The sequence below is a fragment of the Rosa chinensis genome, chromosome 6, assembly GCF_002994745.2.
Source record: "Rosa chinensis cultivar Old Blush chromosome 6, RchiOBHm-V2, whole genome shotgun sequence".
In the NCBI taxonomy this organism is placed as follows: Eukaryota; Viridiplantae; Streptophyta; class Magnoliopsida; order Rosales; family Rosaceae; genus Rosa; species Rosa chinensis.
Genome location: NC_037093.1, coordinates 50,279,135 through 50,339,855, shown reverse-complemented (window position 1 = coordinate 50,339,855; position 60,721 = coordinate 50,279,135). Strand labels below are relative to the sequence as shown.

The 60,721-nt window shown below is 37.8% G+C and overlaps 7 protein-coding genes and 1 long non-coding RNA gene across 12 annotated transcripts; 2 read left to right on the top strand and 6 right to left on the bottom strand.

Annotated features, from left to right (window-relative positions):
* Nucleotides 1–2,063: 2,063 nt before the first annotated feature.
* Nucleotides 2,064–3,288, bottom strand: LOC112169867 (MDIS1-interacting receptor like kinase 2). The gene is made up of 2 exons (XM_040507873.1): nt 2,624–3,288; nt 2,064–2,454 (listed from the first exon to the last, which is right to left on the bottom strand). The coding sequence occupies exons 1-2, from the start codon at nt 2,712–2,714 to the stop codon at nt 2,240–2,242; spliced, it is 306 nt and encodes a 101-aa protein (XP_040363807.1). The 5' UTR covers nt 2,715–3,288; the 3' UTR covers nt 2,064–2,239.
* Nucleotides 3,289–9,685: 6,397 nt separating this feature from the next.
* On the bottom strand, nt 9,686–11,071 carry LOC112174586 (protein ALP1-like). The gene is made up of 2 exons (XM_024312386.2): nt 10,926–11,071; nt 9,686–10,820 (listed from the first exon to the last, which is right to left on the bottom strand). The coding sequence occupies exons 1-2, from the start codon at nt 11,069–11,071 to the stop codon at nt 9,830–9,832; spliced, it is 1,137 nt and encodes a 378-aa protein (XP_024168154.2). The 3' UTR covers nt 9,686–9,829.
* A 5,229-nt stretch (nt 11,072–16,300) lies between these two features.
* LOC112172040 (MDIS1-interacting receptor like kinase 2) lies at nt 16,301–20,451 on the top strand. The gene is made up of 2 exons (XM_024309201.2): nt 16,301–19,753; nt 19,845–20,451. Exons 1-2 carry the CDS (start codon nt 16,468–16,470, stop codon nt 20,216–20,218), a joined length of 3,660 nt encoding a protein of 1,219 aa, XP_024164969.1. The 5' UTR covers nt 16,301–16,467; the 3' UTR covers nt 20,219–20,451.
* Nucleotides 20,452–20,751: 300 nt separating this feature from the next.
* Nucleotides 20,752–25,373, bottom strand: LOC112172041 (cellulose synthase A catalytic subunit 4 [UDP-forming]). Its single transcript, XM_024309203.2, has 12 exons — nt 25,205–25,373; nt 24,926–25,124; nt 24,691–24,821; nt 24,520–24,586; nt 24,263–24,410; nt 23,537–24,149; nt 23,277–23,414; nt 22,978–23,103; nt 22,676–22,888; nt 22,047–22,568; nt 21,592–21,942; nt 20,752–21,496 (listed from the first exon to the last, which is right to left on the bottom strand). Exons 1-12 carry the CDS (start codon nt 25,289–25,291, stop codon nt 20,915–20,917), a joined length of 3,177 nt encoding a protein of 1,058 aa, XP_024164971.1. The 5' UTR covers nt 25,292–25,373; the 3' UTR covers nt 20,752–20,914.
* A 712-nt stretch (nt 25,374–26,085) lies between these two features.
* On the bottom strand, nt 26,086–30,605 carry LOC112172042 (protein PHOSPHATE STARVATION RESPONSE 1). Of its 4 annotated transcripts, none has more exons than XM_040508656.1 (9): nt 30,350–30,605; nt 29,500–29,575; nt 28,764–29,401; nt 28,384–28,651; nt 28,229–28,305; nt 28,083–28,122; nt 27,343–27,400; nt 26,839–26,908; nt 26,086–26,637 (listed from the first exon to the last, which is right to left on the bottom strand). In XM_040508656.1, the coding sequence occupies exons 3-9, from the start codon at nt 29,391–29,393 to the stop codon at nt 26,275–26,277; spliced, it is 1,506 nt and encodes a 501-aa protein (XP_040364590.1). In that variant the 5' UTR covers nt 29,394–29,401; nt 29,500–29,575; nt 30,350–30,605; the 3' UTR covers nt 26,086–26,274. The 4 variants fall into 4 exon arrangements, with proteins under 4 accessions (XP_040364590.1, XP_040364588.1, XP_024164972.1 ...); XM_040508654.1 differs by having other exon boundaries at nt 28,384–28,663; nt 29,515–29,575; nt 30,350–30,603; XM_024309204.2 differs by having other exon boundaries at nt 28,384–28,663; nt 29,500–29,577; nt 30,352–30,603.
* A 1,595-nt stretch (nt 30,606–32,200) lies between these two features.
* On the bottom strand, nt 32,201–34,016 carry LOC112174086 (acid phosphatase 1). The gene is made up of 3 exons (XM_024311789.2): nt 33,158–34,016; nt 32,638–32,847; nt 32,201–32,532 (listed from the first exon to the last, which is right to left on the bottom strand). The coding sequence occupies exons 1-3, from the start codon at nt 33,547–33,549 to the stop codon at nt 32,358–32,360; spliced, it is 777 nt and encodes a 258-aa protein (XP_024167557.1). The 5' UTR covers nt 33,550–34,016; the 3' UTR covers nt 32,201–32,357.
* A 685-nt stretch (nt 34,017–34,701) lies between these two features.
* On the bottom strand, nt 34,702–39,565 carry LOC112174084. Its single transcript, XM_024311786.2, has 10 exons — nt 39,283–39,565; nt 39,074–39,172; nt 38,537–38,964; nt 37,961–38,168; nt 37,432–37,599; nt 37,117–37,217; nt 36,687–36,755; nt 36,538–36,578; nt 36,312–36,415; nt 34,702–35,757 (listed from the first exon to the last, which is right to left on the bottom strand). Exons 1-9 carry the CDS (start codon nt 39,448–39,450, stop codon nt 36,342–36,344), a joined length of 1,356 nt encoding a protein of 451 aa, XP_024167554.1. The 5' UTR covers nt 39,451–39,565; the 3' UTR covers nt 34,702–35,757; nt 36,312–36,341.
* Nucleotides 39,566–49,118: 9,553 nt separating this feature from the next.
* On the top strand, nt 49,119–51,114 carry LOC112173856. Of its 2 annotated transcripts, XR_002925746.2 has the most exons (5): nt 49,119–49,316; nt 49,928–50,234; nt 50,373–50,409; nt 50,625–50,725; nt 50,822–51,114. It is a non-coding gene; the product is annotated as an uncharacterized LOC112173856 (long non-coding RNA). The 2 variants fall into 2 exon arrangements; XR_005802264.1 differs by having other exon boundaries at nt 49,928–50,409.
* The last annotated feature ends 9,607 nt before the right edge of the window (nt 51,115–60,721 follow it).

The following is a 60,721-nucleotide window of genomic DNA, read 5'->3' as shown; positions in this document are numbered from 1 at the left end:
ACTAATTTTTTGTTACATATTAACATCTACAGGTACCGTTCAGTTTTCATGTCTACATGAGTAGATTACTTATTCAAATTTCAGCTAAATTACATGAAGCGATTACAAACGATATTATATATAGCACGCAGAGTATGCAAAGAGGAAATATATGGCATGATAGTCTCAGTAGTAGTCTTCATATCCATAGGCCTAGTGGATTATTACCCGATTGCTCCTCAAGAACACCTTTCATGGTGTTGGTCAGCTTTACTGTTATATCTCTCAGGTGTGGTTACTTCTCTAAATAGTTCAGATGAGATTAGTAAAAATAGCATAGCATGCAGAATATGCAAAGAAGAAATATACTGCAGATGGTTAGTTGGTTAGAAAATTCAGGTCATTAATTATTGTAATTCGTATAGAATATAGAGTCAAGTTTTGTTCGCCAGTATAAATCAATTCCTTTTGGAAGATGACTTAAAGAGTCTTCGACATTGGATTTTTCCTCTGGACTCTTGGAAGATGACTTATGGTTGTTGTAAATTGTAATCAAGTTTTGTTTGTTTTCTTTAAACATTCTAGCTGAGTAGTCTTCCTATCATATGCTTAGTGGATTGTGTGGTTTCTTTGTGGTGGTTATTACCTGTTTGTTGCTTATGTATATTATAATAGTTTGTGTGTAAAGCTTGGTATTTATATTTTTCGTTTGATGAACTAATAGGCCTAGAGTTTCTACAAAGATTGAAGAATTCCACAGTTTCACTTATGGAAAAAGCTTAAGGGTACAGTATAAGGATTCTAATGCGTCTGCAATCTTAAACACAAACTGAATATGGAAATTAAGCCTGAGCTAGTCCTAACATCCCTTTTGACTTGATTATGTATTGATTGTATTCAATATAGTATTTCAACAAGACACTGGCATAGCTAGAGGGTAGCAATGATATAATCATAATGCGTGTGAACAAAATCACATAACTTGAAAAAGATCAAACCTTCTATGTTAGTTTCACAACAGATCGTTCCCCTCTCATGTCTCTAAAGTAAAGTTCTAGCTGGACTACTAATTTTCCAGTAAGACAACAAATTACCAATTTTACACATAAATGAAACATACAATCATCTGAATAAAAACATGCATATTGCATTCCCACTCCCCTTAATTCTCAATCAGTACATGAGAATGACTGAATGAATCTTAGAATAAATTCAAAAAAAAAAATCTCAATATAAGCTACAAATAATAGGGCATAATTTAATACATGAACAAATAAATAAACAAGAAAAGAACAGAACAGAAACATATTCCAACCAACCTGGTCTTGCATTTTGTACGAAATGGCATTGTGTTTGTCAAGTAAGATGTGCCCCTCCACGAACTGAAGCATCACTACTGGTTCCCTCAACTTTGAAAATCATCAACTCCTTTTGTTTAGGGACTCCAGTAAGGATGTTGAGCAGTACTACACCAGTACTCTCTCTAATCCCAGGCACCTTGAACACAACTTGATTTCTGCTAATAATTTATAAGCATACTCTTATTCTGGGAACTAATTCAAAACACATGTACTTCTCCACCACAGCATACTCTTGAATCACCCACATATCAAACTTTTCATAAGCACTTCTATATCTGATCTCTCCAAAAAGGCCAGGGATTCCTCATATTTTGAAATAAAGCAAATTAAATATCTCTCAAAACTTCAGATATCTTTATCTCTCCAAATATTATCAAATGAAATAGTCGACATGAGATTGAGACAAATGAAACACACCATTGACTAGAGCATGTGCATCATCGGTATAAATGTAAGTAATAGCACGAGCACTAAATGTAAGAAATTTAAAAATTCAAAAGGCATAATGAGCATCCAAACTAACTTATAGTCTATAGTGCATCAGTGCATCAGTGCAACTGTACACGTACCCTACATTTTTGATACCACAAGACATGATGAGCCTCCAAAGAAACTAATAATCTACACTGCAACTGCACAAAAGGTTTTAGTTCTATAGGCAGAAAAACTACCTTTTTTACTAGATCTCACATTGTTGAGTAATAATAATTGTTCATTGGAAACTAGAAAGCAGAAACTATAGGACATGCAAAACTCTTTCAAGTAGAATTAGGTTGTTAAACTTTAATTTCAGTCGCTTCTAGTTTCGAAAACTTAGCAAGTTGTTGATGGTTATCATGCCTAACGGCTCAGAGAGGCAAGTCTGCTGACAGTTCTTTTGCCATAAACTGCATAGTGGGTCATGAACCTGGATCAGTGCTCATGCATGCCAAGGCCACTGTTACGATGGAAACCACTCCCGCAGCTAACTGACTTGATGGAGACCGAAGTCGTTGGTCTAGCAAATCCTTCAAATACAATCCTCTGTTTTCTGATAGAGATTCCAATAGCTCCCCTGGATGCCTTCCCATCATGATCTCTAATGCCACCACCCCAAAGCTGTATACATCACACTCTTCATGCACATTACAATATAAAATCAACCAATATTCTTCCATCATATATATACATAGATAAAACAACAATGATAAATAAACCAAAGTTCTTTTTATCACTAATGTGTCAGTATATACGTTTGTATAATGGAAATACATAGCTTATAAGTTTACCAAATGACTGATTACCTGGAGCCCTGTAGCCATAAGACCCACTACAGCAGTCCAGTTTGAGAAATCCGAGCTCAATAGTCTTGCCGTTCCAAAGTCTGATAGCCATGGCACAAAATCCCGCTGTAGTAATATGTTGTTCAGCGTTATGTACAGGTGAACGATGAGCTTGAAGCAGTCATTGTGCAAGTGAAAGATTGCATGTGCTCCTCCTTGCATAATTTTCACCCTTGTGCAAGCACTTCTTGTGCAAAACATTGTTTCCCAAATCCAAGGTTGTAAGCTTGGTGAGGCTGCCAATGGCATATGGTATAGACCCTGTCAAATTGTTGCCATTCAGGTTAAAATGGGTGAGATCCAGAGACTTGTTGAAGTTGAACTGGGTTAGTGTTGCACTGATGCTCAAGTTTGAGAGGTGAATTTTGGAGACTGTTCTGCTGTTGTGGTTGCAGACAATGGCAGTCCAGTTGCAGAGGTTGTTTAGGTATGCGAAAGAGCATGAATTAAGAGAAGGTGATGAAGATGTAAAGCTGTGCTTCCAGTTCATGAGAGCTTCAGCCTGTATTCTTAGTGATGAGGTGGCCTTCAATGGAAGCAAAAAGAGCACGAAAATATGGAGGAGATCAAAACAGAGGAGGCTTCTGAAACCCATTCATGATGTTGTACTCAATCCAACTAAGCTATAGGAGATGGTCCGTTATGAAGTAAGAGGTAGGTTTTGTTACTTATCTGTAAAGTTTTGAAAGACTCTCACATAGCAGGCAGACTATGCAACAGGAAATGCCAGTTCTTTCTAAAATCTAACCTATAAGTAAAATGCTGAACAATAGTAATTCCACTTTTTTCTTTCTTTCTTTTCTACTATGAATGTTATAGTAATTCCACTTGAGTGTTTTTCCTTCCACGTTTTAAATGGTTAAGTGCCCAGGTACATACCCTGTTTTTTTATTTCTGGCCAGCTAGTGCACAAACTCCTAACCAACTAAAAGCAATATGAATTAACTGACTAATTTAGTCGAGAAAGTGGCCATAGTTCTTCTTTGCTAGTTAATAGGATTATAACGATTATGCATTAGCATTTATCTTATTTGAAAGAGCATGCATGCATTTGGTCACTTTTTTAAAGCCAAACATGTGAGGATTAAACAGATAATAGATTAAAACACCATGATTACTGATATACTATGATAACGACTAAGTTCCAACTAAGATTTGCAACTCATGCCTGTAAATATAAGCAGACATGCATGCATATATAACAGCAATTCCCAATTCTCAGTTACAAACTCATAATCAGATCAAATATAACAACTGCAACTCACAACCTGATTAATTAAGCATATTCATAGCTCTTGAGTAGTTGAGTTGTCTAGTGATAAGGCTTGCCTTCATTAACATACCTTGATTAATATTGATGCTGATGTTCTAACTTAGAATTCTTAGATTTCATATCCAAATGTTAAAGCTTGATGTTCCTCGACTTGTTCAGACTAGCAAATACCTGAATCTGGAAAGCTTGAATATCTCAGAATCTCTATGGAGATGAAGAATCTCCAGTGACAGATTAGTAGAAAAGTTTAATCAAATATGGAACGTAATAGGTCTAGAACCTTAAACACAAATTGAAGATGGATATTAAGTCAGAGCTAGTATTCATAATAGTCTTGCAACTAGAAACTGGTATAGCTAGAGGGTAGCATATGATATACTCTCATGATCTGTCAGAGCTAGTAGGTCAAGAATCTTAAACAGAAATTGAAGAAGGAAATTAAGTCATAGCTAGTATTCATAATAGTATTGCAACACAAAACTGGCAAAGCTACAGGCTAGCATATGATATATTCATGATCTGTAAACCAAACCATGTACCTTGAACAGTTATTAGCCTTCTATGTTACTAGCTGCGACATTTTGTCTCACAAAAATTACCATTTTATATAAATCAAGCTCAAAAATCTTTTAAACAAAAACATATTGCAGTCACAGTCCCCTTAATTTTGGAGTAAAACATGAGAATGATTGAATGACTTAGAATAATTAATCATTTATAAAAATATTCAGAATAAGCTGGAAATAATAGGCATAGTTTCCAAACAAAAATAATAATAATAAACACCACCAAACTGGTCTTGCTCGTAGTACGAAATAGCATTGGGTGATCAACTGAGACTAGTCCTCTACAACATTGTCTATGAAGTAGCACCACTCAGGGCACACGTACAAATTTGAAAATAATTAACTTGCTTGGTCTTAGGTCCAGCGATACTTGTACAGTTGTACTCCAGTAAGAAAACTGGGCACTACTTTACTCTTTCTAAACCTAAGCAGCATGAACACAGATTCATGCGGGCATATAGAAAATAGTTTGGTCCATGATCCGCCACAACATATTTTGTGCATTATCTACATGTCAAGTTCTTTATAAACACTTCCCCATAAGCGGATCTCTCAAAAAAAAGCAAGTGATTTCCCCATAAACATCTCATTTTCTCAAATTAAACTTCAGGTATCATTATTTCGTCAAACAGTTCAGTGGACATATAAAACGTCACAATGAAGTTGTTCTCTAACCTTTGAACCCAATGTAGAGCACCATTGACTAGAGCATGTGCACAATCAGTAAATGTACCACCAGGAAGAAAAATCCCAGGCCGAACGGGAAAACAGGAATAACAGCAACACTAAGACTCTTCCAGGAGCACATGGCTAAGTAACAAATCTCAACTTAACATGACCTTACTGATGATATAATCCCCAAAGACTTATAGTCATTGGTACTCGGAACATGGCTAAAGACATAACTTGCTCTACAACTTGTACCAAAAAGCTATCTTCTTTGATCGAAGGCAACACTAGGGCATACGAGCCATGTACATGTTCTGATCATATCTACGTGCTGAGATAGATCTATTTCTATTTTAGAGAATTCATTGTAAGATGTATGTGGGTTTATAACCCTGGTATACTCACCGAATGAAGGGCTGTTCCAGTGTCCCAACGCAACTGCTTTCATCGTCGTTTTGGCTGTTGGAGTGTTGAGGTGAGCGTGGATGAAGATAGAGCTAGTACTTCTAGATTAGAGAGCGACATTACTCTCTGCATTTGAGTAAAGATTTGACGGGCAACCTTGTGTATGATTTCTTCAGGAAAAGGAGGCGTCTGAGACTCTGAGATTGGTTGCATGGATCGATTTTCCGGTGACAGTTTGCCCTAATTTTTCAATGGAAGAGTTGGGATTTGCGTTGCTTCAGAATTTTGAATATAGTGATGATGGCCAAGGGGACCGGGTTTATGTCTACAGTGAGAATGTTTCGGTATTCTCATTTGAGAATACTCAAGAAATTTGGCCGCCTCAACCGATGGGGCGTCTGCACATATGTATGGAAGCGCCAAGCGTAGTGTTGTCCGCAATTATAGTACGAGGCACTAAAGTGACCTAGTGGTTCTTACCTAGTTAGGTGGGCTCCCCAACCTAGGTTCGAACCCCGAAGCTGTCAAAGTGGCTAGGCACTGTGTTGCAATGCACAGTTGGAGCATTTCACATGCACCGAAGGGGTTTATCTTGGGCCTAGGAAGCTTTTGGGTTTCCCTTGACAAAGTCAAAAGAAAAAAAAAATAGTACGAGGCACTATTAGTCCTAGAAAGCGAGAAGAACCATTCTCAAACAGGAAAAAAAGAACTTGAAGTTGCGGGGTCGGAAGTTAGACCTAGTTAGAAGCAAGTAAAACTAAGGGCTAGTTTGGGATTGCTGTGACTTTAAAAAAAAAAAAAACTACCGCTGCTGTGTTGTGAGAATAATCAGCTGTGAATTAAAACGATTTCGTGTTTGTTAAGTAATATTTTTAAAAGTGCTGTCAGTACATAAAACAACTTGAGAGCGTGTTTTGATCCATAGCAGCTTCTAAAAGCAACGTTTGGGCTGCTTCTAAAATCTGCTACCAGTGACCTATAATTTTCAATTAAAGCTACTTTTTATTTATTTACAAAACACAATAAAATCTAAAATTTTAAACAAAAACTGATTTTTTTTAAAGCGAAGCAATCCCAAACGAGTCCTAAACCTACTCAAGATGAGCCCACTTGTTCTACCAAAGTTGTTATAGTAGCAGAAATTCGGTGTTCAATTAATGGTGAAATTCGGTGTTCAATGGTGCTACTGCCTATATATTTCTGCAAGACTCAAGCACAATGGTAACTTTTGTTGATCATGAGTATAATAGGTAAGAAGATGAGTAGTGGCGTAGGCAGAAATTTCATATAGAAGAATCAAATTTATATTCATTTTCTTCAAAGTCATCAATGGGGAATAACCATTGTAATATTTTTTGTATTAATATGTAAATCAAGGGACCATAAAATCATGTTAAAGTGTTGGTGCGGAAAAATGATGTAGAAGATCTCCTCACCTATTTTGCTGATTGGAGTAAGAGTGAAGGCTTCTTAGTTTAGACTTTAGAGGTTGTTTCTATGCCCTCAGGATTTGAGTCGATATTGGTAAGTCTAATTGGAAGAGTGGTTACATGCAAAAGATTCTCTGATGCATATATAAATCAGTGGGTGTTTAAGTTGTAATAATTGGAGTAGGGATTGACTGTCTACCTCGATTATTCACCTCATCAAGTATTTATAGGTGAATTTGAGCGGATATCTTGGTTAGTACGTGTAGTGGTGTCCAAATTTCGCAAATCACGCGTTAGTGGATCCATAACACCACTTTTAAGATGACGTGGGGAAGTGCTTCCTACTTGCTACGAATTTAGTCGAGCTGACCGATTCCGCCTTACCCAAATTTACCTCAAGGGGATTTCACCTCAAATAAGTTGGGTCATCTCTCTCTTGGCCTGTTTTTTGACTAGCTCCTGATTTCACCTTACGCAGATCCACTTCGATGGGATTTCACCTTGAGTAATTTTTCAAATAGGTTGGCCAGCCTCTTTCTCAACCTGTTTACTGACTAGAACTTGATTTCACCTTACACAAATCCGCTCGACCTTGAATAATTTCCTAACTTGCTCCGCAATACCCAATAATACAAAATGTTGGAGTGGAAATATTCGTACTTTGCTTACTGCAATTTGAGAGTGAAGGCTTCTTGGTCAGGATGTTGTGCCTATGCCCTTGGGATTTTGGTCGGCGTCGTCAAGTCAAGTTAGAAGAGGGGATACTGGCAAAAGATTTTCTGATGCCTAAGGGCAACTCCAACCTTGGGACTAAAAATCAGAATTTGATCAAGTTTGAGACTTCTCATCTCCAACCTTGATTTTTAGGGGGTCTGGTCTCATAAAAATGAGACTTGGGGCCATTTGAAGTCTCAAAATTGAGACTTTTCCAGGACTGAGACCGATGAACAGTGGTCTGGGACCACAAGCCCGCTGACCCAGCCCAATAGAGAGAGAGACGCGCTGGAGATTGAAGAGGAGAAGGACGCGCGGAAAAAAGAAGGGGGGAGGAAGAGAACGCGCGCAGACGCGCTGGAGAGAGAAAAGTCAGATTTTATGCTTTCTGCTCCAGTGGGCCCGCCATGCTGGGCTGTCTGCTGCCTACCGTTGGGAGCTGCAACGGTCAAAACACGAACGGCTGAGATCGCTCCATTTTGAAAATGGACGGTCTGATGTGCCTTGAATTTTTTTTTTTTTATTCAAACGGATCTATTTTCAATCTGATGGCTCAGATTTGAGGGAAAAAAATTTATCAACGGCTCTTATTAAATGAAAAGTTATTGTGGCCTATTTGTTCCAAAAAAAATTAAAAAAATGACCAGAAAATTGTGGGAAAAAAATATATCCGTTGGAACAGTAAATTGTAGAAAATTCTATAAATACCAACCAATTCTTTTCTATTTCCTCACACCAAATATACTCCATCTCCTTTACAATTTTCCATTCATAAACACATCTTCTTGTTCTTAAATATATCTATATATTTTTTTTTGTCTTGTGAAAAATGGCTCCAAGAGGGGATTCATGGAGACACAATGAAGAAGTTATTCTTTGCCGAGCTTGGATCACCGTTGGGGTGATGGTGCTGTCGGAAAAGATCAAACGTCGGAGTTATTATGGAGTCGTGTTTCGGAGAAGTACAATGCTCACAAACCGGTAGGTTGCATGGAGAGAACAACTTCTAGTTGCCAAGCTCGTTGGAAGAAAATAAGTCCGGCATGTATGAAGTGGCGCCATGCTCTTAACAAGGTCGAACATTTTCAACGAAGAAGCAGCGAAAATATGGAGGACGAGGTAATTATATTGAAATATGTTCAATAATAATTATTTTTTATTTTTCATGTAGTTGTTAAAAGTAAAATGTTCTTATATAGTTTATTGATCGATTTATACTAAGCTAATTTTTTAATTAATATTTTATTTACTTAATATTATATGTAGCTCATGAATGTCAAATCAACGTACTACGACACAAATGGTTGTGATTTTTTGTTTGAGCATTGTTGGAGAGAGTTGAAAAATACGGAAAAGTTTGGGAAAATTCCATCAATGGAAAACACCCCCTTTAGTGTTCCTAATCATGTTGACTTGGATGACGATGGAACACCCAATACTGATGATGAGCCGACTCCATCAAGGAAGGCACGTCCTCAAGGACAGAAAGCTCAGAAGCTAGCTAAGAAAAAAGGCAATAAGCAGGATGCGGATGGCCTACGAGTTCAAATGCAGAAATGTTATGAACAAACAGAGCGCGAGTACCAACAAAGGCAAAGATAGTTTGAGGAAGGCCAACTAATTGAGCAACGCGCTGAGGATGCTCGCACGATGCAGGTGGATCCATCAATTTTCACCCCAAGAAAGAGGAGTTATTGGGAGAGGAAGCAACAACAAATAATTGATAAGGAGACAGAAACTTCAAGCATCCCGGAACAATCTCAAGATCCTACACCCTCTGGAGGAGACAACACAGGCTTGGCCACTTATGATTCACGTCAAGAGACATCTTGGATGTAATTCATATTATTAACTTGAATTGTTTGTGTTTTAATTTATGATAATAAAAATTATTCCACTTATCAGTAGATCATCTTCATAATAAAGCATTGAACTTTATTTTCATAATAAAGCACACCACACAAATTAAAAGCACACAATACAAAGTAAACGCATACCACACAATACATAGTAGGCCATGACCACTTATCATGACTACATGGCCACTTATTGAAAGCAAAAAAAAAAAAAAAACACCAAGGCATACTCCTCACTGGTGGTTCTGATCAGCTTATAGCTTCATGGTCCATAGATGATCGACTAGATCATCTTGGAGGTTTTTATTCATCATTGGACATCTAACCTCCCTATGACGACGCAAGAATTGATTTAGTTGATGCGGATTGCGATGAACATCGGTGGGAATTATTGGTCTGTCATATATCTCTGCTTTCTTGGGTCTAGTTGGGATATCATCCGGATCAAATGGCTCTGCTGCATCTTCATCATGCTCGTCTTCAACAATCATATTGTGCAAGATAATACATGTCATCATGATGTATTGAAGGTTCTCCTTACTCCACCCACGAGCTGGTCCTCTTATGATTGCCCAACGAGCTTGGAGAATACCAAATGCTCTCTCCACTTCTTTTCTGTATGCTTCCTGCATCCTTGTGAAGTGTTGTGTCTGCGGCGTCCTCGAGTTTCGGATTGCTTGTACAAATGACCCCCACTTAGGGTATATGCCATCAACTAGGTAATAACATTGACGATAATGCCTATTACATACCTGGTAGTTTACTTCAGCAGTTTCACCAAGGCATACGTCATTGAACAATGGTGAACATCCAAGAACGTTAATATCATTCAGGGAACCTGGAAGTCCGAAGAAGGCATGCCAAATCCAAGTATCGTAGGAGGCCACCGCCTCTAAGATGATTGTCGGTTTCCCTTTGTGGCCAGTATACTGCCCTGCCCATCCGGTGGGACAATTTTTCCACTGCCAGTGCATACAATCAAGGCTACCCACCATCCCCGGGAATCCCCGTTCTGCAGCTTTGTCCAGCAGCCGTCGCAAATCCGCTGGTGTTGGTTGGCGGAGGTAAGTCTCATGGTACACATTCCAGATTACTATTGTGAAGTGCTCCAAAATCTCAATGGCAGTGCTCTTCGCAATATCTAGGTAATCATCGCAGAAATCAGCTGTGATGCCATACGCGAGCATTCTCATGGCGCATGTCAGCTTTTGTTCAGTGGATAAGCTTAGTCTCCCACAAGCATCTCTTGTTTGAACAAAATATGGGTCGTAGTTAGCCACGTCGCGCATCATCCTGTCAAAGACCCAAGGTTGCATTCTATATCGCCTACGAAATATGTTTGGTTCATACCTGCACGGATCAGTGAAGTATTGAGCTTTGAGTCGAAGATCCATCAGCTCTCGATCCCTGGCCTTATAGGTACGACCTTCTGAAGAACCACCCCATTGTGAATCCTCATCTTCCAGAGTTTGGATTTGCAAGGCAGCGGCAGACATCATCAAGGCTCGTCGACGGCTTCTCGTGACGGCCTCTTCTTGATCTTTCTGCAACCATTTCGTCAAACGATTCATTGCATAAATGGTTTGACAAAATCAAAACGGAAAAGAAAGAAAGATTTGTGTGATTTGGATATGAGAAGTGTTTGTGAATTTGTGAGAGATGAGGATGACAATGACCCCATATTTATGGACGGTTTGAGTTCATATCATTAGATAAGATATGACACGTGGCGGACAAAGACTCAACCGTAATTTGGACAGCCAATTAGAAATTGACACGTGGCGCTGAAATCACATCGAAATTCGGCTATTTGGCATATATGCCGACACAAAACATCAAAATATCTTCTAAATAGTTAGATTCTTTGTCGTATATGCCGACACAAAAAAAAAAATTCAAAACTTTTTTTAAATTCATTAAATAATAAAAATAATTTTTAAATATTATGATAAAATGTTAAATTATTTTTTTTACCTTATTTAATTAAATTAACATATTTTTAATATAATATTCATCAAAATTATACTCATATTATATTTTAGTCAAGAACAGTAAAAATAGCACCCCCATATAGCACCTCATGGTTGGAGATGAGAATTGAGTCCTATATGAATAGTGCAACAAAGGGGTGCTAAAATGAGAATAGCACCCCCAAATGGTGCCCATGGTTGGAGTTGCCCTAAGTCAGTGAATGTTTAAGTTGTAATAATTGGAGTAGAGGTTGATTGTCTGCCTCAATTTTTCACTTTATCAAGTATTTATATGTGAGCTTGAGTGGATATCTAGGTTAGTGCTTGTAGTGGTGTACAACTTTTCGCAAGTCATGCATTAATGAATCCATTACATCACTTTTAAGACAACGTGGGGGAGTGTGTCCCACTTGCTACCAATTCAGTCGAGCTACTGATTTCATCTTGTTCAGTTCCACCTCGAGGGGATTTCAGTAATTTCCTTAATAGGTTAGGTTGCCTCTCTCTCAACCTATTTCTTGACTATAACCTAATTTCACCTTATCTAAATCCACCTCAATGAGATTTCACCTCATGAAAATTTTCAAATATGTTGGGCAGCATCTTTCTCAGCCCATTTATTGACTAGAACTTAATTTCATTTTATCTAAATCCGCCTTGAAGGGATTTCACTTTGAAGAATTTCCCAAATAATTCGGGCTGATTCTCCTCTAGCCTATTTCTTGATTTAGAACCCATTATTTCTCATTTCTTATTAAGATTTTGCACTCCCACGCAAAATTCCAAATTGATTGAAGTTCATGCATATTTATAGGTTGCATGCGCGCGCGATACCTAAACACACATACTACCAAATCTTAAAATTCCCATGAATCAATACAGATTTTGCTTGTTTTATAAAGCGCTGCATGCAATATCCATACCCAAATTCACTCTTGATCAAGGAAATGAAGCAATGAGGAAAAAAGAAGAACGATGAGGAAAGAAAAAGAGTGATGAGGATGTTGAGAGAGCGACAATGAAGAAATAGAAAGCAAGTGTAAGCTATAAATGTTAATAACTCAAGTTATTAACACCCACCCAAAGAGGCTGAAAAGGAAAGCATGTGGTATACCATTAATTTTTATATCCGTTGTTAGTTGGTTTTTTTTTTTATTGTTCAATCACACGGTGTCCTTAAAGACTTCCTAGGCCCAGAGACTAATCCGTGCTCGGGGGATCTTGTCAAAACGCTTCCTCCCCCCTGGTCACCAAGAATATATTGGGATTTAACTCCAATAAGCGTCGGCGGGATTCGAATCCGGGTATGGAGGTTCCCTACCTGGAGGCTCTTACCAACTCGACCACCTGTGGTGATTAATTACCAAACAAAACCCAAACAAGCTAGTTGGCTCTTATTTAATATAAGCTCACTTAATCCTGGCAAACAAGTATACCTCTATTACTTTTGTTCTAATATTCACTCTTTATGATTTGTATCTCTCGTTGTACTCTTCATTAACAATCGATAATATAAGCGTGAGGAATCATCCTCCTAGCTAGTACATTTAATCTCGTCGACTAAGTTTGTAGCCCACTTGCTAGTCGCCAATAATTATATAGGTCAATTCTATTGTTGTAACTTTCCTGAATAAGAAAATTGTTAACTTCTGGACGTTATAACCTTGGACAATGCGTGCATGTTTGTGACTAGGGTTAGATCTTAATAAAGCATATAGGAAAGAAAGACCAAGCCCTAGCTTTCACGGTTATACCTTCACCACAAAATGAACAGATAGGTCCGGCCGCCATGAACGACCTTAATCAAGCTTTATATGGTCAGGTCAAAGTTCAACCTTCGCCTTTTTTCATTGCAATTAGTTTAATTTGCGTTGTCCATGTAATTGCAATTATCCAAATGACTATAACCATGCATATTGTCATTATTGTTCGAGGAACATAAAAGAACAATTATTCTTAATTATTTGTCTTAACATATATATATATATATATATATATATATATATATATATATATATATATTGGCATTGTTTAATTTGTTGTACTCACTCAATTTTGTCCAAGTCTGGTCAACCTCTTCTTGCAGTAGCATCTTCAATTTTTGTTTTAATTGACAGACATTGATATTGGCGCCCTACAAATAGCTTAATGGTCGGGTACCCTACACCATTCGGAAATTACCCGGAAGTTCATTTGAGAAGATGCCGTTATTTCATCCACTTTATCCTTTTTCTTTCATACAATAATATTCACTTGATCAGAATTACTCGCTAAGAAGATCTTAGTAAATCATATTTAGATGTAAATTCAATGATAAAAATAATTATTTTAAATTGAATCGTTTTATTTTTTATCATCAGATAGATATACATCCAACGGTGATTGAACATAATTTTTATAATCAATTACTAAGTGTTCACCTGATATCTTGAACCTTGTTCATTTGGTTGTTAACTAATTTTTGTTATTTCTATAGTGGACGATACTCGTTCACGTTGTTATCATGGTAGCTAGGAGCCTAAGTAGTGCTTACATATGTACTTTTTTCTTTTTCTATCGAGGGAATGCATTAGTTCTTAATGAATATTTGCTTTTTCAAAAGGCCTGATAGAAAGAGTGAAATTAATCAGAGTGAATTAAAGGAGACTTTAATATCGAAGATAAATGAAGTAACCATAATTTGTCCGAACACATCATGACCTTTTTTTTTTTTGAAGGGAAAGACGACAAACTATATTAATTGAAACTGAGGAGTACATGGAGCGATGCAAACGCATCGAAAGAAAAATAATAAAACATGACAAGATGCACAATCGCATCTATAATGAAGAAAAAACAATAAAACATAACAATATGCACAAACGCACCTAGAGTAAAAGGTAACCAGGACGTGACTTGATACCAAAAGATTTGATATCGCTGCACTGCATATGTCACGAGAGCAGTGTAAATGTAGCATCATGACCTTGATCGACCCTTTTTCTTTGAAACTATATATTTCACCAAACTCGATATGGAAGTTGATATATGGATGCTACATTCACAGTGATCACATATATACTGTTAGAATGTCATGCATATAAAGTCAGGGAAAGTTTAGTGACATTGTATGTCGTACGTAAAATTGTATGTTTGTAAAAATGTACATCACATATGAGAACATTCTCAAATGAAGGTCTTTAATTAATTTAAGTTGGTCAAAATGTTAGATCAAATAATTTCACGTGCCTTTACCATTCATCATGGCACTAAATAACACCATTCTAAAGAGGGGGGAAAAAAAAGATCATGGCACTAAATAAACAAAATTTATCATCTCTCAAATCATCGATTAGGAGATCCCTAGCTAGATATGATCGAAGATGAATTAAGCCACTTTGCTTAAATCATAATTACAATTCAGACTCCCATTTTGTGATGGATCGATGTTACGAATAATATTAGCACTAAGCAAAATATTCAGTTATAATATTTCCACTGAAAAGGGTGCTCCTCTATTCACGCTCTAAAGTTGATAAGTGCTCAAATTTCTAACCTTAAATATGCATTAGAGTAACTCCAACAGTTTCCCTATATTTTGATTTTTCTCTATTTAAGAGAAAAATGAGTCTCTTTTGCTCAAATAGATTCCCTATAAGAACAACTCCAACAGTTTCTCTATAATTTTTGTATTATAAGGAAGTAAAAGTCAAATCTTTCCATAATTTTTCTTCTCCAACTCCAATATTTTACAGTAATATTTAAAATCTCCATAATTATTCCTTAAAATTTTAGAAATTACTGTAAATTTAGGAAATTTTGCTTTTTCTTTCCTCACTATCCCTCTAAAAAAAAACTATTGGTGTTGCTCTTAAGCTAAATTAATCATTTTTCAATTAAAATACTTAAGTGCCCCCAAATTTCTAAACCTTAAAATAATTTTCCATTTGACAAACTAATCATTTGAAGCTAGATTATTGTATATTCAATAATGAGTCCCGCAAACCTAGCCAGCTCCATCAATTTGATGATGATGGTGCTATATATATATATATATATATACATATATATTTATACTTGAAAACAAATATTTTAAAAATGTAATGAATAATGTTGACTAATTAATAAAGCTTTCGTTTCTTTAAACTTTGATAAATTGGAATCGAGATGTATATAGGCTTGTAGCCATGGTTCATACTGTACGTACATGTCAAAAACAAAAAAAACAATGCTTCCTATGTACACGTTCGGTAGTTCTTGAAATGACTCGTGTTTGACACGATACATAACGCGATTTCAATTCGATGAAGACAAGGTAAATTATGTTCAACTAGTTATAATATACATAAAATACAATTAAAAATATTTTAATAAGTTTCAGAGAAAGACTCTCAATTCTTAACTTTGATCTATTTTCAGAATTAGAGGTTGGTTGTTGTAGAGGGTTTTCCTTGTAATTTTTTTCACTTTGTCAACAAAAAAAAAAAAAAAACTTTCATCGATTTGAATTAAATTATGATTAGGAGTTAAAAAAAAAAACCAAAAACAAAATAAAACAAAACTGTGCATGTGACAAATAACACGTTACAGATAAAACCGTGTGAAAAGAGTATATATAATGCCCAGGTTATATAGGTTTGGGATGGTTGTTGGTTGTGGACATTCAACATTAACTCGCACATGAATCCACAGCATTAACACGTCGTTCTTAAGCGTTTCCTGAAAAGTCAATTCACCAAACCTCTTTTTAAAAACATTACCCAGTCCAAGTTGCAGTTAGCTAATCCATGAGACCATGATCAATCTCTTCCCCACACATGAAACCTAGGGCCCTTTAATTTAGTTGACAATAAATTAGAATTGAGCCAAAATGGACCCACTGGCCACTGCAGTCTCTATATAGATATGATCCAACATAACATCAACAGTCAACTTTGCAAGCAATGGGAAGTGTTCCAAGGCCTCATCCTCTGCTCCTTCTGCTTCACATTTTCTTGCTCTCTTGGCTTCCATTGAAGGCAACCTCATCACCCAGAACACAAGCAGAGGCTTTGGTTAGCTGGAAGGGCAGCTTTTTTTCTCCCCCACCTTCTCTCAGTTCATGGTCCCTCACAAACATCAACAGCCTCTGCAACTGGACCTCCATTGTCTGTGACCCCAAAACCAAAACAGTTTCCCAGATTGACCTCTCAAATTTCAACCTCACTGCAACTCTAACAGGACTGGACTTCACCCAGTTCCTGAATCTCACCCATTTCAACCTCAATGGCAACAATTTCACAGGGGCAATACCATCTGCCATTGGCAATCTCACCAAGCTCACAACTTTGGATTTGGGCAACAATCTTTTTGAACAGGAAGTTCCTGTGGAGATGGGGAAGCTAACCCAGGTTGAGTATTTTAGTCTCTACAGCAACAGTCTCACTGGTGCCATCCCGTATCAGCTGGACAATCTCAAAAAGGTACAATATTTGCTTCTTGGAAGTAACTACTTAGAGCCTGCTGATTGGTCTAAATTCTCAGGCTTTCCTGTTTTGACATACCTTGATCTTTGCCTCAACTATTTAGATTCAAAATTCCCAGAATTTATATCTGAATGTAGGAACTTGACATTCCTGGATTTGTCTCAAAATACTTTGACTGGCCAAATACCAGAAGTGGTATTTACCAATCTGGTCAAGCTTGAATATCTCAATCTCACCAATAACCAATTCCAAGGGCCAATGCCATATAACTTTCCCAACCTCAAACACCTTTATTTGGGATTGAACGACTTTAGTGGTCCAATTCCTGAAGACATAGGTCTGTTATCTGGTCTGGAAATTTTTGAAGTGCTTAACAATTCCCTTGAAGGGAAAATCCCATCCTCCATAGGCCAACTCAAGGAGCTTCAGCACCTTGATTTTTCATCAAATTCATTAAACTCTTCAATCCCTTCTGAGCTTGGTTCATGTACCAACCTCACTTTCTTGGCCTTGGCTGTGAACAAACTCAGTGGGGAATTGCCTCTGTCCTTGTCAAAATTGACCGACTTGGTGAATTTGGGTTTATCTGATAATCAATTTACTGGGCCAATCTTGCCTTCTCTGGTTTCCAATTGGACTGCAATAGCCTCTATTCAATTCCAAAACAATAGCTTCAGTGGCAACATTCCAGCAGAAATTGGCCTATTGACAAATCTTAATATCCTCTTTCTGTACAAAAATAATTTCACCGGCCCAATTCCCTCAGAGATAGGAAACTTGCAAGCTATGACAAGTTTGGATCTGTCGGCAAACCAGCTCTCCGGGCCTATTCCTATGGCATTCTGGAATCTCACTAATCTTCAAAGTGTACAGCTTTTCTCCAATAACCTCAGTGGCATAATCCGCCCAGAGATTGGGCACATGACTTCATTGTCTGTCTTTGATGTCAACACAAACCAATTTGAGGGGGAGTTGCCAGAGACCATTTCTCTGCTCACTAACCTCGAGGGATTTTCTGTGTTCACCAATAAGTTGTCCGGAACTATTCCTAGTGATTTTGGGAAGTATAGTCCTAAATTGGGATATCTTAGCTTTTCAAACAACAGCTTCTCTGGAGAATTGCCACCAGAGTTGTGCAGTGGATTTTCTTTGCAAGTATTCACAGTGAATGTCAACAACTTCACAGGGCCATTACCCGAGTGCTTGAGAAATTGTACTGCATTAAATAGAATCCGTCTTGATGAGAACCAATTCACCGGAAATATTACCAATGCATTTGGTGTCCATCCCAGTCTTGAAGAAATTTATATTAGTCACAACAAGTTTGTTGGTGAACTCTCACCACATTGGGGAGAGTGCATAAACATCACTGACATGCGTATGGACGGCAACAAAATTTCTGGTCAAATTCCACCTGAGCTTCTGAAGTTGAAGAACTTGCAGTATCTAACACTAGGTTCTAATGAATTCAGTGGGGAATTTCCAGTTGGTATTGGGAATCTAAGCTTGTTATACACTCTCAATCTCAGCAGGAACCACTTCACAGGAACCATCCCGCAGATCCACCAATTGGCTAAGCTCCAGACTCTTGATTTGTCTGATAACAATTTTACAGGGGTAATACCAGTGGAAACTGGCACATTTGAGAGCTTAACAAGCTTAAACTTGAGCCACAACAAGTTATCAGGAGAAATACCAGCAGAGATTGGTAACTCAGAATTGAGGTACTTGTTGGATCTTAGCAGCAATTTGCTCTCAGGAGACATACCTTCAAACTTGGGCAAGCTCACACAGTTGGTGGTTCTCAATGTTTCACACAACAATCTGTCAGGGGACATACCATCAGCATTTTCCAACATGCTTAGTCTAGACAGCTATGATTTTTCTTACAACAACTTGACTGGTCCAATCCCAACTGGTGGAATTTTCCAAACTGCACCAGCAAATGCTTTTGTTGGCAACTCTGGTTTGTGTGGAGGTGCAGGACTAACAGCATGCAATTCCTCTAGTGGAAAGTCCAACAAGAACAACAAGAAAGTTCTTATTGGAGTCCTTGTTCCTATTTGTAGTTTAATAGTGATTGTAACTGTTATTGCTCTGATCCTTATTTTCCGTAGGAAACCTAAGCCGCTTGATGAGGAAACCAAAAGTTCTAAGAAGTCTGAGAGTTTTGAGTCGAATATATGGGAAAGAGAAGTAAAGTTTACATTTGGGGAAATTGTGAAGGCCACAGAGGACTTTGATGAGAATTACTGCATTGGAAAAGGAGGGTTTGGAAGAGTTTACAAAGCTGAGCTGCTTTCAGGTCAAATTGTTGCAGTCAAGAAGCTAAACATGTCCGACTCTAGTGACATTCCAGCAATAAATCGACAAAGTTTTGAGAATGAAATTCGAACTTTGACACATGTCAGGCACCGGAACATCATCAAGCTATTTGGGTTCTGTTCAAGGAGAGGTTCCATGTTCTTGGTTTATGAGTATTTAGAGAGAGGCAGTCTCGGAAAAGCATTATATGGGGTTGAAGGGAATGCAGAACTTGACTGGGCTACAAGGGTCAGAATTGTGCAAGGACTAGCTCATGCTCTTTCTTACCTGCACAATGACTGCTCTCCACCAGTTGTACACCGGGATGTTTCTATCAACAATGTACTGCTTGAGTGGGATTTTGAGCCCCGGCTATCAGATTTCGGAACAGCAAGACTGTTGAGTCTGGATTCATCCAACTGGACCAGTGCTGCTGGTTCTTATGGCTACATGGCACCTGGTAATGTAACACTCAAGTTTGTTCATTAGTGGCTTATCTTTCTGTGACTTGGATATTGACGTGGTTAATTGTGTTTTTTCTTGATGCACAGAGCTTGCATACACTATGAAGGTGACGGATAAGTGTGATGTATATAGCTTTGGAGTGCTAGCACTAGAAGTCCTGATGGGAAGGCACCCAGGGGAAATGCTAGAAGCTCTACTAGAGTCATCAAAATCATTGCAGGACAACACAGAAATGCTTTTGAAAGATGTGTTAGACCAAAGGCTGGAGCCTCCAACTGGTGAATTGGCTGAGGCAGTGGTGTTTGCGGTGAGCATAGGCTTGGCCTGCACACGTTCCCGTCCAGAGTTACGACCCACAATGCGTTTTGTGGCACAAGAACTATCGGCTCGGACGCAGCCTTACATTTCTGAACCATTTGGTACGTTAACCATCAACAAATTAACTGGTCTTCAAAAATGAATGGGAATGATACCAGTAGCTGTATGTTTGTCAACTGAATCTTTGTGTAACTGTATTATAGATGCCTTGAGAAAATAATCTTTTGGGGTTAGCCCAGGTTAAGTATTGCACTTGTAATGTAGTGTATATCTCAGCTTAGAGATACTAGTTTCATATACAAGTCTCAGTTTTTATTGCTTCTACACTCTAGTAGTCCCCTTCATTTTATGCAAAAATCCTTTAAAGTTTAAAAATATGCTTTTTGTTGAATGGAAGACACAGCTTTCAAACAGCTTGCTCCCACTGAATCTCATTGATTATTTAGTAAGAAATGTGCAGAGACTAAGGAATCACATCATACCTGTCTTTTTTTGTTTTTGACCAACTAAATACTTTGCACCTAGTCAAACCTTTTGTTATTGTTCAAAGTTGACTTTTAGTGGTAATAATTCTTCCTTATTTTAGACTGGTCTCAGTGCCTGTAAATTTCTAGAAGGCATGCATCTAATAAAATTATTATATCATCAAAAGGAAAAAAAGAAAAAGAAAAAGAGGAACACACTAATTTGGCAGTCTGTCTGAACATTAGTGAATGTATGGATAGTGTAATATACAAATCACCACCTTGGAACATTAAAAAAAAAAGCAAAATTTGCATTACTTCAAAGACAATCAATGAAGAAGGTAAAGAAAAGACACCAACAGCATTGTCATGGCTTAGCAGTCCACCCCACATTGTTTAAGAATTGGTCCAGTTTGCTTAGCCAAGAAGGGATCAATTCTTACCCAAACCAATGAGAAGATGGAGGCAAGAAGAACTGACCAAAGTACCACAATGGTAGGAGTCCTGTTTTGCCTTCCCATCAAACCTTTGAGGAAAGGGTACAGATGAACAATGACCCAGAAGGCAAAGAAGAGCTTTCCGAACAACGGACCCCATGAGCCGTAGCCATTGTTAATGGCATCAGAAACTCCAGCAACTACTCCCACCATGTTCAAGATGATAAGGGTCGTTGGTGGGATGAGTAGTGTAGTCCATTTGAACAGGTAGAGTTCCCCAAACTCAGCATCATCTGCTGCTTTTGATGTGACTGTAAAGTTGGTGTCAACTCCAGCAAGGACTTTGAGGAGGCCTTGGAAGACTGCAAACAGATGTGCAGAGACACCACCGATCACCCAAAACTGCTCATTACGCCACAAGTCTTCGATGCTAACACCGCTCCATCTGAGCTCTAACACACTGGTTGCAATGATGGAGAGGAAAAGAGCCAAGAACCATATACTGGCAAAGTTGTTCAGCTGCAAAGAATGAAATGTTGATTAGAAAAAGATATAAAGAAATTTAGTTTGGAATTTCAGTTGGCCTTTTCCAAATAATGTCCAAAAGTACTTACTGTGGGGATGATGAACTTTCCAGTCAAAAGACAAACAGCTGGAATGGTACAATAGGCAAGTAAGGGGATGGAAGTGAAAGGGTAGACTATGGTGTTGATGTAAGCTAGTCTCTCCAGCAATTTCAGCTTTCCTCCCCAGGCATACCATAAGGGACAATGACGGCTGAGGAAGATTTCAACAGAGCCAAGAGCCCATCTCAAAACTTGGTGCAGCCGATCTGACAAATTGATAGGAGCAGATCCCTTGAAAGCTGGTCTTTTTGGCACACAGTAGACTGACTTCCATCCTCTACAATGCATTTTGAAGCCAGTCAAAATATCTTCTGTAACTGAACCATAAATCCAACCAATCTGCAAAGAGAGACCAAGGATTAATCATTTTAGTTTCTGTAGTCTCCACATGAAGTATTTTGAATCTGCAAATATAGAGAAAAGTTCATCATAATGATAGTCACCTCTTTTCCCCATTCAGTTTTTTCTTCATAGCCACAACTTATAACATGAATGGCCTCCTTAACAAGTGCTGTGCTATTAATCCCTTCAGGTAGCCCACCATTTTCCATGAGAGTGGAAGCAATGAAAACCGGGGACTGTCCAAATCGTTTCTCGAAGTTTTTCTGTGACATGAGAGATGATTTCTCCAACTCATCATAACCTTCAAACCCTTCTTCAATCTCTTCAAGATCAAACATTGGTCCCCTCCCTTTCCTCACATAGTTCTTCCCCATCATTTTCTTCTTCTTCTTCGAGTAAAGTCCCCCAAGAAGACTTCTTACTCCACCCTTCTTAGACTTGGACTTCTTCGAACCCCCACGACAGCATCCACAGCAGCACCATGAAGGCCAGCAGTCACATGTCATCTTCGGTTGCTTTTCTGACACTGGCGGATCATAGCCATACAATGCCGGCCTGTTGAAGACACATCCTGTGCCAACATATACCGGTCCTTGAATGCCATCTAGGCCTTTCATGTTGATCTATAACCAAAAGACAGTCAAAGCATTGAGCTAAATTTTTACAGGCAGAGAATTATGTATTCTAATAAAGGATGTCAATTTTAAATTAAAGCTCTAGTGTTACTTACATCAAAGAACACAATATTCCGATTAGCATATCTGTCATGAAGATCAATACCATCAAACCTTTGAGGGAATTGGACATAGCAGAGCTTCTTTCCAAGCTGGGGATCCATAAGGAAGCACATAGCTTCTCTTATAGCCCTACTGTTGTTGATGTAGTGGTCACAATCCAGATTCAACATGAAAGGTGCATTAGAAAGCACTGCAGAAACTCGAACCTGTTGATCATTTCCATGTTATAAACATTGCTGAATGCACCAGTCTCACATCAATAGGACTATGCAAATTTAAATCTACTCAAACTCACCATAGCATTCATGGCACCAGCTTTCTTGTGATGTTGATATCCAGGACGTTTCTCGCGTGAAACATACACAAGACGTGGCAGTTCCTTACCATCCACATCCAGTGCTCCTTCACTTCCCAGATAAACCTGCAAAGCAAGCAAAATGCTCGGTGACTCAACTGGTGAAAGCATTTCATATGCAATTTCTCTAATTTTCCCTCTTTCTCTACTAATAAAGCTAAAACCAACTTAAAAACCACTTTGGACAATGTATGGATATACTGGGGAAAAAAGAGACAACAGGCATAACATAGTTATACCTGAATCATTCCAGGATGATCACGAGTGTTGTTTCCAGGCCATGGAGTACCATCCTGCATCACCCACCCGTCTTCAGGTTTCTTCAGAGCATTTGCTACCATTGCATTAATCCTCACTTTGAATTCTTCATACTCTCTCTGCAGTACCACACCAAAAAAAATCTTTTATATTAGACCTTATGTATTTGTTGTGAAAATTTTGCAACAAAATAGTAAAAGACATAAATTAATTTCTTCTTCTCTTGTGTATTTTTGCTCACCTTCATGGCTCTGCGCTCCTTGACAAAGTTTGGATGAACCTTGTCCTTCAAGTAATCAATCTTCTGAGAGAAATAGAACTCAGGAGCCCTTGGCTCAATGGTGTGCTTTTTGCAAAATGGCACCCATCTTCTTGCAAACTCAGCAGTCTCAGCTAGTGCATCAAAGAGGAGCATTGAAGCACCATCATCCGAAACATAACAGCACACCTTGTCAACCGGGTAGTCAACAGATAAAATGGATAAAACTGTGTTTGCAGTAATGATTGGAGGCTCCTTGAGAGGGTCCACTGAACTCACATAGACATCAACTGGAGCTAGGGTGTTAGGCTCACCCTCACGCTCAAACCTCAAGGATAGGCGGTCCAAGTAAGTTTCCCGGTTGATGGGTTGCCATTTAGGGAACTGGTCAAGTATCCATGAGAGAGCAAACCATATCTCACAAATCACAGATATGAGCCACAAGGGAAAAGCATCATAGGCTGGAGTTAAGATACGGAAATGGAAAAAGAAGGCCAGAATCACAAGCCGGATGACAATGACTATGCGGTAAGGGCTGATTTTACTCGAGGGGATGGGGACTTTTCGCCATAGTGGTTGCCGAGCTTCAGCCATTCTGCAAGAAAAGTTGACACTTGAACAGATGAGGAACTACTACTACATCACTCAGTCAACAAAAGTTGGTAAACAAATTCTGGAGTATAGCTAAAGTTTACAAAATGAACTTACAGGAAGTCATCTTCTAGGCCTTGATCATCATCATTTCCATCATCCTTGTTCACCAAGCCTCTCTTTTCTTGCCTCACTTTCCACTTCTCCACTCTTTCTTTCCACTCTGCACTACCCAAAACGTCTTTGTCTCCTTCAAAATCCTTAACTACAGAACCCAACAATACACAATTAAGATAAACAATTTCCTTAAAGAATCAAGTCCCTTATAATTATAGTAAAATATAACTTTTATTCTGATTTAGCTATATCCGTACCACTTCCTTGAACAGAGAAAGGTTGATTATTGGTTTGCCATTTCTGTTGATTATGGTCTCCATTCTCCTGCAAAAGTCACCAAATGATCACTTTGGCACCTTAAGATCTCTCCTACTGCTCAAAATGATCTATAATATCTCTGAAAACAACAACTAGACGAGATTAATTACCGAAGGAATATGAATGGCATGATTTTTCTCATCAGCAGAGTCATGATCATTGTGATTCTTAACAATCTGAAATTCCTCATCAAAATCATCTGCATCAAAATCTTCGTCGTCTCCAGCAACTCTAGGACAACCTACAAGTTACATGATTGAAGTCCAAGGCAACATGTCATTAGATAGAATCATAAGAAAATCAAAGAGAGGTGATTTACTCATGAGATCTATTTGTACACTGTACCTTTGTGACGCTTATAGCGAGTGTTGCACTGAGGGCAACACTGGGTGCCTTCACTCCTCTCATAATCATAACAAGGCCTACAAACTGGGAAGCCACACACATGACATGCCACGAACAACTCCCCATCTTCTTTGTATCCTATATCATCTCCACAAACTCTGCACACTTTCGGCACTGACTGCCGTGTTGGATGCCGGTTCTGCATCAACAGTAACAAGTTAACATTAACTGATACCAATGATTATCAAGAAGGCTCAGGATAGGCTATAGTAGTAGTACCTCTTCAGAGGCGCGCAATACATGGAGTTCGTCTTCGCCTTGGTTGTGAGAACCAGTATACAAGCCTCCCATGGAGTTTGAGGCCATGGCACGCAATGCAACCAAACCTAAGGAGATGTTGCTGATCCAAAGATGGATGGTGAGAGAGGACGAAAGGGAAGGAGGGCATTATATTGAAATGTTTGGGGGTTGTGAAAGAATAATATTGAAGTGTGAGTGTGTTGTCTCTACCTACTGTGAGTTGGGAAGTCATAGGTTTGAGTCTAAGAGACGTTATTCATGAAACTACAGGAGAGAGAGAGAGAGTCTTTGGGTTTGCTTTCTTTGTTTGCTTGGTATGTTAAAGATCTCCATGGCTAGTTAGCTTAGAATCAAAGGTGTCTCTGAAGTAGACACCAAACTTTTTTTTTTTTTAAATAACAACAAAACAGATATTCAGACACCTTCTCCATGTGTCACGTACCCAACTTATTAATCCTTAAGCCTTACTGTGCTAGAAAGGTAACTCGTCATTCTTCTCTGATTTATGACAAATCTAACCACAAATTCTTAAGGATTCTACCATTCTCATAATCCTTCAGCGGTTTATAAGCGTAGAAATGTGCTTCATCATTAGCCACATTTATATGGTGTGGAGTAATCAAGTGTATCATCTTATGAGATATTACATATTTACATAATAATTACGTGAATGGCAACATAAGGAACATAATATATCACCCCCCTTTGGAATTCCACTTAACTATAGAAGAAATGAATGCATTTAGTGTTCCCTTGTTAAAATCTTGCCGAGTTTAACAATAGAACGCAAAACGCTATTAGAAACGAGGTTCAACTGTATTAGGATCAAAACTTGACTAATTAGCTTTAAACCATCAGCAAGACAGAACAGACTGCATTCGCATTATTCAATGCCGACGTAAATATTATAATATAAAGATCAGAAGAAGAAAAAAGAAAAAAGACTAGAAAAGCTCTTTTTCATAGGCAACCAAGCCTATCTTAAAATTTAAAACCTTCTATTATCAAGAATGATTGTCAATCTAACACTGGTTTAACAGATGATACGCTTATTCTTTGATTTTGGGACGCTTAGGAGGTTGGGAACTGGACATACAAACATCCGGCTCACAATCCTTGGGAGCCTCAGTTTCGGGTGACTTTTGCTTCCCTATCCGCTCCTCAGCACATTCTACTGATGTGACTTTGGATTTGACAGCATCAGCTTCAATCTCACCATGCTCCACCTTGGAGGGCTCCAATTCACTTTTATCAGGAGAAACTTGCATTGCCACTGAAGGCTGAGCAGAAGGATCATCCAAACTGGATGATGAAGCATTCAGCTTGTCACCACCTGACTTGCATTGCTTTTCAAACATCATTTGAAGGTACTTCCCTTGTTCTTCAATTCGTAACTGTAGATTTCTTTGAATCTGCAGAGAAGGGAGAGTTACAAAAATCACACTGCAAATTACCCAGAGAGAAACCCAGGAAAGCTCAACAATAAACAATAAGACAAATGGATACCGGGGGAAGTAGCATTACTATATCCAAGTGAAATATTAGGGATCATACACAAGTTGACATGAACATCCTTTTTTTTTTCTTTTTTTTCCAAAGGAGCAAATTCATACCTCAAGCTGTTCATGCAGCCGCTTCTGAACTTCCATCTGCAGTCGCAGAGCTTCAGTGATCTCGATACCCCTATTAACCGAAATAAGAAAACAATGGATAAGTATAGGAAAAAAAAAATGAAATGTGATAAGACCCTAATCATGTCTTAATTATGTTCATATTGCTTGTTACACTTGAGCAATTGAGGCAGACATTAGGCCTCTTTTCAGATCTACTTCCATCCCTCCACCAACTGACTGCTCTTAGTGAGTGAACAGCCACTTAAAAGCAACCTTTAACTCATAGCCCTAAAGCTTTCAAAACTTTTATGTTACACTAGTATTCACAGTAGAATGAGGAAGAACCTCTGGTTATGCAATGTTAAGACTTCTAGAAAGCAATGACTAACTAGTGTAATCGGACAAACAACCTACCCCCCAAGCTAATAACAATAACTGGATAACCACAAGGGGTTCACCAGCTGTTGCAATGAATTCAGATTGAAGTGTTCTTCAGAAACTTACGTTTTCAAGTCTAGAGATGTCATTTCTTCGATAGGAGTCAATTTTTTCTCCAAGGATCCTACAGAAAAACGTTGACAACACCATACGATGTTAAATGAGGTCAATATACAAATCCCACTATAATCGAATAGAGCATCAAACTCCAGGAAACAGAAACAAGCATTTCAGCATAAATATGGTACTGGTGAATGGATTTATAAAAAACCGAAGTAAATAAGATGATAAAGAGAGACTAATGAGAAAATTCTAGCAATACATAACATGCTCAGAAAAATGGGAAATTTGATAAGATAGCCCAGTCCGTAAAGAATGAGAAAAATGAACTAGTCCATAAAGGACAACAAAAAAGTCAGAAAGTCAGAGAACTTTGTTATTAACAGGAAACATAGAAGAATTTGTCATTAACAAGGAGTCTTTGTTATTTTGTATCCGATTGCTACTATTTGCTCCTTGTTTATGTGATCTATTTACCTCTGCCCCAAACTACAAATATTATACAAAAGGTTTCATTGACATAACACATAGACAATTGAATAAGAATCATTATCCAAAACTGTCAAAACTTAAAAGTTCAAATATGATCAGAGAAAAACAAAACATCATGAGAAACAGACCACAATCATGCCTACGTAAATACACGCTAAAAAAATATCTTTTAATGCATAAGATATACATAATATGAAACAGAATTTAGATATAAATGCATGAATTTACATTACAAAAAGTCAATTACTATATACCTTCTGATGACTCTGGTCTGTATCTAGCGGTCCTATATTTCTGCAATTCAAATATCTCCAATTAAAACAAAGTTCCTTCTTACAAAGATGCATAATCAGAAAGATTTTCTGTGAGAACAATGTTAAGGTGAAATGAGCTTGTTTACCTGCAAGTGACTTTTCACATGATAGATAGTCAAGCCTTCCACTTTCATGAGCTTCAGCACACCCTTAGGAGTTGCTCCTGTAACAAGTGAAACTTTAACTGGGGCAGAATATCTAATCTTGGGCTAATAATTAGTGAAGCCAAATAAGTACTCACTTTCACTACCACCGAGTTGGTTAACAGCTTCCACAAAAGCTTCATGAAGTTCTGGTGTCCAACGCATACGTGGCTTCGCTGCGGCACTGTTAGCCGAGGAAGGAGTAGTAACAGCAATGATATCCTCGGATTGAACAGGAAGGATTTCTCTAGATGGAGCAGGAATGATTTCTCTAGATGGAGCAGGAATGATTTCTCTAGATGAAGCAGGTTGTTGCTGAGAAACTTGGGACTGCTGAGCTGAAAAATTCAAAGATGGTTTGGGAACCTGGTATGTCATCTGAAATAACAAAATCAGATCCAAATTGGTTTTTCTGCCACGCATTATTCACTTCAAATTTTCATACATATATTGAACAGCAATATGAGAGAGTCTTAACCTTTGGTTCCAGATCTGTAACATTGTTGTCAACGAGAAGGTCACTCCAGTTAGAAGTCAGAGCATCATCATCGGTAATTAGCTGGTTTGCCCACTCCTGCCAATCATTTTGCTTACTTATATCTTCAGCAGCCAGAATGCCACTACAACTACTGCTCTCTATTTGACTATTCTCAACAGGGGTATTTACAGGAAAATCAAGGAACCCTGGCAGAGAATCTGTACCCCAGGAACCATTGTTTTCTTTGGAATAGGCACAAGATGCTGTAGATTGAAAAACTCCTGAAGGAGAAGAATGTGGTAATGGCATAGACACAGAACTTAAGGATTGCAAAATGAAAGGATTATTTCTTGACTGCTTCTCACGAGGTGAAACAGATGAGTAGTGAAGATCTGTAGAGAATCTTGAGGGTGATGAAAATATGTGACCAACTACGCCACTGTTGGATGTTAAGTGACCTGCTTGTGCCACAGGCCTTTCCATCGAAACCTGCTGTGTGTCTTGCAACTTGGGATACGTCTCCTCCGATGAGGGTTGAAGGACTGGTAAAGATGAAGATAATGCTCCAGAGACTCCCATGTGACTAAGCTGCTTTGCAGCTGATCTCCGAATGGCAGGGCGTGCCTCCATCGATAGTTCTAAATCAGAAAACAGAGCAAATCAGAAAACTGAACATCAGTCGATTAGTCATTACTAATTAGCTACTAGCTAAGCTTGTGATAGTGGTAACACTGACCAACTTAAAACCTACAGAAAGCGCCCTGTTTTCTTGTTCTTATGGCTGAACCACAGAAACCAATCATCAATTTCACCTGTGAATAATCAATAAAAGCAAGTCAACACCAAAACAAACCATAACAACATAAAATCATTTCAAGGCCGCAAAAATGATAAAATTCCCCCTTAACCTTTAAAAAAAAAAGAAAAAGATTTGACAAACAGAACGCACACGCATGCCTCTACAGTTACGTCACATTTCCCAGACTCAATGCCAAAGACTGTACTCAATCATCCCCGAAAACTACAAGTCCAGCAGAAGAGCCATATTATTACACGAGAACTCGTCCAAAAAACAACCAGAAAAAACCAACACTTTCTCTTCGTCTTATTTCCGAGCCAGTTCACGAGTAAGTTGTACCGGTACATAACACAATCACATGTTCACATTCTGGATTAGCCAACATAATCTTAAAACCTTCAGCTACAAATTTTCCGAATAAAATTTCAGACTTCTCACCTCCCAAAGGCGGCCACATATGTATCCTAAAGCTATAGTTCAGCTATAGTCCTATATCCTATATTGTCCTCTCTATTCTCAACCCAAAACAGTCGCATATGAACTGAAAACCAGCTCGAAGAATCAGAATAATTCAATAATTTAACAAAGAAAAAGCATTAAGCTCCACCATGCAAAAACAGTAGCTACATGCCAAACCAAAAAAAAAACACATTATCCATCACCAAAACGATGGGAGCACCAATTCAATTCAGACCTAATAATCCCAATTCAATCGAATTCCCAATTGAGAATCGCAATAATGAGCAGAATTATAAAAAAAATGGGAAATTGAAATTGAAATTCGTACCGAAGAAGTTGAGAGCGAGCAGCACCCAAAAAAGCGACCACGAACCAGAAAAAGGCGCAGAAGAATCGAATCGTAAACCAAGAGAGAGTTGGCGACGGGGAGAGAGAGAGAGATATGTCTACGCTAACAGACGGGTGTTTTTGAATTCCGTCACCGGCGAGCGAGAGAGAGAGAGAGAGAGAGAGCGAGAGAGACGATGACGAGTGCGTGCCCCCTTATTTCTGGGCCTTTTTGGGGATCCCTTTCTCTCTCTCTCTCTCTCTCTGTGCGCATTATAAGAAAACAGTGATTTACTCCACGCGCCCTAGTGGGGCGTGCGGACCACTCTCCCGCGAATATGTGGCGGGGCCCACAGCTGGCGGCTAGTGATCGGGTGTGCTGTGGAAGTATGTGAAGGGGTGCACGTGGGGCAAGGATTTCAGTGTGTGTATATATGATCATTTATTATTGGAAATCTCTTTTTTTTTAAAACGTTTTATTTTTTTATTTTTTTTGTATTGAAATGGTCTTTTGGAGTTGCTCAAAAGACCACCGTGTCGAGTGTCGACATTTTCTTTTTGGGTCTCTCTTGGGTCTTTCCTCCTCGGACACAAGTATTGGTCCATTGGATTTGTAGTGGCACACGTGTAACAAACCCAGACACATCATGACAACATGGGACAAAATATAGGTTTTCATTTAAAAATTAAATTTAATGTTTGTAACAAGAAACTCTTACCATTAGTAACGCGGGTCATATTATCCATTTGACATTTAACTTATTATGTTTTTAAAAATATTACTTAACTCGATTACTTTTAAATTCGTCTTTCAATAAACTCACTGTCATTAAATTTATCGTTAGAAGTTGTTAAAGTTGCCAGTATATTTGTCAAAAAACACTAAAAAGTACATTTTTGTTTTCCACTACAAGGCCAAGAATGCATTATAGTTAAGGTGTTTTAGGATAAAAATGCCAAGAATGCATTATAATTAAGTGTTTTAAGATAAAAATGCTAAGAATGCATTATATCTTAAATTTACAAGTAATTGCAGTATTTATTTGGTCAACAATTGACCGGGTAAACATTAGTATATCATTCAATAAAATCATCCGAGGTAATGTTGAGGATCTCCCAACTAGACTGGGACCTCTGCCCATTTTCCAAACAATATACCAAAATTTTTTGTGCCGAGTAATATACTCCAATATAAGGCCAAGAATGCATTATAGATATCGTATATGGTTTAGAATTTTTCCATTAGACCTTCCCACCGTATTTTGAAACAAGACATATTCCGGAGCTTTATGTAAAAATCTACTCATTTGGATCCATGGTGAAAGCGCCACAAATGTGTGCTCCTGGATATTGCTATTTTAATATTCCTAACGTTTATATTCTATTCATAGGTAGCGTCCAACTCGATTTTGTAACCTCAACAAAAGAAAACTAAGAACTAACTCTGTCTTGGTAAAGCCTTTTGCTTGGCATGAAAGCTTGTAAAGGGTGAACCGGTCTTGGCATGAAAAACCTGTAAACGATGAGCAAATGCTTCACGCCTTCCACTACTACTGGGATTATAACTTAATTAAGGTTTTAATGAGAAAATTCAATTTTCTTTTTCATTTTCGCTTTCTTTACCGTGTTGCAAGCAATTGCTTGACGAGGCAAAACTATGCATGCCATATTATTATGAGCCCAATTCAAACAAGTTATATCATCTGCTCTAACTTGCTCAAAACTCAAAAGAAAGGAAGCTTTTTGTTCTTTCATCTGGAAAAGAATGACGGTTTCAGAAGTTATAAATTCCTATAATTTATGCTCCTATGAGTAATTCAAAGGATTTATATATAGGGAAACAAGGCTATGACCAAGTTGTCAACTTTGCAATGCAATATGGGAGAATATACTTTGATACCCAGCAACACTGAACTGAAAAAAGAGGACAAAGACTATAGGTAGCCTAATACAGCAATATGTCTGCTCATTAGCCTTGTAATTTTCCAGTAATGGACTGAAATTTCAAGCTAGACATAGTACATTGAATTGGGTAGTTTGAATGTTCTTTTTGCAATGGGAAGTCCCTCGAAACTGCTCCACTGATCTCCTATTATGCCCCAAATGCGGTAACCTTCATCGACGAGTCGATGCCTTGCCTCAGACTTGTACTTCTGCACTTCCATGAATTCATCTTCAAGACCCCTGTAATGTGTTATAGGTATACATCATGAAATCTAGTCATTGTTAGTATATGTGTTCATCCTCAAAAAGAGGGATTTGAAATCTTGATTAGTAGTACGCACATACCTTAGCACAAGATTAGTCCATCCATGGTATCCAACCTTAATGAGGTTATCTACACTTGGAGATCTAAGGGTCTCCCTTCTTGAAGAGATGAGAAAGATCTTAAATCCTCTGTCTTTGATATCATGGAAGAGCTCTAGTGTGTGCTCTAGAGCTGGTGCCTTGCTCTCTTTCATCCATGTTTCCAAGGATGTTGCATTCAGCTTCTCTCCCCTAGTTTAAGTTTTCCAAAATTAAAATTAAAAATTACCTAGTCATCCCACAGTAGAATAAGAACAGCAACCTTGTAATATCTAATCTGTAATGTTGTCTAGTCACATATTTGACTCTAGCTAGATTGCTGGCACACATCAATTGATCAATGAAAAACGTAATGCATTGATGGGTAATGTTCCCTTATCAAATAATGTTATGTTTGTCTCTAGATCACATGCATATTCAAATCAATAAGAATTTATTTGATTCGCAATGACGACACAACATTCTGATAACATAGTGGAATATAATCTGAAGTTTCACTTACCCAAAACCATGTTTCTTGAAATAAGGAATAGTGGAGAGGAGTGTATCATCAACATCAAAAATCCAAGCATCTTTACCATCACCCTCCAAAGTGCAACAGCAACTACTGCTCAGGTAGAGAGTGACTTCCTCCAAGGCCCTCTCTGAGTCAGCTTTGTACTGAGAAGATGTCATGTATTTCTTTATGTGCTCAACACATTCTTGAGGCACCACATCAAACCCTCTAATGTTGTTGACCTCAACATTGATCCTCCAACTCTCACAGTACTTCTTCAAGCCATCTCCCACTACCCCATTGGTATTCTTCTTTCTACGGTTCAAAATGCTCCAATCTGCTGCAACCACAATGAAGAGGCTTGAGATCAAAAGCAGGAATCCTATGAGTTTTCCCATTAGCAAAATGAGGGACTGAGGAAGTGGAAATGGGTGAGTTTAGACAATTTGATGAAGAATAAGGGGCAAATAAAAGGGTGGCATGGGCTGTGGGGTATGAATTTTTTGGTCTTTTACTGGAGATCACATGGTTTGCAATCAAATTTGGGGATTAATGAATGCAAATGATGGACAAATGGACAAAAAGCAAAATCAAAAGGCAGATCTATGCTTCACAACTCATGAGAATTGTTTGCTATGGTGTATGGATCATCTGATCTATTAAGTTGTACCCATTATGCTCATTATTTTTGGAACTTCAATATCAAATAGCATGGTCAGGCGTGCCCATCATACTGATGAAGTGATGGGTTTCACATATGAACACAAGTCTCACACTCTCACCCATACTACGTAACTAGACAGTGATTATAATGTCTCATAGAGCTTAACAACTTTCGAAGGATTTCGATGTATATTGATGAATTGGATGTTAAAATGCCGTTCACCTACTAAATGAATTCTTTGTTCAGTTGAGATCAACTGTTCGTTGGATTTAATCACATGGTGGAGAATAATAAGGTTGTTGGACTTTACTTAGTTTTTTACTATTATCTACTGTTGAATCAAAATCCAAAGATAATAAACATATCTGAGCATGAAAGTCACTAAGTGAACAAGATTCTTGAATGTGATATGTTATTCTATAAATTGCTTCTTTTTCTCATCTTTTTCTGTTCACAAAATATTACTAGGTTCCTTTGTTGATGACTTTCTGTGAGTGGTTAAACACATTGCATTAACATAGTGATGACATGGTATGAAAGTTTGATGCAAACTATACGGTTTTTCTATCTGCCTCAAGAAACAATAAACAAAAAGTATACGAACCATGATGGTTTACTATAATTTTCACTTTTTCAGCAATCCATTATGACCATGTTGAAGTGTTGGTGGTGAGGTTTTGATTCTTTGCCATTTTTAAAAGGAAAGGAAGCACAATTTAGGTCAAGTTTGTTGATGGTTTCGATCTTCAAACACAAGAATCATGGAAATGAATGGTGGAGGACCCAAAACCAACCATTATGCAAAGCTGACTCATCTTTCATTCACTTTATCTTTTAGATTGTCAAAGATAGAAAGATTGAAAGAAGAACAATATTCATCCACTCGTAAAAGAAAAATGAAGATAGGGGAATTACCATTATAAACAGAACTTTCAAGGTCAGTTTGCTCCTTCTTATCAACAAAATGACCATTAAAAAGGCCATTGCAGAGACAAGAATAGGTCGACAGTGAAAATAAATTTGGCCTGCTACTAACAGCCAACAATCCCCTGGAAAATTTAAGTTGCATGACTATACAGACTAAAGTAAACTGGAAAATATCTATACATATAGAAGTAAAACCTTGCGCCTTCAATGATCTCTGGGAAATCATCACCGGAAGCTATGAGGTGAGACATGATCATCGAAACCATTGTCGAAGTTGAGAGAATAGCTATGAATATCATAGCTGAACTGGGCATATCTCTTTTGCCGCCCGAAAGCTTGTTTGCATTGTGACTTCAACTTCCGAATCAGCTGCCCCAAAAGATGAGATCCGCTGAAAAAACCAAATGATGCTCCTGTTTCAACACTACCAAGTGTGACTGCAGGCCTGGAGCTGGCAATTCTCCTCCCCAACTTCAAAAACTGCATTCTCCAAAGGCTAGAGATCCTTGAAACCTTCATTGTTAGCTCTTCTTATCCACCTTCAGCTGTGACAGTTGTTTTATATAGAGTTTATATGGGCAGGAGCGAAAAGGCAAAAGCGTCAATTGCTAACCAAAAAAAAAAACATGTAGATGAAGCTTTCAGGTGTCTATTCCCACTTGCAGGCAATCTGTATGGTGTCACATTCTCATTGGTCGAAGTTGATAAACATTATTATCAGGGGTCTGATATGCTTTGCTTTGATACCATATCCAGGTCACCAAGGCCCCATTCTACAGAAAGGGATGGAAACTTGCCTCTAGTGATGCAATGTCGGTATAGAACTATAGATGATGACAAATCACTTTTGGAATGGATTGATTTCTGCATAGTCACTTGTGTTGATGGGGGTTGTATTTTGCTCCTGTTTCGACCATAGACTCGATAGTGAACTTTCCTGGAAGCTTGCAAGTAGAATGAGGTCCACTCCTACGTCAAAAGATCACACCGTCCATCCCCAGAAAACGATAGTAACCTGATTAATGACACTGCTGTTAGCTTTTTTATGTAGCTTTACACATGGTTGATCACGCTTTATACACAATAGGGCATAGGCCTACAAAGATCATGAGGATTTTCGAAACCGTGTTTGACACGTGTATGATGAAAACATTTTTTTATCAAAAGTGTTCGTTTTACCCGGAAAAACAGTTCTGCACTGAGAATAAACCACCTAGGCACCTAGTAAACCAGAAATGGATGAAAATCACGTTCTTGCAAGGAGGAAAGAAAATGATGTTCACCCTTTGGCAAAACAAGGCTTCCTTGTATCATATATCCTACAAAATCATGCTCCAGATAAAATTAAACTTGAGATATTCCAATTACAAGTTTTGGAACCAATAAAGTACTTATTGGAAAATTTCAAGTTTCAACTACTATTTCAAATTTTAACCTATATAGTTAGTTATATAAAGTCCAGACTTACGTTAAAATGATTTTTCTAGCATTTATTTGAAGGGCATACTTGACTACTGGTAGTAATTATTCACACTTATGGAGGATCAAGATTCTTATCAGAAGACTGACCTGATAATTCAAAACAGTAGAGCACAACCGTCAGCTATGGGCAATTAGACGAGAGCCATAAACATGAAAAACATAAAGGCACCAAATTCTCTGAGCAAGTTCACCTGGAAATAAGTTTTGCGTTAATTATTTGCTGGGCATTTTCTTCTGATATGGTTTCTACAATGGAAACATTTTCGTTGAATCAGGGAATAGAGTTAGTATGGAGTTAATTCAATATACTCACAGTCAGTGTGCTCCTTCCTATTATGAGCACAGTCACAACATCTACAAAAAAAGAAATGAATACATGTGAGCTGCCGCTGCAAGAGAATTATCTTTGTGCGACAAACATACAAAAGTACAAATCGGAGAAAAGGAGTTAAAACACAAAACCTCATTGTTGAAAGATCTCCCCTGACTTGAATCTGAATTTCACTCAAATAAAGTCTAAACAAAGGTGACCTGCAACACAATTATTGCCTTCTTAAATTGGAATACATACAGATTGAAAACAAGTGTAAGTACATAAGTATAAACATGGAGGGAGGGTATGTTAGAATTCCATTGAGACTAAACCAGTCCACTTTCATATGCTATATCATCATCAGTCATGCGCTCGTGCTTAGAAGAATTGTATACTATTTGGTAAAGCTATTGTAATGTGCTTGGTAAGAAATAAAGGAAGGTGCTTGTTTTATATAGATTAAATGGAGAAAAAGAATCATTCAAAACCAAATGACTCAGTTCAGGTCCTATGAGAACAAGACGATTGATTCAAAGTCCAAAGCACATCCAAGCATGGCAAAGGATAGTGTTAAAATACCAGGATGGAATTGCAACGGCTCCAAGAGCTGGGCATATCTTCCATAACAGATGCACCTGGCCATCCAGCATTCCACTCAGATACTCAAGAACGTCAGTTGCCTAGTTCCAGCACAAAAGCCAACCATGATGAGTAATGGAAGATAAAAGTATGAAGAAGTAAAGAAGAACTCACAGAACCCAAACTGCAAAGTAGCAGACAGAGGCACTGAGAGATTTACTTGCAAGAAAAGGACACAGAATAAACAAACAAACAATATGTCATGCTTTTCAAATTTTGCATGCACACACATATACTTTGCAGTCAATAACTAACCTGGCTGATTGCTTCCTGTTTAGATCTAAGAGTAGTAGATCTTCCATGGAGTAAGTTGCACACTTCGTGATATTGCTCCAAAACAGTGTGGGAATCATAAGAAACTGACACCAAATGCTCAATTACAGAAGTCCATCTGCTTGCAATGCATCCTAGTAACATGAGCTCCTGTTTGAAGAGGGAAGAACCATTACACATAGTGCGATCCGTTAACATATTCAGCTTTCAGAGTTAACATCAGCCATCATATGCAGCAAGACTTTATCAAGTGAAGAGATGTAAAACACACAACACAATTTCTAGAAGTAAGGATACGATTTATTTCCTAGACAATGGAATTGACAACGTAATTAGGTACACCTAATACAAGAGCCATGTAATGCCCATGTGAGCAGTTGTGTAATAATACACTAGTCTATGGCAGCACATGACCATGAAACTAGAAAACATGTATTGCTGAAGAGAATCAAGCCTTCAAGGAATCGATAAAACTTTATTGTAATTTATTTGAGGCATTGGACTGACTTACAATTGTTTCGCACAAACCATTATCACTGCCTCCTGCTAAATCACTGAAGTTCAACTGTTGAAAAGTTTGTACCCACTGAATCTTAGGGGTAGAAAATACCATGCTGGCACCGGAGACTAATTGAACAGTTCTCTTATCAAGAAAATAAGAGAGGCTATTTGATTTCCAGCGGTTCCATGTCAGAGAACCAACCAACCAGTCTACAGTCCTGAACAAGTAGCCACAAGATATTTCAGTTCAGGCCATAGCAGTGAGATCCTGAAAAAGTGAAAAGTTAACATTTTGATTTGTCGTGTGAAGTTTTCTAGATATCTATGAAAACATTATGCCTCAACTAACTGCATCCCCAGAAAAAACAAAGAATCAATAATGTGAGATACTATCTCCTATCACTAACAGACTAGACACTTTCAACCAAGAAAAAGAAAACAAGAGACAAGACACTCACTTTTCAATACACAGTGTCCTACTAATACTACTCACACCAGAATATTGGGCATAGGATAGATTTTACTTCACCAGCTCAATTACTCACTCTTCTAAGATACAAACACACACACATACAGTTCCACTTACACTGGAGTATTTTCATGCTCTAGCTGCTCTTTCAATAAGTTATCATCAAACTCGCTCCAACTGCTATGTCTGACACTTTGAGAAAGAACGTCTAAGCCTGACTCAACAGCTGATATCAAAGAAACCACAGACCACCTCTTCAGGAGCTCTTGAACCGCGTACTTGGTCAAACCATTACCACCGCAATCTCCAAACTTTCTAGCCGGCTCAATGCCTTGCTGCATCAGTGTATCCTGCAGCTTCAACTTGCTGAGGTATACATTAAGAAAATCATGCTCAATTTCCGATAGCTCCTCAAGATCCATCTCCACAGTCGCCGTCAGCAAAGCTCGCAGATGCGCATCTCTCAAAGGTAAACTATGGATGAGATGCTCTAACACAAAACGCCGCGCCGTAGCAAGAGTAGCAGTTGACATATGTGCAAGGCCCTGTAGTAAAACAACTAATCTAAGAAGGCTAGACTTTAAACTTCGCCATAAAAGAACTAGTTCACTCAATAAACACTAACCAAAACATTAAATTCTAAAAATCCCTAACCTTAGGGAAAGAAGCAGCAGATGTCATTTCAGAAATAGCCCCATCAAGTTCCATCACAGAGTCCACATAATCATCAGAGCTGCTAAAGCTCCCCAGAAACTAACCATACAAAGCCAAAATCAAAACTTTGCACCAAATAAACGACAGGAATTCTGAAATACCCTTAAAATTGAAACCAAATATGAATTGGGGGAGTAGTGAATACTCACATTTTCGAAGAAGAGGCCCCATTGGAAGGCCTTCTTGATATTCTGGGAGTCCCAGTGAGCAAGATGACCAGAGGATTGGTACCCAGAAAGCAGAATCAGAATATCGACGAACCCTTTAACCAGTTTCATGAATTCTTCCAATGAAATATCTGGGTGGCTCCAACTCATTGTCTTGTTCGCCCCGTCAAAGTTTCCACTTGGCAATTACTTGCGTTTTTTTTTTTTTTGGAAATTTTCAAGGACTGAAAGGAAGCCGGAGATGCGTTGATGAAAAGAATGAATGGGTAAAGTGAATTGGAGGATGCAATTGAGAAGAAGGGTTGGCTATTCTGATTTTCCCGCCCTCCAGGACCTATTTTTATTTTGCCCCTTTTCAAGATTATCAGTATTAATTAAGGGGGGTGTATTGTATTTGGATTTGTGCAGACTTTTTTTAAATGACAGACTTTTTAAAAAGTCCACAGACTTTTTAAAAAGTTGATAAATTGTTATGGATTTCTTAAAACCATTGATTTTAGCAACAGACTTTTATTGATTCATGAAAATCTATATATTTTATTATGAATGATTTCTACAGATTTCCTAGGATGTACAAAATATTAAAAAAAAAATAAAAATAAAAAAAAAACAAATGTAGCCCAAACACAAAACAAAATAATAACTTGTTGTCTCTTCAATGCTCTAGTATCTTCTAATAGAAATTGACTCAAATAAATGATTGTTAGTCTGTCTAGCGAGTTTGTTCTCATTCCTAATCTCCCAACAACATAAATATACAATATAGATCACTTGATGTTTATGGTTAATTATTCTCATCAATTTTGTTTTCGCCGACTAACATATATTGTAGCAATATTGGTCAATGTCTTGATCTATAATCAATCAATTGAAATTCAATTGTTCAACCTTTTTTTGAACCATAATATAAATTCAAATTAATGAGAATAATTAATTAATAAGATAAAATTTAGTATGGTTCAAGGTCTTAGGGTTAGACCACAATATTTGAGTTTTAGGGTTTCATAAATCATTTTTATTGCTATTAGGGTTCGAAGTATCACAATTGAAAAAAAAAAACAAAACAAAACAAAAATCGCATTCAACAACTACAATGAACATGTTGGGTATCAAAAAAGGTTGATATTATAAAAGATTAGACAAAAGACAAAAAATTAAGAAAGAGAGATGATAAAGGACAAACTTCTTCATGGGTAGAGAGAAGAACTTTGATAGACCTTTTTTTTTTTTTTTTATTTGAAGAGGAAACTTTGATAGACTTTTTGAAATCTTTGGTTTGGAGGCTGGAAAATTATTGGAGTTTGGTATGTATAGTTAACACTACAAAGTCCATGATTATCCATGATTTTTTAATTCCATAAGTATGAATGATATTTTGAATACCTCTGTACTTTTATTCATTTTTAAGAGTCTTAATTGAATGCTCCTAGATTTTGGTGGAATTCATGAAGTCTTTAAAAATCCTAATTGAATACCTCAAGACTTTCATGGACTGTTAAAAGTCTATATTGAATAAACCTAGACTTTTAAATTTCATAGATTTCTTTAAAAGTTCCACTAATTCCATATACAATACACCCCCCTAAGTAAATAAAGAGAAAAAAAAGCAAATAAAGGCTTAGCATTACGCACCAGTCTAGTTGAAATCTAGCTAGACCCGTAAGTTAGATGAATGTGAGCTGAATGCTTAAAGAGATCTGATGTTTGATTATCCGCCTATGAAAAATATATTCTGGTAAGAGCTTCATCCAAATCAAATCTTGGAAGTGAAAATATTTGTGTTTGTATTTCCTAATATACATGTATGTGTATTGAAATATATAGTATATAAATCTAATACTTAGATAATAGGTAGATTCGGTATTTATTAAAACCAAATTAACTTTTTCAGTAATTTTCGATTTCGGTTTTATAGGTTTCGGTTACCAACAATCAATTTATCAAATCTAAAACATCATTTGGTATTCAGTCGATTCAATAACTACCAAATCAAGTGATAGCCTTAGGTTATAGCCATGTTTATTCTGCATCATGAAAATGTTAAGGCGGTAGAATTTGATGAAGACCATAATCCATAATTCGTTATGACCTTAGCATAGTCACAATTAAGACCATTGAAGCTCGACACTCGATTTAAGCTTTACCCTAAGGTGAGTTACAGTTGATAGACTTGAACAGGACATACCAAGTTCAATCGAAACAAATAAGTCACAATGATAAGATAATTAAGCTCGCTTGTTAGCTCAGCGCCAACGCAGCGTCACTGGAATGGTATCAAGAATATTTTCCGATACCTAAAAGTAACAATTGACTTGGGACTATTATTTCCCTACAGAGAGACAAGAGGGACTGCAGATGGAACTGCAATCCCTAAAGGAAACATTGATGGCGAAAGCGCCGCTCACTACACCAAAGGTTTTGCTGATGCCAAGTACCTCTCTGACCCACATAAAGGTCGTTCCCAAACTGGTTATGTATTTACCATTGGGAACAAGGCGGTATCTTGGAGATCAACCCAGCAAACCCTTGTGGCTACCTCCTCAAACCACTCAGATATCATTGCTCTACATGAGGCGGTTCGTGAGTGTGTATGGTTAAGAGCTATCATTACACATATTCGAGGGACTAGTGGTTTGAGTTCTACCACTGAAAAGCCTACTTGCATTTATGAATATAATGCAGCTTGCATCGAACAGATGAAACTAGGTTATATCAAAGGTGATAATGCAAAACACATATTGCCAAAGTTTTTCTACAATCAGCAACAACAGGCCCTTCTCCAAATTCAAGTGAATCAAGTAAGGTCTGAGAAGAATGTGGCAGATTTGTTCACCAAATCATTGCCTAAGGCCATATTCGAGGTTGAAGGTCTAGGCAACGAGCTCACCCGAACTTCAATCCAGTTTTCATTTTTTAGGATGTATTTTAATAATCGCAACCACTCATTCTCTAGTTGCCTGCACACATAAGAATCTACACAAAATTAGCCAAATAAGAAAACGTTTAACCATTTGATTAGCACAATATTGTTCGTTTTAATTTTTCTAACGTATTACATTTGTTCACTCAATTTTGAATGACCAAATGATTATGGATTTGGTTGATTTTTTTGTAGACATCAATGTTGCATAGGAATCTAAAGAATCAACGGTTGAGGTTATTGAATTAGATCACATACTAGTGTAAAATAACAAAAATCCTCAAATTCATAAAGTAAGGAGGTCCTTAATTTCTATACTGGGCCTCTATATATATAGGGCCCTTCCATTAAGGGATCCCTTGTGGGACAAACTTTTTTATTGTATTTCGCCATCTCGACCGTTCATTTTTTAGGTCTTAATGTATAGATCACGTATGCAAATTTTCAGCCAAATTGATGATAGTGAAGGCATTCATAATTGCGATTTACAATTATATACATGGGCGGTTCATGTTAGACAGATTCGGTTCCTCCATTGATTTAATCTAGTTTGATATCTTAACGATCATCAATTTGGCAGAAAATTTGCAAGAGTGATCTATTCATATAAACCTAAGAACTTAACGATATATCATTTCTAGTGAGGGATCCTTTTTTTAGCCATGTTAAGGAATTGCTTATTAGATTAATTTTTCGATCATATATCGGGATCTCCACCATTCAGTTCTTAGGTCTATATGAGTATATCACTTTTGCAAATTTTCAGTCAAATTGATGATTGTTAAGGCATTTATAATCGTGATTTTATTTTCTATGCATGAACGGTTTAGATTGATCAGATTTGGTTCGTCCATTGATTTGATCTAGGTAAATGGCTTAACGATCATCAATTTAGCTAAAAATTTACAAGAATGATCTACTAATAAGAACCCTAAAACTGAATGATCAAGATGTCGAAATGTGATCGAAAAGTGGTGATCCTACAGCAAGTGTCATCATCATTAAATGTCACGTAGAACTAGAGAACATTGAAAAATAAAAATTAATATCTAATACTAATGAAGAATTTATATAAATAAAGAAGGTCGATACAAGAAGGAAAAAAAAAAGAAAAAAAATGGAACCAAAACACAGACTAAGCACAAGCTTCTAACATTAATATCCAATCAAGCAAAATATATACCACAAATATATTTAGGGAAAAAGATGCAAACAATACCTGACATTTGGCCCATTAGTAACTTTAGTACCTGACAAAAAAAAAATCACTTTAGTACCTGAAGTTCGGACCCCGACCCAACTTTAGTACCTAGAGCCGTTAACTTAATAACGGCGTTAGTCAACTGTCAAACTTTGAGGGTATTCTCGTCCTTTCACTAAATTTCTTCTTCTTCCTCAAGGTCTCTTCATCTTCTTCTTCCTCCAAACTCTCCCATCATCTTCTCCAGACCATTGCCAAAAGAATGAAACCCAGAATTGGGGCAAATTAACTTCATTTCTTGGATGCCTGAATAATGGCCTTGTTGCGATTATGTTTCAAATTCCGGCGAGAATTCGGAAATGGCTTCGAATACGAATTAGTCTCTGTTGCAGGCATGAGTATATAAATTCATCACCATCTGCTAGAGCTGGTGCTGCATCACCCATGTACGTGATCCGATCAGACATCACCCATCTTTCTCTCTTTTTTTCTTTTCTTTGGGCCGAGTCACCCTTTTTTTCTCCTTTTTTTTTTCTTTCTTTCTCTTCTTCCTTTTTTCTTTTCTCTCTTCTTCTTCCTCCGCCTGCTGGTAGATCGAGGATGGGCAGGCTGCAGGTGAGATCGAGGGTGGGCGCTGGTGGGCAGGCTGCAGGCTTGCTGCGTTGGGTGGGCTGTGCAGGCGTGGGATGCGGGGCTGCTGATGTGGGGGCAGTAGTGTGGAGGGCGACTGGGTGAGGCTGGGCAAGGCAGGCGACTGGGTGAGGTTGGGCAGCGCTCGACCTGGTGTGTTGGTCTGGCCGGCTGTAGGGCTTCGCGGCAGGGGCTGCTGCAAGGCAGGTGGGGCTGGAGAGGAGGAGGCGCGGGGCTGCTGGAAGATTTTTTTTTTTTTTTTTTTTTGGTTTAGGGTGGCGGCAATCTAGAGTTTTGGTTTCTGTGGAGGAGGTGGTGGGGTAGAAGCGCCGGCTAGAGGAATGAGGGTTCTGGTGGTGGTGGTGGGTGATCGTTGATAATGGTTAAAGGAAGAGAGAGAGATAGAGAGAGACAGAGAGCAAAAGAGAGATATGGAAGAAGAGGTTAAAAATATATATATATATATATATATATATAATGAATTAAATATGAAAGTACGAAATTACCCTTCAATATATGCCACCTGTCAGACGCCGTTATTGAGTTAACAGCTCCAGGTATTAAAGTTGGGTCGGGGTCCGAACTTCAGGTACTAAAGTGATATTTTTTTTTTGTCAGGTACTAAATTTACTAATTGACCAAAAGTCAGATACTGTTTGCATCTTTTTCCCATATATTTATATCACAAAGCAACAAATGGGGCATGTGTGTAATGTGGAGTACGTATGATATGCATGTTTTTTAATTCAGAGCAAAACCATGTTGTTCTCTCCATCTCAAATCTCATGTGATCCAAAGTTCCATTTTCGAAGCTATTTTCTTCCAGCTAGTTTCATATCCCGTAAAAATCCATAACCATCTTCATTTTTATCGCTTATTTCGGTGATAGAGTCGATCGATATATTATTCTTGAGAAAGCTGAAGGAGGTTGAGCAGAGAATTGGTTTGGTTGTTGTGGCTGTGGCTGTGGCTTAATTTGGTGAGGTACGGTACGGTACCGGCGTGGTGAAAATGAGGTGATCTGGTTACTACATCCACAGTGCATGTTTTGGTCACGATGAGTTGGAGGAGATGTTAGTGTACGTAGCAGTGCATGATGTGTTAGTCTCCAACATAAGAGGTTCATGTAATCATGTTGCTAAACCCTGCACATAACCCAATTCTCATGTGACAAGGAAAAAACGCTATTAATTAGCTCGAGTAATTATCAAAATACAAAACCATGCATATATACACTCATCCGTTGTGTTTACTTTTTGTCGAATTTTACGATTGAAAATAAAATCTTGTATCCTATTGATCAATTGACGATTTTTGAAACAGAATAAATATGTGTGTCAAAGATTCCATGCATGATAGCTCAATTTTCTTGTAGTACTCTTTCTTTGAATATGCATAATGCGTGATCCATCTCTAGCTCTCTCTCCAAAGAAGAGGGAGCTGGAACCGGGTCTACTCGATCCCTAAGAGAAGGAGAATAAAGAGAGAGAAAAATGAGTCCAATTTATACAAACAAGCAAAAACAAAGCCAACAAGTGCAAGCGATAAGCATGAACAATCTGTGGAATGAAGACTCCATTCATCTTGTACGTGACAGCCAATCAACGTGTCGGCTGGGACACGTGTCGACCTGCAGTTGAACCCTTACGGAATTCAATGCTTTTTTTTTTTTTTCCCTCCGTTTCTCCTTGTATGATTGGTATATCCATTCTCATTTTTTTTTTCTTTTTTGGGACAAGATCCTCTGTCTTCCTCTAATCTCTATCTCTCATGACCTATACGTTTCTGAGCTTATTATAAACCGTTTAAGTATGATCAATGTTAATTTCTACACGTCACTGGAGGGCCATATCTAGCTAGGATTGTTGCTATTCGTCAAATTTGATAGATGTACGTGTTTTTCTTATGTTAACACAATTGACATAACATAATTGCGGTATATTTCATTTCCCATCTCATATATAAAACCTTCGTAATATTGGAGACGGTAAGAAGAAAGAATCATATATTTTACCTTCTGGTTAGGGATAATGTAGCTTTGATAGACGGTGAATAGTAAAACGATTTAAACCCATTACAGGAAAAAAATTCCACTAGTGTTTTCTCTAGGGCGCGCATGCCCTTTTTAAATGTGACTTTCTACTTTTTTTTTTTTTTTTTTTATCAATGACTAACTTCATTAAAGAACGAAGATTACAATGATATGGGGTACAAAGAGCTCTAAAGAAGACTCTCCCCACTTTAGAGTCCATACTGACACACTGATGGAGCCAAACTGGCCCCGACTCCAAACACAAAAAAGGTTGACTTAACTGCAAGGCTTCCTTTGCAAGGCGATGTGCAACCATGTTACAATCACGCTTCACAAAGTGCCAATTATAACTAGAAAACGATAAAACTAACTGCTTAACTTCATCTAAAATATGGCCTTCCGAACTTAGATCACCACTTACATCATGCAATGCATTTAGTACTGTTAGCGCATCTCCCTCAACTTCTAAACTCAAAAATCCAACATGTAGAGCAAACCTGAGACCATGCAGTAGTGCCAAAGACTCCACAGCCCTCGGTGAAATATTACCAACCTGGGGAACTGCCATAGCCTCCCGTAGTTTTCCTTGATGATCTCGGAAAATAACTCCCAGCCCACATACACCTTTCTTAACATCCGTTGCCCCATCAAAATTCATCTTGAGGCAGCCCAAATCAGGAGGTTTCCAAACATGACGCTCCAAATTCAGATTCTCCTTCGCTGTTCCTTGCACATCTCTTCTCGGTTCACACTTGTTAGCTTTCGCATTGGCTGCATCAAATTGTAGCTGCCACTCTCCAGCTGCAGAAACTAATTCCTCTGGCTTTAAAGTCCTTTCACCATGACGGTGAAGATTTCTATTTCTCCAAATCCACCAAACAATAAATCCAAAAGCTTCCAAGTCACTTCCAACAGCGGTATCAATGACATGTGCAATAAGGTCAAATAGAGATGGTTCTTGCCATACCTTACATACTTCACGTAAAAAAGAAAGCTTCCAAACCCTTTTTGCATGAGGACACGCCCAAAATACATGAATTGTAGATTCCACAGCTGCATTACAAAGCCAACACGAGGCATCTGGTGTTATCTTTCTTCTTTGCAAATTCTGGCCACATGGAATATAATTAAGAATAGCCCTCCAAAGCAGTAGTTTAATTTTATGTGGTACTTTCAAAGCCCAAATTTTCCTCCAAACTACCGACACACTTGAAGAGCTACATTCAGCCACACTTCCACTCTTTTTTGCTATCAAATCACGAGCCACCCAATACCCCGTTTTCACACTGTAGCTTCCATTCTTCGTATTATGCCAAACCAACCTATCCGGAATCATTCGTAACCCCAAAGGCATACTTAATATCATCTCTGCCTCATGATCTAGGAAGCTTGATTTTATTAAAGGAACATTCCAAGCCCCAGACTCTGTAAGTAGGTTAGCCACAGTCCACTTTGCTGGAAGATTTACAGGCGATACAACTTTAAAACTAGTAGGGCAAGGTAACCAACGATCGTCTTTAAGTCTAACGCGCTGACCATTTCCAATACGCCACCTAGTTCCACAATCAAGCACCTGTTTACCCCAAATCAATCCTCTCCAAACTGCCGAAGGGGTTGTCCCCAAAGAAGCATTCAAAAAACATGTGTTCGGAAAGTACTTAGCTTGCAAAATCTCACTAACTAACGACCTCCTACCCCAGAAAATCCTCCAGACAGTTTTAGCTAACATTGCTTGATTGAACGTCCGCAAATCCCTGAAACCAAGACCTCCATCTACTTTTCGTTTACATAACTTCTCCCAGCTACCCCAATGTATACCTCTAGCACCACCACCTTTACTCCACCAAAATTGGCTCACCTTAGATTGGAACTTCTTACAAACGCCAATTGCACTACTAGAGAAAACCCATTTAGAGACAAATCATTTTGGGACGGACTAATTTTTCGTCCCCCAAACACATGATTAGAGACAAAAAAAATTATTTTGTCCCTAAAAGTTTTGTTTTTCAAAACTCTCCGTTTGACCTATTTAGAGACAAATAAGCTTCAATTAGAGACAAAAAATATTTGTCCCAAAATTTAATTGGAGATGAAATTTAATTTTGTCTCTTATGCGTTTTAGATTTTACAAATAATTGGTAAAATTTAAGTGTTGCACCAAATTTCAAATTTTGGATGAAAAGAATTAGGGGAGAAAAATTTCCTCCCTTATTTCATTAGCAGATTTTTTTATTATTTTTTATTTTTTAAACTTTTCATCTAGACAAGTTACTTCTTATTATAACCGGTTCATTATTAATGAAGTTCTTCTTGATCAAAAAAAAAAAAAAAAAACCTTTCATCTAGACAGGGTTTGGCGAAAATAAATAGTGTGTAGCAACTGACTGAGATTGAAACAATGTAGTTTCGATCTCACATATATTTAGCCTATCCATTTATCTTAGTTCTTCGAACTATTCGACGATCACTGCTCTGCGACTTCCCCATATCTTAGCCTCCAAACACCAATACTCCCAACAGCAGTGTCTCTTATCATGCAATCCCTCTCATCTATCTCGCCTCTCTTAGTTTCTCTTCTCCTCATTTACTACCCTAAATCTCAAATTAGGGTTTTCAATGTTGCATAATTTCAATCTGTTTTTAGTTTTTGTACTGCTAATATTTGTTTGTTGATATCGTAGTAAGGTTAGAGGCTTGACTAGAAGACAATTGCATTGCTGACTACTAGTAAGAATCTAAGAGAACTTTTTTGAAAATCCAAATTCTAGATCATCTTTTATATGAAAAGAGTTTAGTGTATTAGGATTCTTTTATTTTAATTATTTTATCTATTAAAAAATTAAATGTTTGTTAGCCAAAGTATAATTTTTTACGTAAATACCCCTTATGTAGATACTAGGAAAACCACCTTAATAAAAAAGGATAAACAAGTAAAATTACAAATAAAAAAATAGATATATTTTGATCTTTTATTAAAGGTAAATTTTTTTTTGAGAAATTTTATTAAAAGTAATAAGGATAGAAGGATAGAAATCTCTTTAGGTAAAACAAACGTCAATATCTCTTTCTCTCTCGCCGTCTGTCTCTCCTCGACGACATGAACGATGACAGTAGCTCTTGTCTCTCCTCTCACCAGCACCGGCAGCACTTTGCAGTCCCAATCCCAACATCTCTCTCTTCTCTCCTCCAATCTGTCCCTCTCTCTCTCCCCTTCGATCGGTGAAAACTCGGAAGTAAGTCTCTCTCTCCTTCTCTCAAACCTCTGATATGTCTACCGGAGTTTCTGTTCATTTAATCTTGAATATGGTGAATTGAATTCTGGGCCTTTTCAAATTGAATGAATATATGGTGAATTGTTGATTATTATTCCCCGTTTTTGTTGATTATCTGATTCAAATTAAATGAAATGTTATTGTTTGAATTGGTGATTGTTTGAATATCATTTTGTTTCGATTCGACAGTGTAAATAATTGAAGCATAAATATTTGAGTGTGGTAACGTTTCTCAGAGATACCAATTGAGGTTTAGGCTGTAATACTATAAATGTCTAATACACTAATATGAGTGATATCAAATATTCTTATTGGCTTCTGTCTTGTGGTGGAGTAGTCGAGTAGGTCCTGTACTTGGGATAATGGGGATAATGTTTTGGTAATGATTAATGAATCAAAGAATCAAAAATCTGTGGATGCAGAATGCTTAGTTTTCATTGTCTTCTTGAAACCATTTATACAATACTACACTAGAATACTACACTAGTGAAACTGTGGATATGTGGAAAATGATTATGATTGTAAGAAACCGTGCAATGATTATAAATTGATGATTATGTTTGATATATTAGGGAAATGGCTTGCACCTCATCTTCTGAAAGGAGCTTGAGTTCGATGGAGAGCGAGACTCGAAAGGACATGGACATGGATATTAGGGAATGGCTTGCACCTCATCTTCTTAAATTTCCAGAATTCTTCCAGTCTTCATCTAGTCTATAGTACTGTTCTAGACTTTAGTTTATTATAAATGTTTTGGCATTTCTAATAGTCTTCAGGAGTTCTTTTTGAAGACTATCGTGAGGTTGTTTCTCAAAACAATGAACCTTGGTCTCTTATCGGAGATTTCAATAATATTTGCGAACTGAGGAGAAAATTGGGGTAACTCCCCTTTTAATTGTTATATGCATAATATCTGTTCTGGAAATTGGTCTCTTGGCATTTACTTTTATTATTTTTTCTCAGGTGGATTCTTTTCTCTCGTGTATTAATAGTATTATACATGTTTGATTCATGCAGGATTAACAGAGTCTACAAGTTGTCTTTCTTTAATAAGGTAATAATAATGTAAAACTCTGATTATTACTGGTACAAATTAAATATACTTGTTTGACAAGCTTACACTGCAGTTTGGTACTATACAAGTTATTTTTGCTGTGTCATTTAGATTTCAAAATGAATTCGCTTATAATAGTTGTTTTCTATAATGGCCATTTGACATCAGAAAAAGCTTAACTTAGCTTCCTATTTGTGGCGTTTCTGTATTTGCAGGTTATTAAAGAAAGACAAGGATGCATTCATTAAAATTTCTGCAGCGGGAATTAAATGCCATTGAGAAGGACAAGGATGCATTCATTGACGACTTTTATAAGGTGAGTTTCTTCCTCGTTTTCTCTGGGCATTTGATATGTTATTAAAGTTCTATGCATTCATGAAATCCTGATTCTTTGCAATCAAAATATGTTAAGGAGGACTACAATGACATGGTGGATGGAAGGCAAAGATGGTTAGGACTAACTCTGGAGAGCAGAAGTGGGGCCTCTTCATTGCCAATAATAAATGGTTATTATACGTCAAGTTTTGCATATGCAGATGCAAAATTGTACTCGAGTTAGATATGCATTTCAGATAAACATTGTATTCAGTTGATGATGTGTTGTGCTTTAGACGGTCTTATCTTAAACTATGTCGATGTCCTATTAGTGTTTGAACTTTTGCCATCTATAATAATGGAATTGGGGTTTGTTTTTGCTCATTTGTATTTGAATCTGTGTCAAATTCAGTATTTGCCTATTTTAATCGTCTCCTATTCGTCTGATAGGCACCATTAAATTTGAAAACAATTTAAAATTTGAAAATAAAATGCGACGGAATGAGTTTCGTCCCTTATTCATCTGATTGGCGCCATTTATAGCTAATTTTCCCGCCAACCTGAATGAGAATGAGGGATGAAATTTTGTTGAATAGGGGACAATTTTAATTTCTTCTCCAAATGCATTAGGAGACGGAATTTATCAGCCGTTGCCTTTAATAATTAGGGACGAGCATTAGGAGACGACTTTAGCCACAAAATGATTTTGTCTCAAATTTTTTTTTGGGATGAATTCTCAGCTTTTAGAGACAAACTGATTTTGTCCCTGAATGAGTTTTCTCTAGTAGTGTTGGCAACTAGAACACACTCATAGAATAAGTGGGAATAGCTTGAGCCACAGCTTTAATAAGAACAAGCTTACCCGCTTTTGAGAGGAACTTCCCTTGCCAACCCTGCAAATGAGTATCCAATCTCTCAGTCATCTTCCGAAAAACTTCTTTTTTATTCCTACCAATAGTTGTTGGCAACCCCAAATATTTTTCATGGAAATCGACAACCGGCACATTGAAAATCTCTTGTATTTCTATTTTCTGTTGATCAGGGACATTTGGACCAAAAGATAAAGCCGACTTCTGAAAATTAATCCTTTGTCCTGCCGCATTCTCACACAATAGCAAACATTGCTTCAACTGAATACTATCATGAATGGTATGTGACTTTCTACTTTATTTTCATTTTTCAAGTGATAAATATAATTAGATAAAATTTGTACTAAATTACTATATTATTTGTGGTCATCAATTATTGTCAATAAGATAGATTTTTATGTATCATTGTTGGTCCGCAAAGACAAGTTTCCCTTCCATACTCCTCCACCCATTTTGCTAACTCTAAGGTTGGTGTACATCAAAGATGAACGAAGACAAATTTCGATCACACAAACTAGCACGCCAACTCGTGCAACGCATCAATCAGGACTCATAATTATTGTAAGTGAAACTCTAACCTTAATATCCAATTAGAGATGGGACAAACTCATAATTATTGTAAGTGAAATTCTAACCTTAATATCCAATTAGAGATGGGACAAATCAATGAAATTAACATCCTAGCTAAAGGGGCAGATGGAGTTTCGTTTGACTGAGTTTCAAGGTAACCTTACATGTCACTGCATTCAATGAAACACTGACAATTCTATATATTAAGGGAAGGTGACAACTGTAAGCGGTAAATTTTTCCTTCTGAAACAATCGATTCAATGAACGTTGGTGACTGAGAATAATTGCATAAGAAATGTTTATGCGCTATGAGAAAAGATGAACCTGGACCATTTTGATAGATATCATTCTCCTGAATAAGTTAAATTATATAATTGATGATGATATACCATGGAACTAGTTCAGATGATGATTGATTTGTATAGTGAGTCTATGTCCCCGTCTAAATTTCAACAAGGCATTCCTTAGCGATTATCTAATCCCTTTTGTTTTGCAAAAATTATCTAATCTTTTTAAGAAAATAGTTAATTATCATTACAGTTTGCAATCTAATAATGTGAAGCGTGTTTAAGGAAAACTGAAATTGGGAGAGAATTGAGTCGTACTTTCATTGATAATAGGGGTTTCTTTATATAGAGGATTACAAGCATAGAGATAGAGTTGTACATGGAAACATAATCGTACATTGATTGGATATCTCCTAAGATTCTCTGAGAATATCTCTAATATAAACCCTATTTCAACTAGAGCAAGTAATCTCGAGTTTGGGCCAGACACATATTCTGGATTTACTTAAACATTCCCCCTTGTGTCGCCCAAACGTGGTGCTCCTCTCGTTGCCTCATTAAAAACCTTGCCGAGTAACAAAAACCCTGTGGGACAAAAATAACCTCGGTCGAAGGGGAAAAAGAGCACAACACACCCTTCACGTTTCGAGACCATACATGTAGACATCTTCCACTGATGACTACAGTCATGGGAGTTCGGATAACTTCCTCAAACGATGCTATCAACATGTTTCTCGAAAGTGAAATTTAGGCAATGACTTAGTTAGCAAGCCTGCCACACTGTTCTCAGATTGAACTTAGTTCACTTTGATCTTGAGGAGAGTTTGTTGTTGCTGATTATCTTTGGTGTTGTCGCTTTTGATGTAGCCTTGCTTCATTTGTTCAAAACAAGCCGCATTATCCTATGCTCGCAGGCTCATCTGTGGTAGACTTCTAACCACAATTTTTCGAACATGCGTAATTATGGATCAAATCCATATACATTTGCGAACCTCTTCGTGAAGAGCAATAGTCTCTGCATTATTCGAAGATAGAGCGACTAGGGTCTATTCTGTAGACCTCCAAGATATCACGATCTTACCCATGGTGAACACATAACCAGTTTGGGAAGACTTTTGTGTGGGTCAGAGAGATACCCAACATCAGCAAAACCTTCCAAAACACATGTCGTTTTGGGATGGGGATAGTGGACGCAGGCCAGTGTTGGCGGCGTTCCTAGTGTGTGATGAGTATTCATGCTTCGTTTCGCTCGAGAGAATGGATGTCAGTGTGAAGTCTTTAGTAGACGGATCATCATATCAGGATCAAGATGACCTATCCTGTCGTGACAAAGCCAATATGTGTCTAAATCCAAGAGATCTTCTCTCATGACTTTATTGGATTTAATAGCTCGAATAGTGACATAGAGTCCACTAGAGAGACACATAAACTTCTCTAAGATGCGCCTTTGTTCGCAATCCTTAGAGGTATTGCAAAGGAACTTATTTCCGTTCTCTACATGCGTTTTCGCATGAAATTCGTTAGTTATTCATAGGTGCGATTTGCCCCAGGAGCATAGAGAGATTCTGTGACAATAATCAAGGTGCCATTTGGCAGGGGGGAACTTGGGCTATTCCATGTCCTTGAATTAATACTGATGGCCCAGCCATCGTAGTCACAAAGTAATATGCTCAGAATCAAAATATAGTCATAATGAAAAGAACTCGAAATTTTATTCATAAGCCAACAGAGTTACATCATTGTCTCTTTGACCAAAGAAATTCTAATCCAAAATGCTAGCTAATGCAGAACAATGGTAGTTGTCTAACTTCTTTTGGTAATTCCAAAATAAATGTGACCAGGTGAGTAGAGAGATATCGGTGGAGCAATGCTCGCTTAAGTACCACTAATCTCAGAACCTTCCTAGACATCACACTTACTTTAGGTGAGCCTACTTTGAAGAAAGACTAAACCATTGACATTTACTACAAAAATATATGGCAATTGCTATTACATCTCTTGAAAAAATAAAGACTTAAACAAAATTGGCGATCTATTGATCCTAGCCAGATTTATAGTCTTCAACCCTTCACTCTAGATCATCTTCTTGATCTTCTTGTTCCACATAGTGAGCTTCTCTTGCTTCACAATATGCTTTGTATGCAGTGACAATTTCTTCACGAGCTCTACAAATGTGTGCCCAATGACCGGATCCTCCACGTCGAGGACATACATCTCTTCGCTCAGACTCCATTGATTGAGGTGCTTTGAAAGCATCATTTAGATGGCTCCTAGTGTTAGTGGCACCACCAACATGGCCAGAGGCGTTGCCTTCCTCTCTCTTTCCATGTTGACCTCTTAGGTTCCGTGTTTGCCATTTTGGCGGTTACCTTCCCAAGTAGAGTGATTATATGGACCAGAACGTCCTGAAGTATCCCTAAGATTAGGGTTTCATTCTTGGCGCCCTATCTTAGGGGCGCGACTATAATTGGATTCCGGAATAAGCTCTGTTTTTACGGATCTTGAATTATAGTTCTTCACAAGGGTGTTATCATGCCTTTTCAGCTACATTCATAGCTCCAATAAGCTCATGAAACCTTGTGATCTGTCCTGCAGTAACATCGATTCGATAGTTCTTAGCAATCATCAATGTAGAGACAGGGAAGGTAGAGAGAGTCTTCTCAATCAATATCGCATATGTGATCTCTTTACCACAGAATTTCATTAAGGATTTAATGCGAAGTGCTTCCGAGTTGTAGTCAAGAATGGACTTGAAATCACATAAGCGGAGGCCATGCCATCTCACTTCTAAGTCAGGAAGCAGGAAGTCACGGACGTTGTCGAGTCTTTCTTCTAGTGAGACCCACAACCTTCTGGGGTCTTCTTCATTCATACACTCATACTGGACCGAATCATCCATATGACGAGTCATTAGGATGATGGCTTTCGCCTTATTTGCCTCTAAGGCTACTCTATTTGTTTCCAAAGCTTGAGCTTGGTCAACAGTTAACACGTCCTGGCTAGGCTCGAGAATCATATCCAGGATTCCATCGACCTTGAGATGCTGGCGGACATCACGAACCCACCTATGATATCCAAAGCCAATTTTTCCCAATGGGGCAAAGTCCAATTTGTTCAGGTTACTCATCTTGAAAGAGAACAAGAAGAAGGGTTAGTTTCGGAGCGGAAAAAGCTATCACGAAAACATATAAAATTTCTGAGCGTAGTCGCTTCTAAGAAATTAAGAATTTCCGAGCGTAGTCGCTTCCAAGAAATTCGATTCCAAGAGGGGTTGGATTAGATCGAAACAATGATGTAAGTGGTTGATCATAAATTCTCTACAAACTCTAAGTTTGGAGATCTCAACAAGCTCCAAACTTAGAGTGAGTATGAACCCCCACAGTTCGGCTTAATTAGGTCTCCCCTATGATAAAGAAAGGGGGGTAGAAGAAGGGAGTTTGCAAGTCCAGAGAAAAAGAAGAGAAAAGAAATAAAACTTCAAAAATGGGAACTTTTAGTAAAAAATATCTCGAAATAGGTCGCTAGAAAATTTGGTCGAAAAAAGTCACCCGAAAGTAGCTGGAAAGTTGACCGGAAAGTCGCCGGAAGTTGAACGGAGAAGTTGACCGGTGCTGACGTGGCGCTGGGGCCCGCTGCTGAAGTGGCTATGGGTCCCTGTGCTGACTTGTCGGTGGGTCCTTGTGATGACGTGGCAGTGCTTGGGCTCGGCTTGGACTGTGGCTTGGGCTGGCTCCTTTATTTATTTAATTTTTTTCTTCTTTTCCTTCTGCCGGTTTTCTGCCTGACGATTCAGGCTAGCGGTTCAGTGACTTTTAGGCCGGTTTTTAGGGTTTTTCTTCCGGTTCTGGATTTCTGGGTTTGAGATGCTACTACTGGAAAAATTTGGTAGCAATTGGAAGTTCGGAAGGTGGTGAACTGGTGGAATATTTGCTGCGGGCGGTTTGAAGATTCCGGTGGCCGGTTCGGTAGGTTTCCGGCCGGTTCTTGGGGTGGCACCGCCGGTTCTAGACTCCTGGAATGGAGGGCTTCAAGGTGGGTGGCGGGGGCCGAAAGTGTTTCAAGGTTTTGTATTCGAATTTAGGGTTTTGGCTATTAGGTTTTAGGGTTAGGATTTCATGCTGATAACGTGTTTAAGGAAAACTGAAATTGGGAGAGAATTGAGTCGTACTTTCATTGATAATAGAGGCCTCTTTATATAGAGGATTACAAGCATAGAGATAGAGTTGTACATGGAAACATAATCATACATTGATTGGATATCTCCTAAGATTCTCCTGAGAATATCTCTAATATAAACCCTATTTCAACTAGAGCAAGTAATCTCGAGTTTGGGCCAGACACATATTCTGGATTTACTTGAACAAAGCGTCATTATAATTAAAATTAAAAATTAAAAAATTAAAAAAAACTTTCAAAGGGATACGGTATTTTTATTATTGTCTCATTGCTAGATGGTCGGGCTTTCTCTATAGTATGTACTATTATACTCCATACTAAAGCTCAAAGATGAATTTACTGTTCATTACCGTTAAATGAACAATGGTGTGACGATTTTGCCCTTCTCTTCCAATCAAATTACACCCTTGTCCTGTCAATATTAAAGCTCCATCCTCTACCAGCAGTAACCTGCAATATTTTAACTCACACACCATATGAATGGTGTGTTGGTAGTTTCTAGTATCCTCTAAACATGATTATACACTCCTCTTTAGGTAGACTATTTTTTTGGACAATATATATATATATATATATATATATATATATATAAACACAATGCGACACATTTACTCATAAGAAATGAACGACTAACTTGACAATCGACGCATACTGATATATACAGAAAATTTCGTCCACTCATTCATTTGAACCATGTGATTGTGTAAGTTTCTTCATCAATAAATAAGATTCATTATTAATGAATGTCTTTCTGAGCGAATTGGAGTTTATATATGGCTACATGCCGTCGAAAACCTGTATATGTCTGCAAGTATAATAGGGATATCATTATCCGACAAAATATTGATCTTAATAAGATATTTTAGATTAGTAATTTGTACTAATTAATGAGGGTTTAGGACGATGATAGAAATTGGGAAAGGTTTAGTAATTTGTTAGGACGGCGATGAGGGTTTAGTAATTTGTACTAATTAATGAGGGTTTAGGACGATGATAGTAATTTCTATAATTTTTACTCATTGTCTTTTCATTTTGAATATGTAGCCTGCAATAACAGGGCAACTGTACATTACATCTTGGCGCATGACTGAGATTTGAGAGAGAGAGAGAGAGAGAGAGAGAGAGAGAGAGAGAGAGAGAGAGAGAGAGAGACAGACAGACAGACAGACAGACAGACAGACAGACAGAGACAGAGACAGTTTCATGGATTAATAACGTATGCACAGGTCCCCTAGTTTTCTGACTTTCTCTGAGCTGCATTCCTAGGCACCAAAATGGGAAAGGCCTTATTGGAATCATTGGGAAAGGCCTTTTGTAATATACATCAGTGTTCCACCATGTCTAAAAGTGATAGAATAGTCATCACCTAGGGCTACATATTGAGTTGTGGACCAATAACGGAGTGAGGGTTGAACTGGGTCCCTTTATAAAATGGAAGGAGGTTGAATCTGAAAATGAAACGGACAGTGGGGGTTGAAAGTTAGGGAGATAGAGCAGAAACAAGGCTTTTTAGGAGGTGGTTTCAGGTTTAGGACGATGATAGAAATTGGGAAGTGTTTTTACTCATTCTGTCTTTTCATTTTGAACTTGTAGCCTGCAATAACAGGACAAATGTACATTACATCTTGGAGCATAATTGAGATTTGACACACAGAAAGAGAGAGACAGAGAGTCATTTTCATGGATTAATAACGTATGCACGGGTCCCCTACTTTTCTGACTTTATCTGAGCTGCATTACTAGGCACCAAAATGGGAAAGGCCTTATTGGAATCACTGGGAAAGGCCTTTTGTAATACACATCAGTGTTCCACCATGTTTAAACGTGATAGAATAGTCATCACCTAGGGCTACCTATTGAGTTGTGATAACAGAGTGAGGGTTGAACTGGGTTTATAAAATGGAATAGGCCTCATCAAAAAACCCGCGGATCAAGTGGGCCGATGGAGGCCGCCGGCCCGGCCCGTTAAAAAGCCCGCAAAAGCCCGCCTTGGTGGGTAGAGGGCCGGCCCGTCAAAAAGCCCGCAAAACCGGCCTATATATATATATATATATAAATACACATATATCTATATAAGTATATATATTTATAAACACACACACACACATATATATATATATATAGCTATATATACTTATATATATCTATATATATATATATATATATAAACACATATTCTATATAAAATTAAGAGAACTTCCTCACACACACACACACACACACACACACACATATATATATATATCTATAAGAATATGTGTGTGTGTGTTTATAAATATATATTCTTATAGATATATATATATATATATATATGTGTGTGTGTGCGTGTGTGTGCGTGTGTGAAGTTCTCATACTTCTATATAGAATATATGCATATATACTCTACATATGATGATGACGGTTGACCAATTCGATTGGATTCGAAAATATGGTGAAATTTGATAAATTTTTTATCACACTCATAATTTATTGTAATAATCTCATTCAATGGTTGGTTTTTTCCATTTTTATTGAATTGATAGGAGTTTCTCTTTGGAGTGTATGATATATAAATATAGGTTTATAAGAGTAACTAAATTTGACCTCGTTGATTGAATTCGAAACGAGAACCAATTTTTTACAACCACCATAAAACATTACAATCTCTCCATCGAGCGGTTGGTTTCTCTAAATTCATTTTCTACTTCATGGTTGCTTTAGAATGAACCTCAACAATTTAACTGCAATGTATAAGTCATACAACTTTAGGAAGCAAATTGAAATAGGCCAATGTCTTTGTAATTAAAATTAAAATTTTTATCTTATGTACACGCACATCTATCAATAAGATATTTACAGACGTGATGTGAAAAAATAAGCACGTTTCTCAGTCGTCAAGCCATCGGTCAACCAAGAAAACATACAAGTGACGACGGTTGACCAATTCGATCGGATTTGAAAATATGGTGAAATTGGCTAAATTTTTTACCACACTCATAATTTATTATAATAATCTCATCCAAAGGTCGGTTTTTCCATTTTATTTGAATTGATAGGGGTTGCTCTTTGGAGTGCATGATATATAAATATAGGTTTATAAGAGTAACTAAGTTTGACCTAGTTGATTGAATTCGAAACGAGAACCAAATAGGTTGGATTTTTTTACAACCACTATAAAACATTACAATCTCTCTATCAAGCGGTTGGTTTCTCTAAATTCATTTTCTATTTCATGGTTGCTTTAGAATGAACCTCAACAATTTAAATGCAATGTACAAGTCATACAACTTTAGGAGTCAAATTGATATAGTCCAACGTCTTTGTAATTAAAATTGAAATTTTTATCTTATGTACACGCACATCCATCGATAGGATATTTACAGACGAGATGTGAAAAAATAATCACGTTTCGCGGTCATCAAGTCATCGGTCAACCAAGAAGACATAGAAGTGACGACGGTTGACCAATTCGATCGGATTCGAAAATATGGTGAAATTGGTTAAATTTTTTACCACACTCATAATTTATTGTAATGAGCACATCCAACGGTTAGTTTTTTTATTTTCTTTGAATTGATAGACGTTGATCTTTGGAGTGTATGAAATATAAATATAAGTTAATAAAAAAATTAGCATCTTTAAAGATTTATTTGTAAATAAAGCCCGTGTTAATGTCTAAAAGCCTAGCGGTAGCTGGACTTTAGTTAACGCTGATCCGGCGGGCGGATCGATACTTCTGTTGTTAGTGGTTCCCGTTACCTGTCAAGTAAAATACAATGGGCGTCAGAGGGAGACCGCGCTGGGCGGTCTTCAACTCTCCGATGCCTAAGTTAGTCAATGTATTTATGTTGACAAAGTAACAGTAGGTAAGTATTGAATGCGTAATAAATGAGGAGAGAGGAGAGGACCTTTTATAGGTGAGGAAGAGGATGATCTTCTCCTTGTTTTCGATGTGGGACTGATGTGCTTCAGTTCCCAGTTTCAGTAGCTTCTGATGCTAACTTGACACGGCGCGTGGCGGCGCGTCGGCGGTGCTTTGGGGTTGATCCGGGGCTCAGGCGGTAACCCGGCTAGCTGTCTTTACGCCAGTCACTTATATGGTGGGCGTTGGTACCC

Excerpts from the sequence above, each read along its gene's own strand:
- LOC112169867 (XM_040507873.1), bottom strand. The coding sequence starts at position 2,714 with ATGGCTATCAGACTTTGGAACGGCAAGACTATTGAGCTCGGATTTCTC. Across the intron at positions 2,455-2,623 it reads TTATGGCTACAGGGCTCCAG|AGTGTGATGTATACAGCTTT; the intron begins GTAATCAGTCAT and ends ATGTGCATGAAG.
- LOC112174586 (XM_024312386.2), bottom strand. The coding sequence starts at position 11,071 with ATGTCTGCCGCTGCCTTGCAAATCCAAACTCTGGAAGATGAGGATTCA. Across the intron at positions 10,821-10,925 it reads TACTTCACTGATCCGTGCAG|AGATGCTTGTGGGAGACTAA; the intron begins GTATGAACCAAA and ends TGTTCAAACAAG.
- LOC112174084 (XM_024311786.2), bottom strand. The coding sequence starts at position 39,450 with ATGAGTTGGAGCCACCCAGATATTTCATTGGAAGAATTCATGAAACTG. Across the intron at positions 39,173-39,282 it reads GGGGCCTCTTCTTCGAAAAT|TTTCTGGGGAGCTTTAGCAG; the intron begins GTGAGTATTCAC and ends TTGTATGGTTAG. Across the intron at positions 37,218-37,431 it reads AACAGGAAGCAATCAGCCAG|GCAACTGACGTTCTTGAGTA; the intron begins GTTAGTTATTGA and ends TGCTGGAACTAG.
- LOC112174086 (XM_024311789.2), bottom strand. The coding sequence starts at position 33,549 with ATGGGAAAACTCATAGGATTCCTGCTTTTGATCTCAAGCCTCTTCATT. Across the intron at positions 32,848-33,157 it reads TTCAAGAAACATGGTTTTGG|GGGAGAGAAGCTGAATGCAA; the intron begins GTAAGTGAAACT and ends AACTTAAACTAG. Across the intron at positions 32,533-32,637 it reads TGGACTAATCTTGTGCTAAG|GGGTCTTGAAGATGAATTCA; the intron begins GTATGTGCGTAC and ends AACACATTACAG.
- LOC112172041 (XM_024309203.2), bottom strand. The coding sequence starts at position 25,291 with ATGGCCTCAAACTCCATGGGAGGCTTGTATACTGGTTCTCACAACCAA. Across the intron at positions 24,411-24,519 it reads TTTCTCTGTTCAAGGAAGTG|TTAAGGATTTTGAAGGAGAC; the intron begins GTACGGATATAG and ends TGGGTTCTGTAG. Across the intron at positions 21,497-21,591 it reads GAAAGTTCATCATCCCCACA|CTGAACAACTTTGCCAGTAT; the intron begins GTAAGTACTTTT and ends CATTCTTTGCAG.
- LOC112172042 (XM_040508654.1), bottom strand. The coding sequence starts at position 29,393 with ATGGAGGCACGCCCTGCCATTCGGAGATCAGCTGCAAAGCAGCTTAGT. Across the intron at positions 27,401-28,082 it reads CAGACCAGAGTCATCAGAAG|GATCCTTGGAGAAAAAATTG; the intron begins GTATATAGTAAT and ends GTTTTTCTGTAG. Across the intron at positions 26,909-27,342 it reads ACATCTCTAGACTTGAAAAC|GGGTATCGAGATCACTGAAG; the intron begins GTAAGTTTCTGA and ends TTCGGTTAATAG.
- LOC112172040 (XM_024309201.2), top strand. The coding sequence starts at position 16,468 with ATGGGAAGTGTTCCAAGGCCTCATCCTCTGCTCCTTCTGCTTCACATT. Across the intron at positions 19,754-19,844 it reads TTATGGCTACATGGCACCTG|AGCTTGCATACACTATGAAG; the intron begins GTAATGTAACAC and ends CTTGATGCACAG.